General features: G+C 37.4%; 4 protein-coding genes across 5 annotated transcripts in view; 1 reads left to right on the top strand and 3 right to left on the bottom strand.

Annotated features, from left to right (window-relative positions):
- mettl21a (methyltransferase 21A, HSPA lysine) overlaps positions 1-2921 on the bottom strand; it is an 8638-nt gene extending 5717 nt beyond the window's left edge. Inside the window, exons 1-2 of one of the 2 annotated variants that reach the window (XM_079806973.1) lie at positions 2766-2921; positions 2456-2608 (exon numbers count right to left, since the gene is read on the bottom strand). In XM_079806973.1, coding sequence (XP_079663099.1) covers positions 2456-2602 — 147 coding nt within the window. In that variant the 5' untranslated portion in view covers positions 2603-2608; positions 2766-2921. The remainder of the gene's footprint in view (positions 1-2455; positions 2609-2765) is intronic. The other variant, XM_079806972.1, reaches the window with a different exon arrangement.
- A 2802-nt stretch (positions 2922-5723) lies between these two features.
- LOC307120767 (SLAM family member 9-like) lies at positions 5724-12682 on the top strand. The gene is made up of 4 exons (XM_079807940.1): positions 5724-5843; positions 6384-6671; positions 11442-11735; positions 11840-12682. Exons 1-4 carry the CDS (start codon positions 5798-5800, stop codon positions 11968-11970), a joined length of 759 nt encoding a protein of 252 aa, XP_079664066.1. The 5' UTR covers positions 5724-5797; the 3' UTR covers positions 11971-12682.
- Positions 12683-15886: 3204 nt separating this feature from the next.
- Positions 15887-22657, bottom strand: crygs1 (crystallin, gamma S1; the record flags this gene model as incomplete). Its single annotated transcript, XM_079807743.1, has 3 exons — positions 22625-22657; positions 20851-21093; positions 15887-16159 (listed from the first exon to the last, which is right to left on the bottom strand). Exons 1-3 carry the CDS (start codon positions 22643-22645, stop codon positions 15887-15889), a joined length of 537 nt encoding a protein of 178 aa, XP_079663869.1. The 5' UTR covers positions 22646-22657.
- An 8115-nt stretch (positions 22658-30772) lies between these two features.
- krt222 (keratin 222) lies at positions 30773-68951 on the bottom strand (the record flags this gene model as incomplete). Its single annotated transcript, XM_079808679.1, has 9 exons — positions 30773-33697; positions 36284-36386; positions 40203-40384; positions 40586-40806; positions 47327-47431; positions 50499-50747; positions 51797-51950; positions 58087-58169; positions 68754-68951. The coding sequence occupies 9 exons, from the start codon at positions 68949-68951 to the stop codon at positions 33484-33486; spliced, it is 1509 nt and encodes a 502-aa protein (XP_079664805.1). The 3' UTR covers positions 30773-33483.
- Between the last annotated feature and the right edge of the window lie 3138 nt (positions 68952-72089).

Raw genomic sequence — 72089 nt, 5'->3', positions numbered from 1 at the left:
TCATTTTCCGACTCCCCTAGAGTTAAACAGTTGAGTTTAACCGTTTTCGAATCCACTCAGCCGATCTCCGGGTCTGCACTTTTAGCATAGCTTAGCATAGATCATTGAATCTGATTAGACCGTTAGCATCTTGCTTGATACGATATTACGCAGCGCCTAAAAATAGTTCCCAGCGCTCTCTCTGTTGTCACGTTGGTAATGTTGACTGAAGTTAGCCTATTTTCAGGCGCTGTGTAATATCATTGCGCCGCTGCACTCATGGGGCGGCTCACAGCTCTTGATTATTACGCAGGAATGTGAGTATAGTTCCTGCCATATCGGCCTAGAAAATCACAACTTCTCATTTTCCGTCGGTCTTAGTACACGATGGAACTACAGAAGAGTCGAGTTTTAAATAGGAGAAATATCCAAACTCTTTGGTTATTTTTGAGCGAGATGCTAACGGTCTAATCAGATTCAATGATCTATGCTAAGCTATGCTAAAAGTGCAGACCCGGAGAAAACGGTAAAACTCAACTGTTTAACTCTAGGGGAGTCGGAAAATGAGTCAAAAATAGTGGCGTGTTCCTTTAATAAGTAGTCTTTATTCACTGAAAATAAGGATTATATTGTTTGTTTTGATGCTAATTAATTGAATGCAGATCCATGTGTGAGATAACAATAACATAAATAATAAAAATATATTTGAATTGAATTAACATTTACCTTGTTATAATAGTGATTTAGAATTAATATATAATATTGTATATTATATAACTATATAACAAAATTGGTTATATTAATATAACTACATTAATAGGGGTGTAACGATATATCGCGATATAAAAACGTGACGATATGTATCGTTGATGGAAACGATATGATACGCGATATAGAGTTGTTTTATCCAAGGCTCCTCTTGCTGTAGTCGGCCTATTTATAAGGTATAATTCACCCAAACACACATTTACAAATGTACCACAAATGTAAACTCTGTCGTTTTTCGTTTAACTTCCAAACACAAATGAATATATTCTTTATGAAACCTGAGGGATTAAATGTGATCAGATCACATTTAGTTTTAGTAGTGTGATTATTCAAAGCATTTTAGATGGTTTATTCTTATGTGTATAGTGCGTTAATAGCGGGAGAGGCGGGATATAGCGAGCACCGGGAGAGAATGAAAGCGCGAGTAATGCGTGATGGACAAAAAAAAAAAAGTTTCAGTGACATTATTGCATTAAACGACTATATATAATGTTGAATATAATGTATAATAATGCAATGGGGGAATATTTGTGGGTCCTGATAATACACTAATAATAATAATAATAATATTTTAATAAAAATTAAAATAAAAAAAACCCTCTTCTTTATTTTGGCTTAAAATATCGGGATAAATAGTCGGAAACATTTGGGATATTGTAAGTACTCAACTGAACAAAATATATAACACTGGCCTAGTGGTGTTTGGAAATTTTACTGAAAAAGTCAAATTTAAGACTTTTTGAGACCATTATGAATGAAATTTAAGACCTATAAAAGGAAATGCAGTCACAAAATTACTTGCAAAGTAAATTAACTAGGGCTGTCAAAAGATTAATCGCGATTAATCGCATTCAAAATAAAAGTTTGTGTTTACATAATATATGTGTGTGTACTCTGTTAATTATTATTTATATATAAATAAATACACACACATTCATGTATATATTTAAGAAATATTTGAATGTATTTACTGTATATACATTTATATAATCTATAATATATATAAATATAAATGTTTTATATATAAAAAATTATATTTTTTTCTTAAATATATACATGCTTGTGTGTGTATTTATATATAAATAATAAAGTACACACACATATATTATGTAAACACAAACTTTTATTTTGGATGCGATTAATCGCGATTAATCTTTTGACAGCCCTAAAATTAATTCATTCAAATTGAACAAATCAATAAACTTGCACTTCCTTATAGCGCAATCCCACCATGATTTTTGAGATAAAAATGACTGAATTTCTGATAATTTCCAGAAATTCGCAAAAACTGGAGGACTATTAGCTGAAGAATAAAATCCGTTTTATGTTTCTGTGGTACAATCTGAAACAACAGACTCCAATAACACGAAAGCTGATTGGCTGCAATATAAGCTGCATGTTGGTCTCATTTGTAGTCGTAATACAGCAAATTATATTTGGACTAGCGAAAGAAAGAACATATATAAAATAAAAAATAAAAACGTAGAAGTAGCGTTACATGGACGTAGGAAAATTAAGACCGGTTTAAAATTATTTAAGACCTAAAACAGACTTTTTAAGGCCTAAAATTTAGATTTTGATATTCTAGACTTTTTTAGACTCAGCGGAAACCCTGTGAAAAAAATGTTACATAGTGCACCTTTAAGCCTTGTGCCACCTATCTTTCATATCTGTAACCCTCGAAGCATATGATGATTTTTGAACTTACAGCGTCCCAGACCACAGCAGCGACACCCAATCGCTTCCAGTCCTGGCTGAGTCTGATCCTGTGATTGGCCAGATTAAATTCGGCTGAAGTCTGGTGAAGCTTTGACAGAGCAGGCAGGACATTCTCATCATAGGGCACCAAAGCCATCCTGAGCTGATAAATACATCAAAACATACGAGTTTGCTAACAGTTACGTTTATATAAAGTATACTTCATACAGCTACTTCATCAAATAAAAGTCATTATAGAATATCTGACATATTTTTTAAATGTTATGTTGTATCTTTGTAGTAGGCATAATATACTGTACCTACTTATAAATCCAGCGAGTTGAAAATCGTTCGCCTATTTGTCAAAAACAGAGAGAAATCAAATACAAACTGTTAGTAAACAAGAGAGATTCAGCGATGTGTTGTTCGAGCGCTGTTACTTCTGACCGTCGTGACTCAGCAGCGCCATCTTGTGTAGGGGAGAGCGAGTCACAATCTAACGCTTTTAACCTTCTCAGCGCGTGTAAATCCACTTGGGCTATTTATTTTCCCCCCATATTCATTTCACACATGTCTAGTACAATTGTGTGGTTTTGTTTCATTAATACAGTGTATTATTTTTCCTTGATTTACCCCGAGAGAATGGAAGTGAAATGTGACAACATGCCCCGTAGGTGGGGTTCATTATAACATGAGCGTGTGACAGTTTAAAATGTTACCTGATATAATAAAACATATTTTGTCAATAAAATACAATTATTAACTTTTATAAATTAAATAATGGCATTTTTTAATCATTAAAAATATACTAATTTTTGAGTTTGACAATAAACACATCGGTTCAAAACATGATAATAATTAATAACTTCTGAACATTGACTCTCCGTCATTATTCACCTTTTTCTCATAGTTTCTCAATAGAATTTGTCTAGACACGTCTAGCGTGACCTTTCCAACGTGATTAGCCTACGTAATCAATGGCGCGCGCGGAGCAGCGCAAGATGAGCAATTTAGGTTAAAAAGAATTTACATTTTTATTTTTAGAAAATGTCCAATGGTTTGTCTAGATCAGTGTTTCGCAACCTTTTTTCAGTCATGGCACCCTTTGAAAATGTTCTCCATTGTGTGGCACCCCCTCGCATACGTTATGCTATGTGTGTAACGGTTTTGCTCACGGTTCGGTTTGTATCACGGTTTAAGGTTCACGGTTTCGGTACGGTTCAGTATTTGCTATGTTCAGGGAAAAAATAAAAATAAAGAAAATAATAAGAACAAATCATTTAAATACAAGCAGCAGCACAAATAAATAGAGCAAAGATACTAATAAAATAAACTATGCTTTTCAGGTATGTCTAACATTAGTTTTCAGGTACAGAAATGTATCAAATGTAAAATAACATTGCATATTTGAGTGCATAAATTAAAGATTAATCCTATTTAAACTTACAAAACCTATTCAATCAAGAGCAGTGAGTGATGTCCTTGTCTTTTGTTTTTTGACATTAAACAGACAGCAGTAAAGGCTACTGCCCCTTTAAGAACTAATGCTCGGATATGCGTCGTCTTTCTCGACTGTATAAAGTTAACTTAAGGCATATACAGACTATGTCTGCTAGGATACTCATCAAGATGGACATTGACATACTTTTTGCGTGAGTTTGTCCGTTCAAGAGCAAGTCCGTTGAAAGAGAACTCAATATTTGCGCGCTGTGAGACGTGTGCGCGCTCTCGGATGAGCGCACAGAGACACATTTTCTCACAGCGCGCGCGCGACTTCTCATTCGCGTCTTCTGGCTCTACACCCGGGTGATGACGGCGAAAATGACTGGTCATATTCGAACATACGGCAGCACTCGCATGCATTGAACAAAGTTTACAAAGAGAGAATTATTTGAAAAATATGAAGAAAAAAAAAATATTTGAAGGACTTTTACACGGCACCCCTGCTCTCGTCTAGATCAGACCCTAATCCTTGTCTGACGTTACTCTGTGCGTTCTCTCGCCGCTGCTCTGACACTTGTTCACACTGCAGTGAGAGTAAAGCGTTTCTGCAGAATAAAACCGCAAACCGAGGGGAACGCGGATATGATGTCATCGACAGGCCACGCCCTCACACGTCCCGGTTCCTCGGGTAAAATAGCATCTCACCATTTACAAATAGTTGGAAACATTTGGGATATTGCAAGTACTCGACTGAACAAAATATATAACACTGGCCTAGTGGTGTTTGGATATTTTACAAAAAAAATGTTTTACATAGTGCAGCTTTAATGTGCTTTTGGATTGTTCTGCAGACGAAACACTGCAAACATATCTAAACATATAAAAAAAAAAACGGACAATATAAGCTGTGGGAAAAAAAGTGACTGAGAAGCTTTATACAGGTTTGTTTTTACAGCGGATGCCATTGAAAACACCTGTCATTAGACCCTTTTCACATTTCCGGGTTTCTCCGATATCCCCACATGAAAAAATACTATAGTATATTATAGTAAAATTACTCTAGTAAATACTACAGTGTTTTTTACTATAGTAAATATACTACAGTAAATTAACAAAGTGTAGTAAGTACTATAATATACTACAATTTACTGTAGTATCTTTACTATAGTATGGTTCAAAAACACTATAGTATTTACTAGAGTAAGTTTTCTGTAATTTTACTATAATATACTATAGTATTTTTTCATGTGGGTCGGAAGTCGTCGTAGTTGTAGTTGTGAATGAGAGAATACATTAAATAATTTTTGTGTGCCCATTTGCTCACATAGCAAAAGAAAAACGCCACAATAGTGATTTCACAACTTCCAAAAAGAGGGAAAAAATAGAATGAGATTGATAACGGCAGTCAAAAGAGAGAAATATGCTAATTTTTCCCATAGACTGTGTTAGGAAAAACCCTCACAGCAGCGGTAACTTGTTTTTTGTAATTTGAGGCTAAAGTAATAAAACACAAAGTATTAGTGTTATAAATGTACATACATTTAAAAAAAAAATGAAAAAACAAAAAACGTTGCAGGATTTACGATATTGATGACCGTTAAAACGCGTCACCAGAGAAAGCTGCACTAACGGCTTTTACCAGCAGAGGCCAGCCGAATCATGCTAACTAACCAAACTTTCGATTAAAATGGAAGAAAATCCCACTGTACTGTCTTTACTCACTCTCCCTCTCATCAATCGCATTCACACGTTCACATATTCACACTTAATAAAAAGACACTATTTGGTTCCTTTTATGTAATATAACACGTGACTTGAGATTGAGGAACAGACTATAGTCAAATAAAGTACGACTGGAGGAGTTCTGACAGACGAGTTCCTTTATAAGACTTCCTCATACGGATGAAAAATGTTTTTTTGTGTATTTATCTCCTTGTATTTTTGGCATTTGGTTGGTGAGTTAAACATTTTTATGGCTTATTTTGGTAAAGTCAGATGATTTATGTTAACTGTAATTCATAGGTCATCCAATAGTCTAATTTACTCATCCCGTTTCCAAACCTGTGTGACATTTTTTCCTCTTTTTCTTCTTGTATATGAAAGTCAGTGAGGTCCAACGCTGTATTAGGCCCTTTTAGCTTTCACGGTAGCCTATGGTCAAAAACATTCTTCAAAATTGTAAATAAAGTCATACAGGCCCACATGAAAAAATACTATAGTATATTACAGTTTATTATAGTACAATTACAAATATAGTGTTTTTGAACCATGCTATAGTAAAGATACTACAGTAAATTGTAGTATATTATAGTATTTACTACACTTTGTTAATTTAATGTAGTATATTTACTATAGTACGGTTCAAAAACACTATAGTATTTACTAGAGTAATTTTACTAAAGTATTTTTTCATGTGGGGGTGAACATGGCCTACATACATTTTTGAGTGAACTGTCCCTTTAATCTTGTTATCCATGTTTTTTGTTCCGCTACAGATGGAGTAAATATAGCAGTGATGGAGGGAGATTCTGTCACTTTACACACTAATGATGCTGTCAGATATAAACAGTGGAGATTTGGACCTCAAGGTACTGTTATACTCATTCAGCTTAATGGGGGGACACCTGTTATTACATATTTTAATGACATGAGAGTCAGAGACAGACTACAGATCGACAATCAAACTGGATCTCTGACTATCAAGAACATCCAAACCACAGACACTGGACTTTATGAACTAATCATGCGGGAATCCAGGCTGTTATTCAATGTTACGGTCTATGGTGAGTACTTGAATTTGACATGCCCAATATGTTATGATATATGTTAAAAGAATATTAATTGACAGCAGAATATACATTTAAGATCATTCATAAGATTGACATGACTTTGCATTTCTTTCTTTGAGAGCTTGTGATAAACTGAAACTGAGGGTCTAAAAAAGCCCCCCAAAAATAAGAGAAAACACATTTATTAAAGGAACACTCCACTATTTTTGAATCCACTCAGCTGATCTCCGGGTCTGGCGGTAGCACTTTTAGCATAGCTTAGCATAGATCATTGAATCTGATTAGACCGTTAGCATCTCGCTCAAAAAAATGACCAAAGAGTTTAGATATTTTTCCTGTTAAAAACTCGACTCTTCTGTAGTTCCATCGTGTACTAAGACCGACGGAAAATGTGAAGTTGTGATTTTCTAGGCCGATATGGCAGGAACTATACTCTCATTCCTGCGTAATAATCAAGAGTTGTGAGCCGCCCCATGAGTGACTATTTTCAGGCGCTGCGTAATATCATTGCGCCGCTGCACAACTTTTTATTTTCCGTCGGTCTTAGTACACAACTATACACATCACAGCATGTAAATAGGAAAATGTTGGCGTTATTTTGTCACTTATTGAGCAGTAGGCTAGCTGGAGCCATTTACCTCCAGTCTTTGTGCTAAGCTAGGCTAGCTGGAGCCATTTACCTCCAGTCTTTGTGCTAAGCTAGGCTAGCTGGAGCCATTTACCTCCACGCTTTGTGCTAAGCTAGGCTAGCTGGAGCCATTTACCTACAGTCTTTGTGCTAAGCTAGGCTAGCGGTGGGTGCGTCAGACAGAGTTATGGCACGGACTACATTAGACCCCTGAAGGTGGTATCTGGCACCAAGATGTTAGCAGCAGATCCTTTAAGTCCTGTAAGTGGGGCCTCCATGGATCAGACTTGTTTGTTCAGCACATGGATGGCAGGACTCAAGGTTTCCCAGCAGAACATTGCCCAAAGCAGATAAAGTTTGTGAAGATCAGATTACAGAGGAAAAAAAGGGCCCAAAAGAAGTAAGATATTTGCAGAATACAAGAACAGGAACAAAAAGAAGAAGAACAACAACAAAATAAGAGCAAAAAATATACACTCACCTAAAGGATTATTAGGAACACCTGTTCAATTTCTCATTAATGCAATTATGTAATCAACCAATCACATGGCAGTTGCTTCAATGCATTTAGGGGTGTGGTCCTGGTCAAGACAATCTCCTGAACTCCAAACTGAATGTCGGAATCGGAAAGAAAGGGGATTTAAGCAATTTTGAGCGTGGCATGGTTGTTGGTGCCAGACAAGTATTTCACAATCTGCTCAGTTACTGGGATTTTCACGCCCAACCATTTCTAGGGTTTACAAAGAATGGTGTGAAAAGGGAAAAACATCCAGTATGCGGCAGTCCTGTGGGAGAAAATGCCTTGTTGATGCTCGAGGTCAGAGGAGAATGGGCCGACTGATTCAAGCTGATAGAAGAGACACTTTGACTGAAATAACCACTCGTTACAACCGAGGTCTGCAGCAAAGCATTTGTGAAGCCACAACACACACAACCTTGAGGCGGATGGGCTACAACAGCAGAAGACCCCACCGGGTACCACTCGTCTCCACTACAAATAGGAAGAAGAGGCGACAATTTGCACAAACTCACCAAAATTGGACAGTTGAAGACTGAAGGTCTGATGAGTCTGGATTTCTGTTGAGACATTCAGATGGTAGAGTCAGAATTTGGCGTAAACAGAATGAGAACATGGATCCATCATGCCTTGTTACCACTGTGCAGGCTGGTGGTGGTGGTGTAATGGTGTGGGGGATGTTTTCTTGGCACACTTTAGGCCCCTTAGTGCCAATTGGGCATCGTTTAAATGCCACGGCCTACCTGAGCGTTGTTTCTGACCATGTCCATCCCTTTATGAGCACCATGTCCCCATCCTCTGATGGCTACTTCCAGCAGGATAATGCACCGTCACAAAGCTCCAATCATTTCAAATTGGTTTCTTGAACATGACAATGAGTTCACTGGACTAAAATGGCCGCCACAGTCACCAGATCTCAACCCAATAGAGCATCTTTGGGATGTGGTGGAACGGGAGCTTCGTGCCCTGGATGTGCATCCCACAAATCTCCATCAACTGCAAGATGCTCTCCTATCAATATGGGCCAACATTTCTAAAGAATGCTTTCAGCTTCTTGTTGAATCAATGCCACGTAGAATTAAGGCAGTTCTGAAGGCGAAAGGGTCAAACACAGTATTCATATGTGTTCCTAATAATACTTTAGGTGAGTGTATATGCAGGAAACTTACATCCTCCTAAACTAGTGTTTTAGTCTGATAAGAAAGGGTCAAACAGACTTATCCAGAATGTCAGGTGGTGTAACAGCTCGGTTGGCGTGACCAGTCAAACGCTAAAGCTGCAAAGATAGACGGAAATTGACAGACGAGATGTGGTTCTGACACCTTGAGAACAAAGACGGCGAAGCAAGCACTCTCCCTTATCTTACATCTTACACACACAGTTTCAGGAAACGCACGCCTAGTACGGCGGATTAATAATTCTGAGAAACATTATCACTCAGACAGTAGTTGGAATACGCCCAATATCTAACAAAACACAAGATATATCTCTTAATGTATATGAACATGTTAGCACATCACACATATTCCTGGAGAATATGGATATCAATCAAACAGAATGAAAGATAAACGTAAATGAGCAACAATCCTTGAATATATGTTGGAGGTTAATATACACTGAAAAACATTATTTTTTACTGCTTCTTCAAACTGCTTATTTAAAATTGCTATACATTTTGTCACAACTTAATTTGATTGTGTTCAATTCACTTAACCCCTTAACTTTCACCCCCCTTTTTGAGAATACGCATGAAAATGCACTCCAAACTTAAAGGGCTGTAATTCAAGAATGCTTTGGTCTCGTTTTAAAGAAGACACCCAGCAGATTATTGCTGAAGGGAAAGCATTTCAAAATATGAAAGTATGAAAAAGGTATGGAAGTTTACTCTAAAAAATAAAAAAAAAGGTTCTATATGGCACCAAAAATGGTTCTTGGCTCGTAATCCTAGGGGAACCTTTTTTAGTGCTATATAGCACCAATTTCGGTGCTTCAGCGGTTCTTCAGAGGTTCTACACTGGTTTTTCTTTGACTAAGGTGCTATATAGCACCTCTGAAGAACCGCTGAAGAACCACTGAAGCACCAAAATTGGTGCTATATGGCACTAAAAAAGGTTCCCCTATGATTACCAGCCAAGAACCATTTTTGGTGCCATATAGAACCTTTTCTTAGAATGTACTGTAAATGAAAAATACTGTATTTATATAAAATATAAATATATATATATATATTTTACATTTATATATATTTTTTACTATAAAATTACTATAAAATCAAAGCCATGTGTCTAACCAAGTTGTGTTCCAAATTTGAAGTTGATATCACAAAAATTAAAGTCCCCATGAGATTTTGTTTAGGCGCTGTACCAAAAATAGCCACCGGGTGTCAGCCACTTTCCATTGATTGATTTTGTGATGCAGTTTCCTGTAAATTTCCATCCACTTCCATCACAAAACAGTCACCAAATATGGACCCTTGAGACTCAAGACCTTTCCGACGATGTGTGTTTTGTCAAGATTGGAAAAGATCAAATACATTTTGTAATACGAAACATGACGCCGCCCACTAGGGGGAGGAGCCCGCTAGAAGAATTTAAAGTACCGTTTCCATGGTAAAGCAACGTCTGATTTCAAAATGGTTTCCACAGGATGAATTTTGAGTTCGTAAGCTTTCGAATGATACATAATTTATGATAATTACTAAAATATATGATACGAAAAAAAGGCGATTAAAAAAAGAGCGCCCGCGACGGTGACAGTTAGGGGTTAAATATAAGTCAAATTGAAGTTTACTTAATCCATTTGTGTTACATAAATTATTTGAATGATTTGTGTTGCATTAACTGAAACTGGGCGGGGCTTGTTAGTTCCCAGCATGCTTTGCATAGGGCTAAATCATATGCTGCGTCCTAATTCGCCTACTTATACTACGACCTAAAAGTATGTACTCTTTGTGTGACTTTTATCCGAGAGAAATGTAGTCGCACGTTGATCTGCCATTCGTGGGTCTTCAATGCGGAGACTCTCCTCATGTGTTTGCAGTTTAAATATAGTTAATGTCTAAATGTATCAGCACAAAAGTTCTCAACGCTGCTGCAGCTGAAATATAATGTGGATAATATTGAATAAATATATTTTCGTCAGGTTAAATACTGATAATGGATCACGCAAATTCCTTTATCGAAACCTCTACTTAACCGTTGGACTCGCACATCCGCCATATTTGTAGTTTTTTAACACTTTTTATCCACATTTGTAGTTCTAATCAAATCCTCGTCCAACTCGCAATGGGTTTGTGGGTAACATCAGCCGTTAGAGTGTGCGTCGATCTGTACTTCAGATTCTAAACAGAAATAGTAGACCATCCGGGTATCTTTGGGATACTCTTTTCAACGATTTGGGACATACTAATTTGATTTTCCAATACTATTTAGGACGGATAGTATGCGAATTGGGACGCAGCAATAGTCATAGCGCCACAGGAAGTGTGGCAAATACGTAGTCCTCCTATTTTTACATATTGAATGCATATTGCCCACCATGCTCTGTTTTCCTAACGCCACCGGGCGGCCCCTTTCATCGCTGCTTGCATTAATTTATTATTTTGTTTGATATTTTTTAGCTCGTCTGCCCATTCCTGTCATCACCGGAGACTCTTCAAACTGCTCATCATCATTAGGATCATCAAATTGTTCATTGGTGTGTTCAGCGGTGAATGTGAGTCATGTGACTCTCTCCTGGTACAAAGGAAACAGTGTATTGTCCAGCATCAGTGTGTCTGATCCCATCAGCAGCGTCTCTCTACCTCTGGAAGTGGAATATCAGGATAACAACATCTTTAATTGTGTGCTGAACAATCCCATCAGCAACCAGACCAGACATCTGGACATCAGTCAGATCTGCCACATGTGTGCAGGTACGTCTGCGGTAATACCGTTTTATAGAAATACCACAGACAAATGTTGTTGATGAGTAGGTGCAGGTTCTCAATAAATATAAAACCTCTTTTTCTGTCCTCAGACTCCGTCCAGTGTTGCGGTTTCACTGAAGCTGTGATTCGATTGGTCATCTCTGCTGTGGTGGGCGTGGCTACTTTTGCCATAGTGATTTATGACATCACATCCAGAAAAGATGAACAGAACAGTACCTGAATGATGGTCATGGAAAACCCCAAAATATCAGACAATTTGACAAATTCAGGAATATCTCGATGAAAAGTGGAAATTCGATTATACGTTTTTTTCCGTTGTAAATCTTTCCAAACTAAACATTGATCTTGTTTGGAGTAAAACTTGCTTTTGTTCATTTCAATGAATTAGTCAAAGGTTTCACAAAATGCTCTGAATGATTCACAAACACAACTTGGTCAAAAAGAGCAAAGATTATGATAAAGTCTCAATCAGCTTTTGCACAGGAATTGGTGCAATTGTTTTGCATATTTTGCTTATTCAAAAGCGTGACACTGTATATTAAAGGGGTCATGAACTGGCTTTTTTATACTGTTGTCTGAGGTCAACGTTCGTGTGGTTTTTACATTCAGAAATATCATAATGAATAAGTAATAGGCTATTTTCTGCCCTGGTTTTGTGGCTCTCTCATGGAACGCTCTGTTTTTATGAGCGTGCCGCACTGAAGACTTGGAAGTAAACGCCCACGGCTATGATTGGACAACAGTTTTGCATAATAATGAGTTTTGGCTCATTGTGAGGCATTGTTTTGAAAACTTCCAATGTGGAGAAACGACAACCGGAATGATTCACTTTATCAAACAAACACAATCATTTATCTCTCATCCACCCGTGATTAATATAAATATTATTTTTTATTACTTGGCCCGCCCGATTGGTGGATATATCCGCGAACCGTGCATCACTAACACACACACACACACACACACACACACACACACACACACACACACACACACACACACACACACACACACACACACACACACACACACACACACACACACACACACACACACACACACACACACACACACACACACACACACACACACACACACAAGCCAAGCACGTGCATTAACAAAATCCAGTTCAAAACTTCCGCAACATAATCAATAGATTTCAAACGATCTGTAACAATGCAATACTAACACAAATAAAAACATGTTTTACTCACATTAGTGTGTTGCTTCATTCCTGTCGAATCCAGAAGGCACAGCATTGTGTTTAAATCTCAATCTGTCTGCAAATCTCGACCTGTGTCTTGTTTACAAACGAATCCGCGGTTAAATGAAGCGTGCAACGTCTTCCCCACGTGAGCTGGATCTTCATAAAAATAAAGTTCAACCACACATTCCTAATATATGCTGCGTTCATACCAAATGCGAATTGAGTGTCAAAATCGTGTCTAGTTGGACGCTTGAACATTTTGAATCCATTCGTGCATCTACAGTGAATTGGACGCGCGTATAAATCGAGCCTTCAAGGCACTCCAGGATAAATATGTCATAAAACACCTCGGCCTCTTTTCATTTTCACCAAAAATATATATATTAAAATATTATATATTATATTAATAGCCACACAAATGTGGTCCGGGCAACACACTACATTATCTTCACTGCGTGTATATTTAAATATCCTAAAAAATAAAGTCATGAAACTTCTCTTTGCCCTCAGTCAAAACGATTTGGCAGACAACAACTAAATTCTCACCTGAAAAAGTCTTAAAACTACATTTTGTGACACGATAACAGTATTTTTAAATTATGCGGGGTTTCTCATCACGTCACTTTACCACGTGACAGCAGCGAGCAGGCTCCTGATTGGTTAACGCGGCGTGAAGTGACGCCAAAGTTCAGATTTTTCGTCAGACGCGATTTCGCTTGAAATGCGTGAATGCACAAAAAGCACCACTCGCGCATATCGCCGCAAGACGCTCAATTCTCGTAATTCGCGCAAACTGGACGTGCGAATGAGGTGGAATTGCGTCCATCGCGCCGCAGGACCTCCAGACGCGCGTCAACGCGCCGCAGGACCTCCAGACGCGCGTCAACGCGCCTTTCCATTGACTTAACATTGAAATCACTTGCTCCAGACGCTCTATTCACGTCTGGTGTGAACGCAGCATTAGAACCTGAAGGAAGCTCATGCAGCAACTGTGTTCTTCTACAACCAGGCACAGCGCGATATCTTGCTGTCTTCGGTGTTTATTGCTCGGTAGCGCGATCCGTTTAGCTCCACGAGTCGGTGGGCGGGGCTACAGAACCAGGCGTTCATATTTATCCGTTTCACCACACGCTGACGTCAAGGGTCGACATATTCTGAGATCAAGCGTTTTCTGGGCCTGGTGTCAATAAAAGCTTTTCTTTGACTAACAAGGAGGTTTTCAGCTCCGAAACTTACAGGATATTCTTAGGGTGTGTTCACACTTGTCATGTTTGGTTGGATTAAAACGAACCCTGGTGTGATTGCTGGGTTAGTGCGGTTCATTTGAACACATGTGAAGCTACCCTGGAGAACACCAAACAAGCGCAGCGAGACGCTAAAGAGACGGGTCTCAGTCCGCTTCCAAACCAACTCTGGTGCGGTTCCACTGATATATGAACGCAACACGGACCAAAGACATGTAAACCAACCCAAAACAGCACGTGATGTCACAAGATGCGACGCTAAAGTCAGCTGATTTGACGACGCGGAAAGATCGGTGTATCCAAAATGAGTAGAGGGCAAACGTGGAGCAGCGAGGAGGTAAAGCCTCATCAATATATGCAGATCTGGAGGAAATCCTGCTGCGTTTCTGAATGTGTTGAACATTTGATGAGCTCTTCGTGAGTTCTCCACTGGTCAAAATAAAACCATATGTACACGCATAAAATTATGGCGTTTAATCAGCACACAGCATTGTTTCGAATGTTCAGCTCCGTCACGAAATATACGTCATAAAAGCCGACCAATCAGGTTGTGAGCGTATCCCTATGCCTTTGGTTCGGTAACTTTAGGTTCGCTGTTAAAAATGCCAGTGTGAACGCGAAGCGGACCAGGACTATATGTTTTGTTTTTGTTGTTTGATCCGGACCAAACTACAATTGTGAACGCAATTGGACATTTTTGGATAAAATGTATTTATTAAAGTCTGTTAAATGTTCGCCGGTTCCCGTCTCCTTCCCATAACAACGAACCTCATTACAGTTTGCTTGAAGAGTTTGCACCAAGACGACAAGGAGTAAAGGCCTTTGCACACGGAGTCCGAAATTCGTATGCGATGTTTTCGCACGTCAAAAAATAAATTCGACCTCACGTTATGTCAATCACGCTTGCACACTGCCTCCGAAACTTTCGTCCGTCATTTTCCGCGTTTTTCGCATCCGTTTTTCCCACCTACAGTGCTGATGCCCAACCTACAACTGCTGGTGTGTTAGTGTGTGTGTGTGTGTGTGTGTGTGTGTGTGTGTGTGTGTGTGTGTGTCTGTGTGTGTGTGTGTGTGTGTGTGTGTGTGTGTGTGTGTGTGTGTGTGTGTGTGTGTGTGTGTGTGTGTGTGTGTGTGTGTGTGTGTGTGTGTGTGTGTGTGTGTGTGCGTGTGTGTGTGTGTGTGTGCGCGCGGATCCTAGACGTACTGCCAGTCTCTGTTCAGGATTGGAAATTGGTGGTCTTCTTTTTAATATGTGGCTCCAGTATCGCTAGCAAAGCATCAAACGGAGCCACTGACATTCAACTTTGAATCGGTCTGGATAATCCCGCAGTTCCTTGATAAGGAGGTAGAAGACGGCATTTTGTGTTGTTTTGCGGGTTTTTTTCGTAACGCATTCATTAATACGCATCGGAGTCAGTGTGCAAGGTCTCTATGCGTGACGAATTTTTCGGATCACGAATACGAAAAAACGCATGCGAAAATTTCGGACTCAGTGTGCAAAGGCTTTAAGACATTATATATGAGAAGTATGTCGTTTTCAAAGTTACACGTTCACAAAAAGAGACAAAACCCTCAACGGTTTCATTTGCAGCCACATATTTATTGATCCAGCACAGGTGTGTTGGTGCTGTTGTGGTTGGGAAGGGACTGAAGGAGTGATGGATGGTTGGATTTCAGGTCGGACTTCACTCCGTCAGGCGTTTGAAGGATTGGACCGAGGGACAGATGGCGCCCCAATCCACGGGCTTACGATATTCCCCCTTCTCCAGAAGGTACTGCCGCCCCTTGTAGTTTGGGTGCTCGTAGAAGATCCAGATCCCGTCCAGCACTTTACAGGAGTGGACCTCGCGTGTACGGAAGCGCTCCAGCACGGATGGACAGTCCTCGGTGGTCTCATACACCTGGCCGGCGAAATCTCCCTTGTCATAGAGTTGGATCTTATACTTAGAAGCGCTTACCTGGAGAGGAAGGGACACCTGTTCAGGGGCGCAACTACCCAGTGCCAGAGGGGTATGCAGCAACAATTTAATATATATAATTATTATTAACAATGTTAACAAATAAAAAAAACAATCACAAATTGACAAACATTAACATTATGATTGGATTCCAATAAAGCAGTGTTAATTTCGTTGACAAATAATTTTCGTCAACGACCTTTTTTCACTGACGAAAACGAGACGATAACTAAACAAAAACTAGTGTTTGATGACTAAAACTATGACGAAAACTTACTGTCATTTTCGTCAACAAATAAAAACGAGACGAAAATGTGAGGGAGGGAAGATTAGGGAAGAGATCCAGTCAGAACTGATATCTTGTGGAACAGATGCGCACATTTGATTCGAACGTGCTGATCTAACGGCTGGAAAACACGGCTCACAATCAATCAATAACACACATTTATGCCACGCAATTGTGTATGAATTAATGCTGATGAATAATGACAATGTTTACTTTATGATGTTTATATAGTAATATGTTTTAGACGGTTGTAACAATGCATATTTGATCTCCTGAACTTGAATGAGCTCCTGCAACTGCAACAGAGGCGCAGACATTTCAAAATAAGAGTCCCGGTGTATTTCGACATTTTCGAGCTTGTTTATAATTTAAAAGTCACGCATTATATATTCGTATTTGGTTACACAATAAATTCTGTATTTCATTTAATTCCCATTTAATTCATAGTCAGGAGGAAAGATCAGTATTTGACACATATTTAATAAAGTATCAGGGTTATAATAGTTCACTAAAACCATTTAAAAAAATCATTACTTGAAATTAAATAAATGTTAACTGAAATAAATAAATAAACAAACTTATTTGAAGCTTTAGATTTACCTGATATGGCCTACTAACTAAAAGAAATACAAAGTTATAAAAACATATATATTTAAAAAAAAAGAGAGAAAAAAAAGTGAATTGAGCTCTTTCCTGTATTTTTAATGTCAAAAACAAAATGATGTCAAAATTAAATGGAGCTTGAATGCTTAATGTATTACAATTTAACTAAACTCATTAGATTTTAGGAGACTAAATCTACAGTAGATTTAGTCGACTAAAACTAGACTAAACCTAAAAACAATTCAGGTGACTAAAATATGACTAAAACTAAATGGCATTTTAGTCAAAAGACTATGACTAAAACTAACTCAAAATTAACACTGCAATAAAGAAACGAAAAGAATGAAAATAATCTGCATTTTTGTAACGATTCCAAGTAGGAACCGGTTCTCGATGCCCAATACTAGTAACAATGTTGCTACCAAACATTCTAGAGCTCTTTAGTTCCTACTAAATTGTGACATGGGCTGTCTTTTCACTTGCCCATTTATCTAGTATTGATGGTCATTGCAAAATCGGCTGAGGATGGGAACCGATGATGGTGAATTAAAATGTTACTGTAACTGTAATCATAGCCGCGATCGAGATGATTGACAGGACGATAGCTGAGGCACAAGCGCAAGATCACTTTTGTTAATAACAAAAAACACAAACCACAAATTGAGGGTTCCCCGTTTTACAGGGGAATTTCCAAATATCTTTTATTTATTTGCTATATTTCGGGTATAGCTATTTTTTCATCCGTCTCATTTGTTTTTTTAACAAAAGTTTAATATAGGCTACGCAAGTTTTTTAATTTTACTATTTTATTGTTGTTGTATTTTCATTAAAAATAGGCTAATAACGAACAAAAAAATAACTAAACATTCGTTTGAAAGTAATTAAAGAGGAAATTATGAGTTAAGCAATATCATAGCAAGAGTGCTATTTTCCAGAGTAGCCTATATATCAGCACGATTGCAAAATGCGATATTAATTTTATACAACAGTTCAATAAACAACAAGTTGTCATTTTTTACAGTTTTGCTCTATTTTTCCAACAAAAATAGATTCAAACAAAGTAGGCCTATAGCTTTCGTTCTCGAATAATTCACAGTTTTTGAACAGTTGGTTAGAACGAATTTGATGAATGATTCTAGAATTCATTACGCCGCCAACTACACTGGCAGTTTTATAGTTTCATAGGCCTGGAATAATTAAAAAATTCCCAACATTTCATATTTCTATAATTAAAATAGGAGAACATAAATCTAAAAATCTCATTACATTATTTAGGCAATTGTAATTACAGTGTAAGTGGATTTTGATAAATGTTAAGATGGATTTCGTTGATATTGATTTCATTTAATTCTTATAACAGCCATAGTGTATCGTAGTAAATAGTGTAATTACTTAAAACGATGGTCAACAATATGTAACTTTACTTTATAAGAGATGTGCCCTAAAAAGTGAGCATGCAATTTTGAGAACACCAAGGAAAGAGCGCGTTCTTTTCGTCTGTTTGGATACTTCAAACACAAGCTTGCACTGCCTGTTTAGTTGACCTGTTTAGCCTACATGTTAGTAACGTGCGTTTTGTCCGACTCGTGATTTACCATACAAGCGCGCGTTCTTAACGTTGATATAAAAACATGCATCGGAAACGCGCGTTTTCCTTGACCCCGAAGCAAGCTTCTAAGCGTTCGGGAAACCATGAAATGCACACTTTAACCCCATTTTGAGCTCTACGCCGAGACCTAAAGCACGATCAATGTAGAATTCAACATCTGAGACACGCGCGTCTTCCTCTGCTCGTAAACAAATCTCTTCTGGGTCATGTGTCCGAACGCCGGATCTGCTCATATTCTCACGCATGCGTCGTGGAGACACACACGGAAGACAAGAACAAGCTGGATAAAGGTGTTATTTTGATTTTTTTTTTGCGCACAAAAACTATTGTCGTCGCATCGTAAAATTATTGTAGAGTCACTGTGGTGAGATGGACTTTGTAACAACGTTTTTAGTGCCTTTTATGGGCCTTTCTCAGCATCAGCTTTACACTAAAATATCTTCATTTGTGTTCTGAAGATGAACGGACATTTTTGGGTGAACTAACCCTTTAAAAAACTCATGTAACTAAATTTACTTAAATTTACTGAGTTGTTTCTACTAAAAATGAGTATTGTCAGCTTTACTTAATAAGTGTTTGTTCGGTCAACTTAACATTGCTGAGTGAAACGAACAAACTGGGCAGTGGATTTGTAGTTCCCAGCATGCTTTGCAAGGGACTGCATTAGGAGAGTAAATTTAGGGATTAAAGTGTTATTTTATGTTTTTCCGTAAAGGGAAAGATGTTGTTAGTTTATGTTAGTGTTATGTGCAGTTATGTTGGACATTTAGAGGAGTTTCTGTAATTTTGGTTACCATTATGCTGAAGAGTGGTGTGTTTAGGTTGTGGCCACTCACATACACACATTTATTTGATGGACTTCATGTTCTCAATTAAGTTATTTTAGAATTTTGTTTCTAAAAATATGCTTGTTGTTATTTAATAGTTTTCCACTTACACTTGTAGAGCAAGTAAATTTAAAAAGGTAAATTAAATCAATAAATGTGTTCACCTAACATAATTAACTTTTATAAATTATTTATTATTAAGTAAACTGCACATATAAATATTATGTAACAGTGACAAATTCAAATGGTTTGCATTTACTTAAAGAAATTTTCAGGGTTCCCACTCTTTTTCAGCAACCATTTTCCAGTACATTTTCAATTTTACTACGGCGGGAATAAAAGACAAGGATCACGCCAAATATTGCTTTCTAAGTATTTAAAAGCCGTCCAGTTTATTGCCATTACTAAACAATCCAGCATTTTTCAATATGAGCTCTTAATCACACATTATGACTATGGAAGCTTGTTTACACCACAGAATAAGAAAAGGTAATTGTGACTTTTTATCTCGCTATTCTGACTTCGCAATTGCGAGTTTACATATTTGTGATATAAACGCGAAAATTGTTGCAATTCTTTTTTCCTCAGAATTTGACTTTATAACTTGCAATTGCAGTTTAGATCTCACAATTCTGAGAAAAAAAGTCAGAATTGCAAGATATAAACTCGCAACTGCACAAAAAAGTCAATTGTGAAGAAAAGACTTGCGAGTTTATATCACGCAATTTTGACTATATTTTGCAATTCTGACTTTATAACACACAAATGTGACTTTATATCAAAATTATGTGATTAGGTAGCAGCTTAACATTCACTGCATACATTTGAGCAGTTATAGCATTAGCTATTAAACATCATTATTCAAAATACTACTCGCACGCATCAAACTCAGCATTCCTGAACATGTGCTTTCTGCAACTAGCGCTAGTTGTTTGGGCCAGCGATAAACTCTTTATACTCGGCTAAAGAAATAACTTTTTTTTTAAAGAATTTTCCCAGACAACAACAAGATTTTCCAGGACATTTTACATTTTCTTTAATTTTCCATGTGTTTTCCAGGACTGGAAAATTTGTCATAAATTTTCCAGGTTTTCAAGGTTTTCCAGGACGAGTGGGAACCCTGAGTTTGTCAGCTTTACTTGACTTTTTGTTCATATAACTAAATTGTTATTTGTAAAAATGACTCAATATAGTTGTGTGGAACCACTTGACGCTGCTTTTTTAAGTAAATTCAACAAATTATTGTTTTGAGTGTACGGCTGAATAAAATTCTGTTGCATTGTCTAACACTGTGAAGCTGCTTTGAAGCGGTCTGCATTGTGAAGAGCGCTATATAAATAAAGTTGACTTGACATGTGTGACTTACCAAGTGGATCACCTTGCAGGAGCAGAGGCGGTCGTTCAGACCCATCCAGCGTTGGTAATCCGGATACTCGCCCCGGGTCAGAACATACTGGTAGCCCATGAAGTTAGGCCTCTCGTACACCACCCAAGCCCCGCCCTCCACACGGATGGAGTTACACCGGTTCAGGTAGGCATGGAAGTCCGAACAGTCGCTGTCACACTCATACCGACGGCCCTGGAAGTTCTTGTCCTCGTAGAAAATTATCTGTGTGAAGGAGATGGTGGAACTATTTCTAAACTACCTTTGGTTACATCTAGGGATGCCACAATTCTCAATATAATATTGAACCGTTCGGTACGGCATTCACGGTTCACTACGCGCTTGTGAATTGCGTTTTTGACAAATTCTATCATTTGCCTCCATCCCAATACTGAACAACGCGACATACATTCACATCACAGGTTAGTGGTAGAGTTATACTCACAGGACACTATAGTTATTCACAATCACCAAAGTTCATTATTTGCATGCGTTTTAAAGCCTTGCCGGCTCATTCGCGTGCGCGGTTTAACATGCGCTTTTCCGAGCGCGCGCACTAAACGCCTGTCAAACACGCGATTACTGGACTAAGTAGTCGTCTTACTGCACTAATACTGTCAAATACACACAAGGTTAACATAAACAAAAAGTAAAATTGCGTGTGTGTGTATATTAGATGTGTGCAGGTCTTTAATTGACAGCGGCGCAGCCTATAGTGAACACGCGGCCCTTAAAGGGACAGTTCACCTCTAAAATTATGTCATTATTTACTCACTCTAATGTTGTTCATAACCTGTATTCATTTCTCGATGACAGAATTTTCACTTTTGAGTGAACTATCCCTTTAATGTTAATACAACAACAAAAGACAAAGAGAAAATCACTCACTGCTCTTGACTGAAAAACTAATATAGTAGCTTTAATCAGTGTATATTTTATAGTGAAGTCTATGTAGTGTTTTATTTTTTACATTTATTCATTCAATTTCATACTTAAATGCTGCTGTACAGCTCTGAGCTGCCAGTGTTAATCTTTATATATATTTATTTAATATTATACAATACACTAGGAATGTTTACAAGGGTTTTTTGTAGGGCTGTCAAAATATTAATCGCGATTAATCGCATCCAAAATAAAAGTTTGTGTTTAAATAATATATGTGTGTGTAATGTGTATAATTATTATTTATATATAAATACACACACATTCATGTATATATTTAAGAAATATTTGCATGTTTATACTGTATATACATTTATATAATCTATAATATATATAAATATAAATGTTTTATATATAAAAATAATATTTTTTTCTTAAATATATACATGCTTGTGTGTGTTTTTATATATAAATAATAATTAACAGAGTACACACACATATATTATGTAAACACAAACTTTTATTTTGGATGCGATTAATCGCGATTAATCTTTTGACAGCCCTAGTTTTTTTTAAAGTAAAGTTTTAAGTTTAAGTAAGGTTTTTCAATTCTTTTAAGTAAAATAAAGAGAGTTTTGCAATGAAAAATAATCTTTTTTCTCCTTAAGCTCTTGCTGTTCCTGTCGCCTAAGAATAGAATAACAAAAAACTGATGTGACAAGCCATCAGAACCGAACCGAAAACCGTGGTTAAAAACCGAGGTATGTATTGAACCGTGGACTAACTGTGTTGTTGCATCCCTAATTACATCACAAGAAAACTGTTAATATTGTTAATAAAAGGATCAATAATCAGAGCAGAGTGTCCTGATCACCTTCGTACTCACCCGGCCCATTCTGCAGAGGTCTGGCTGGCAGCTGTGATGGTTCAGGCCTGTCCCACTCCAGCTCTTTTATACCCAGACATCGCTCTGTGAAGAGGACATTCGCTTTGTCATGAAAATCAGATCCAAAAATTGAGTCAGTGCTTTCTAGAAAAAGACAGGTGGATTATAGGGTATAGAGACGGCAGGGTCTGTGTGTTTATTCAACTGTGTTGGTAAGTACGCACACACATCCACATATTTTGGTTAAACTTCCTGTAGACTACACAACATTTTGCCATTTTACACTCTAAAAAATAGTTAAAAATAACCCAAGTTGGGTTGAAAATGGACTAAACCAGCGATTGGGTTGTTTTAAGCAAACATTTAACCCAACCACTGGGTTAAAACAACCCAAATGCTGGGTTAGTCTTTAGTTAGTATTTTCAACCCAACTTGGGTTATTTTTCACACAGCATTTTTTAGAGTGAATGCTACACAACATCCTATAAAACAAACAAACAAACGTGTGTAATACACTTGCAAATGTGCAAACGTGCTCAGATACACACAAAATGCCAACCTCTGCCAAATTTCAGGGGATTAGATGTGGTTTAATGTGACCTACTTCCATCCCAAAATGCATTATTTTCCTAATTATTTGCCTAATACATGACATGTATTTGTGGTGTCCGAATTCATTATTTTCCTACAAAGATTTTTAATGAATACATGTCATATATCAAATTGATCTCCTTTATAAGAAACCCTTTTAGTTTTTTTTTATTTAATTGACTTTTTGAGTTGTGGTGTTTGAAAGACCAAAAATGTCAGGTGGTGCGACCGTCCGAACGTACAAATATGCAATAAAGAGGTTCATTTTCTCAGTAAAATTGTTAATCGGAAATAGTTTGGCACATTAAATTCCTTATAAATGAGGGAAAATTGTGTCTCAGTCCCATTTCAAAACTATTACTTCAAAAACTTTTGTCCGAAAAAAGGAGGTCACCTCCCATAAATATTAGATGATTTGACATTTTTGAGTAATGATGAGGTTGATTCAACTTATCATGTCAGGTGGTACGACCCCTGGAGAACTTTGAACATGTGTTATTATTATAAAAAAATGTGTATTTGATTTAAATAATGTATGTATAACCTGGAGCACATGGTCAAACATTTGTATAGGTGTCCGAGTTAATGCCTGTTCGATATGAATTGAGTTTGAAATGTCAGGTGGTGCGACCAGCAAATTTACATTTAAAACTATCAATTCCCACTGAAGTTGCAAAATGAAGAAAGAAATATAACTGTACACCGTTATATAATGTATAATTTTTACATTTAAAAACAAAACATAACTCCTTATGGAAAATTGTGTGTTTGAACACAAAGTGTCCATTTATATGAATTGGACTAAAAGGGCAAAACATAAAGAAATGCAAAGGGAATTTACCATGTGATATGCATTTTAGACACTACAATGATTCATATGTATATTGTATATGTTATTTTAAATGAATAAATGGTCGCACCACCTGACGTTTTCTGTGTGGTGAAATCGGAAATCTTGTTTAATAATGAATTAAAGCTTATTTATAAGAAACAATTAAAAAAAAATTAAATTCAATAGACTTTTTGAGTTGTGTTTGAAATACCAAAAATGTCAGGTGGTGCGACCGTCCGAACGTACAAAATTGCAATAAAGAGGTTCATTTTCTCAGGTAAAATTCTTAATCGGAAATAGTTTGGCACATTAATTTCCTTATAAATGAGGGAAAATAGTGTCTCAGTCCCATTTCAAAACTATTACTTAAACTTTTGTCCGAAAAATTTACTTCTCCAAATGTCAGGGAGAGCGACCGTCATAAAAATGCCATTTTATGCAATGTAACTTTAAGAAAACATCACACAGAAGACCCCAGAGGAGGTCATCCTCCCATAAATATCAGATGATTTGACATTTTTGAGAAATTATGAGGTTGATTCAACGTATCAAGTCCGCTGATTTGACCCCTGGAAAACTTTGAACATGTGTTATTATAAAAATGTGTATTTGATTAAAAAAAATGATGTATAACCTTGAGCATATGGTCAAACATTTGTATAGGTGTCCGAGTTAATGCCTGTTAGATTTGAATTGAGTTTGAAATCAGGTGGTGCGACCAGCAAATGTACATTTAAAACGATCAATTCCCACTGCAATTGCAAAATGAAGTAAGAAATATAACTGTACACTGTTTTATGGTCCGTGTAACGCTTCACAATTCAATTTTCAGACCATATAGTGCAAATGCAAGAAATAAAATATTGAAAAAAAACGTCCATTTTGTTCCTTTTTCTCGGTTACTTCATCAGAGGATTTTTGCCATTTTCTCTCCTTTTTTCAAATTTCCTTTTGCTAAATTATGACTTAAGAAATTATCTTTTGAATAAATTGAAATCTAACCGATTTTATTTTCCTTCTATTTATTTCCCCAATTTACGTGGACTATGCCATATAGCGGGGGGAGGTCGCGGACTGTTTTACATCGTTTATGTAGGCTAACCTGCGTGCACGTTGAGAAGTAACTTATAGTTTAAAAGGCTAACACAGAGGACGCCATCGTTTTTATTGTTAATAACTGTGCTAAATGTAGAATTCAGGTCTGGCCGTCGGGAGCAGCGGGCAAAACGGTGGCCTGGCTACTTATTTCGCCCGCTGCTTTGTATTTATCTATACTTATTTGTTATTAGTGCACGCACACACACATACACACACACACACACACACCTACTTTATTATATTGATGTATCCCTCGATGTACCCGAATGATTTAAGGACTCGCCATTTGATAATTAACGGCTTGTAATGAACCGAGTTAATGACTGCTAAATTTAAGGGCACGAGAAGATGTGAGAAGCAGTATATTCAATGAAAAGTTCAATGTTGCCGTGGAAATGATGAATGATGATCACTAAGTGAAAACATCGGCAAAGGAGTTTATTTAGGCCCAAATATTTTGTATGTTTGCATGTAGGCTAGGCTAAGATGTGAATACATTTGCTGAACTTTATAACTTTAACAAAATTATAAAGAAAGAAAAAGTGAAAAGACAGTCACAGACATAGGCTACCAATTCAGATAGATTGTAAAACATTAATAACTTCTTCTACTCTACAAGAAGAAAAAGTGAAAAAAGAGAGAGTGCGTAATGGGAGCGGCGGCACTGTGCATTTGTCACACTTCCATGTCTGAAAAGCAGTAGCAAGCTCAGCGTAAAATAGACTCTTGCGCTGCCTGTATCACTGGCAGTGCCCATAGCACGAAAGTATCGTAATTTATTGATGTAGCAGTTCATAACAGCCACGGGTAACAGGCTCATGTTCGCATCAGTGGCATAACTTTAACCTAGAAATCACGGACCCCGGTGCACAAATATCATAACTATCTAAAATAGGCCTACTATAATATATTGTATGTTATACTGTAATATAGCCTGGATGCCAGCCGAATTTAGCCCCGCCCACAAAATGTTTTGCTCGGGCAATTCGGTCCGGACTCGCTCCATAGAGGAGTAATTATGCCCGAACAGAAACTGTTCGGACCAATGAAATCGTCAGGGCGGGCTTTAGACGATGATGGACAGATGATCAACAGTAACGTAATCATCCACGTCATCGAAGGCTCTTGGGTTGAGTTTGCTCTTATCCTAAACGGAGAACTTGTTCGTATATGCGTTCACCTTCACTATTTCTCTCAGAAACGATGATCGTGTTGGTAAGTACTCTGTGTATCCTTAAATTATTTTATTACTGGCAAAGATCGTTTACACTCATCTTTTTCTTGTAACGTTTCTTAATCCAGCGTGCGTGCAGACAGGGTTTCCAAGTGTTTTTGCAATGTCGCGCACAATTGCTACTCAAAACTATAGCCCAAAACAATAACTTTCCGGGGGGTTCTCCGGAAAAAAATGGCGTTTGGTTGGCAAAATATGTTATTTTGGCAAGGTTTCCAGCTAAAATTCGCATTCCTGGGTTTATATAATCACATAATTGGGGTCGCTTCAACCCGCGGACATGGAGAAAAACACGGACTTGGCAACACAGTGCAGTTGAGTTCTGTTGACATTTGACAACTAACGTTACGCGTCGCTCCGTTGCTCTGATTGGTTGTGGGTCTATCCAATTGAGGTCTTTCCTGGCTCGGTTGAAACACACCCCATAATCAAAGCTCAATGGAGCAGATCAGACTCATATTCTGACTAGAATTGAGTATGGCCACGCCAGGCTAACTGTAATACATACAGTGAGGAAAATAAGTATTTGGACACCTGCTATTTTGCAAGTTCTCCCACTAGGAAATCATGGAGGGTCTGAAATTGTCATCGAAGTGCATGTCCACTGTGAGAGACATAATCTAAAAAACTAAATCCAGAAATCACAAAAAATTTTAACTATTTATTTGTATGATACAGCTGCAAATAAGTATTTGAACAACTGAGAAAATCAATGTTAATATTTGGAACAGTAGCCTTTGTTTGCGATTACAGAGGTCAAAGGTTTCCTGTAGTTTTTCAGCAGGTTTGCACTGCAGGAGGGATTTTGGCCCACTTCTCCACACAGATCTTCTCTAGATCAGTCAGGTTTCTGGCCTGAGTTTGAGCTCCTCCAAAGATTCTCTATTGGGTTTAGGTCTGGAGACCTTGATCTGCTTCTTACAGAGACACTCCTTGGTTCTCCTGGCTGTGCTTCGGGTCATTGTCATGTTGGAAGACCCAGCCTCGACCCATCTTCAATGCTCTTCAATGCTCTAACTGAGGGAAGGAGGTTGTTCCCCAAAATCTCGCAATACATGGCCCCGGTCATCCTCTCCTTAAAGGGTTAGTTCACCCAAAAATGAAAATTCTGTCATTAATTCCTCACCCTCATGTCGTTCGACACCCGTAAGACCTCCGTTCATCTTCAGACACAAATGAAGATATTTTAGTGTAAATCTGATGCTGAGAAAGGCTTCAGAAAGGCCTCCATTGGCATTCAGTACATTTACACTCACAAGACCCATAAAAGGCACTAAAAACGTCGTTACAAAGTCCATCTCACCACAGTGACTCTACAATAATTTTACGATGCAACGACAATAGTTTTTGTGCGCAAAAAAATCAAAATAACACCTTTATCCAACTTGTTCTTGTCTTCCGTGTGTGTCTCCGCGACGCATGCGTGAGAATATGACGCAGATCCGGCGTTCGGACACATGACCCAGAAGAGATTTGTTTACAAGCAGAGGAAGACGCGCGTGTCTCAGCTGTTGAATTCTACATTGATCGCGCTTTAGGTCTCGGCGTAGTTCTCAAAATGGGGCTTAAGTGTGTATTTCATGGATTCCCGAACGGCGGATCTGCTCATATTCTCACGCATGCGTCATGGAGACACACACGGAAGACAAGAACAAGTTGGATGATAATAACATCTAGTCTGTCTACATTTGTTGTTTCTACATTTTAATTTAATTGTAACTAATTACTTTTATTTAAAATTGATTCATTTTTTTAAAGTATAAGAAAAAATGAGAATCGTGTAAGAGAATCGTGATCTCAATTCCCATGGAGAAAATGATTCACATTTTAGCAAGAATCGTGCAGCCCTAGTGTCCGAGTTAATGCGGGTTAGATTTGAATTGAGTTTGACATGTCAGGTGGTGCGACCAGCAAATTTACATTTAAAACGATCAATTCCCACTGCCAATTGCAAAATGAAGTAAGAAATATATCTGTACACTGTTATATAATGTATACAAATCAATTATACAGTTAAAAACAACAAAACCTCCTTATGGAAAATTGGTTTGAACACAAATTGTCCGTTTATGAAGAGGTCTAAAAGGGCAATACATAAAGAAATTGAAGGGGAATTTACCATGTGATATGCATTTTAGACACTACCATGATTCATATGTATATATATATATTTTTTTTAAATGAATAAATGGTCGCACCACCTGACGAAATCTGAAATCTTGTTTAATAATGAATTAATGCTGACTTAAACCCCATATGAATCAACACCATATATTTTTTTTGGACATAGAAATGCATTTTAAAACAGTTTTGCTTAAAATTATTATTATTTTATCTTAAAAACCTTTGTCATTGACCCTAATATATTCATGTATAACAACATTCTTTTCGACTACAACGCTACTATGGCTACCAAATGCTCTTAGAAGACTTAATTAGTGTATAAAAAATTAGGGCTGTCAAAAGATTAATCGCGATTAATCGCATCCAAAATAAAAGTTTGTGTTTACATAATATATGTGTGTGTACTCTGTTAATTATTATTTATATATAAATACACACACACAAGCATGTATATTTAAGAAATAAATATAATTTTTATAAAACATTTATATTTATATATATTATAGATTATATAAATGTATATCCAGTATATACATGCAAATATTTCTTAAATATACATGAATGTGTGTGTATTTATATATAAATAATAATTAACAGAGTACACACACATATATTATGTAAACACAAACTTTTATTTTGGATGCGATTAATCTTTTGACAGCCCTAATGAAAATATATAATTTAAGCATAAAACCTTTGATAGATGGTTAGAAGTGTCCACAGCAAACGAAACCAGTGCTTGGATGAACATGAAACTGGTTAAAGACACAAACAGAGGAAGATTGGAGCTAAATATGCTAGTTAGCTAGCTAACAATTTAGGATTCTAGATAATCAATAATTATTTAATATTCATGATATAGACGATAATCTGCCTTTGTTGAGTTTCTAAAGTGTGCAAATAGGTTTTTTTTTTTTTAAGTGAGCAAATAGTTACCACGTTGCGATCCCAAAATCCACAGGAGTTGAGGATACATACAAAATGGCGGAGAGCTAATAAGCATCTCTTTCCAAATGTTAGGAAAGTCATCCTTGTTTAAAACAGCAGAGTAAATTATTTTCACAACTGTTGTTAGTTCATTAGGCTATAAGTCAAAGCCTACAATGCATGTAGTGTGTGATAGACGTGTACATCTAAATTCAGTTCATACTCAAAAAATACAGCACTTCACAAAGAGGAGGGAAACTTTTTGTGTCCTGCATGTTCATAAATGACCACTAGGGAGCAGCATCTTTCCTTCATCAGCAATAACAACAACATATAACATCAAATAGCATACTCATATTTACCTCAAAAAATGTACAAATATAATATTACAAACACTATTTGTGTAGCCTACTAATGGAGATAATTTTGCCTGGAAAATGTTTGGATCTGCTTTTGACACGGGTTGTCGCTTCAGGTTGAATGTGTTTTGCTGTATATTCACTTAAAGTTAATATTCATAATGCACTCTTTCTTTAATCTTACACATATGAGTCCCTCATCCAAAAGTATCAAAACATGTGTGCTGACTAATAGGCTATAGCTTGGACACGTTTGTTAAGTGACATGTGAAGGCCAAGTATGGTAACCCATACTCTGAATTTAAAGAGTTAGTTCATCCAAAAATGTAAATTCTGACATTAATTCCTCACCCTCATGTTGTTGGACACCCGTCAGACCTCCGTTCATCTTCAGACACAAATGAAGATATTTTAGTTGAAATCCGATGGCTCAGAAAAGCTTGGCTCAATGCACTTTACACTCTCAAGACCCTTAAAAGACACTAAAGACGTCGTTACAAAGTCCATCTCACTACAGCGGCTCTACAATAACTTTATGAATCTGCGAGAATAGTTTTTGTGCGCAAAAAAACCTAAATAACGACTTAAGTGATGACCGATTTCAAAACAACGCATCACGAAGCTTCGAAGCGTTATGAATCAGTGAGTCGACTCAGTGGTTTGAATCGGCAGAGTCACGTGATTTCAGCAGTTTGCTGAATCATGATTCGCTGATTCATAACGCTTCGAAGCTTCATGATGAAATCACTAACATTGAAAACAAAACAAAACAACGCTAGCTTGCTATGTTTCACAATTGTGCAACATATTTTGTTTCATTATCTGTATGAAACCTATGTTAAATCACGATCATTTGTCATTTTCGTTCTCTTACAATCTGCTCCAGACTTAACTGGGACGTCTGCGTTGTGTTCTAGTTTCCCAGGCACTGTGGTCTATATATTCATAACATAAATAGCTCATCTGGAAATAATAATAGCTTTATTAGCACCTGTCATACAGTGTAGAAGCCAAAATCACTCAGCAGGGCACAGCTTTTGGATATTATACAGATAAAATAAAAAAAAGTTATGTTTCCCCACATGAAAAAATACTATAGTATATTATAGTAAAATTACTGTAGTAAATACTATAGTGTTTTTGAACCATACTATAGTAAAGATATTACAGTAAATTGTAGTATATTATAGTATTTACTACACTTTGTTAATTTACTGTAGTATATTTACTATAGTACGGTTCAAAAACACTATAGTATTTACTAGAGTAATTTTACTGTAATTTTACTATAATATACTATAGTATTTTTTCATGTGGGTCACAAAAAGCAACAAGAAAAAGAATGTAGAATACAGATACAAATCAGAAAGTTAGCAGCATATCAAATAGGCATTTTCACCAATGCATACAATGTCATTTCTCCTTGCATTTCCTAAAGTAAGTCACAAACGTCAAAGGTTATCCAACTGTATATGACACCAGAGTGTGCATTACATAATAAACAAAAGCGCTAAATAAGCCCATGAGGTTTATCATTCATATTCCAGGGATATAGATTCATTAATATATGCATTAATTTCTTTGTATTGACAGTACAACAACCAGAGGAAGGGTATTTAAATAAATCATCAATATATGAGATGAGAAAGTTTTCAATCCTGCATAATTTTAGATCGGAAGACACAGTATTTGCACTTTAAATGAAGTGTAAACTACACGTATTCGGAATACGAAGCAATGTAACTTTTAGAGGCGAGTGTAGGCTAATAAGTAGAAATACTTTTAGCATCTGGTGCTCTCCGCAGTGATAGACTCGTGACTTTTACTGCTACTCGTTTTGTAAGACAGTACATCGGTGTCGCCGTAAATCTTTTGTTTTGGCTGCTGAGTTTTGCTGCACTTGCAAAATTCGCAATATTTCGTTTCGGTTCACACTACGGTTTCCTCTAGAAACAGAACTTGATACGCCCTTAGCGTTCACTGGAGTGTAAAATTAATTCCAGTAGCATTTGTCAAATGCAATAAGGCATCTTTTGTTATGCTACTCTGAATGTGAAATCTCGTCCACATTGACCATTTTTCACAGTGAGATTTAAGACTCTATAAATATATAAGCTAAATGCATGTTCACAAAAATCTAATTAAAGGTGCACTATGTAACATTTTTTTCAGTAAAATATCCAAACACCACTAGGCCAGTGTTATTGTTCAGTTGAGTACTTACAATATCCCAAATGTTTCCAACTATTTGTAAATCGTGAGAAAATGCTAGTGGGTGTGAGGGCGTGGCCTGTCGATGACATCATATCCGCGTTCCCCATGACTTCTTCCCGAGTCCTATCCCGATTCTTTCCCACCGGCTGTGAGCTGAAAATCACATGTCCCGAGATTCTGCGCTCAAACGTGACGTCATCAAACTAACGCTTTTGTTTCGAACAGGCGACCTCTAGCGGACGGAAAACTTACATAGTGCACCTTTAACGTAATATATACTAAAATAGTGTGGCACTAGAGTGTCCACTGAGAACTAAAGTCACAATTGCACGAAATTTAAAACACCGCAAGACATACGTACTCTCCTTTTATTTAAGTTTGAAGAAAAATAAATCAATTACAAATTAATTTCGCTTGCAATTGTTTAAAATAGCTTTATGTGCGGTGAATTCATTACAATCATAAAAGCAATTTGGGTTTCTGTTTTCGAACGCTTTATTGATGATTTCTCTCAAATGGCAAACGTTCTATAACGTCACTAAAGTGTTTCAGTTTTCTTTAGCTGCTGAGAAGTAGAGACGTGGTCACCACTACTTAAAGGATTAGTTCACTTTTAAATAAACTTTTGCTGATCATTTACTCACCCCCATGTCATCCAAGATGTCCATGTCTTTCTTTCTGCAGTCGAAAAGAAATGAAGGTTTTGGATGAAAACAGTCCAGGATTGTTCTCCATATAATGGACTTCAATGGGCTCCAAATGGTTCAAATGACAGTTTCAGTGCAGCTTCAAAGGGCTTTAAACGACACCAGATGATGAATAAGGGTCTTATCTAGACAAACCATCAGTTTCTGCGAGAAACCCAGCAGTATTTATGCTATTATTTTACCTCTTATCAGACGAACGTGATCATCTCTGAGCTCCGCCATAACTTCCGCTAAGTGAGGTCAAAATACAAACGTGGTCATAGATGTATACGTAGATGCCTCATTAGCGCCTGCACGGATCAGTAGAATGAGGCATCTACGATCGATATATCTATGACCACGATCGTATTTTGACCTCACTCAGCGGAAGTTATGGCGGAGCTCAGAGATGATCACGTTCGTCTGATAAGAGGTAAAATAATAGCATAAATTCTGCTCGGTTTCTCTCAGAAACGGATTGTTTGGCCCGATAAGACCCTTATTCATCATCTGGTGTCGTTTAAAGCCCTTTGAAGCTGCACTGAAACTGTCATTTGAACCGTTTGGAGCCCATTGAAGTCCATTATATGGAGAAAAATCCTGGACTGTTTTCATCCAAAACCTCAATTTCTTTTCGACTGCAGAAAGAAAGACGTGGACATCTTGGCTGACATGGGGGTGAGTAAATGATCAGCAAAAGTTTATTTAAAAGTGAACTAACCCTTTAATCGTGATGCAGTAGCATTGTGAGGTCACAGTTGTGGTGTGGTAGCATTGTGACATCACTGCGCAAAAGTGGGTATGCTGCGAGACCGTCTCATGACCAGACGGACCTCCACGTTAGGGAGACTGTCCTGTTTAGTTTGGCTGCAACCCTCGTCCGCTACAGCCATGTGAAGGTCGAAACGCAGGGACACAGACTTCTTCCTCAGCTTGGGATTTCCTTTGAAGAATGAGCCTTCCCACTGCCTGATGACCTTATCAATCTTCTCTTTCCTACGGCAAACAAAAAGCAAAGTGTTAAAGGAACACGCCACTGTTTTTGAAGCTCATTTTCCGACTCCCCTAGAGTCAAACAGTTGAATTTGACCGTTTTTGAATCCATTCAGCCGATCTCTGGGTCTGCACTGTTAGCATAGCTTAGCATAGATCATTGAATCTGATTAGACCGTTAGCATCTCGCTCAAAAAATGACCAAAGAGTTTTGATATTTTTCCTATTTAAAACTAGAGGTCGACTGATAGTGGATTTTACAGATAACTAGGTTGGACCGCAACTTGCCGATAACCGATCAATCGACCGATAGTTTTTAAAATGGATACTGGATAAAAAAACATAAGTTATCCAGTGCTGAACTTTATAACAAGAAATAAAAAAACAGTACTGATCCATGAAAATGTGCTAAATAAAAACATATAAATATGAATATTAAAATGAGAAGTTCTAACAGAACAAATTCTTCAGAAAATAATTTAAACATTAAAATATTACAGGTCAAATTTGTTTCTTTACCTATAACCTAGAAACATGCATGTACATTTTATAGGTTAGACTATGCAAGTCCTTATGCAACAAGGATGTGTTAGCTTACATGAACTATAAGCATACATTTTTACAGCATGTATTAAAATGAGCAATACACTTGTACCTTGATCATTCATGTTAGTTCATAGTGCATTAACCAAGGTTAACAGATAACAATTCAAACTCAATTTAATGTTGAAATTAACGTACTAATAATGAACAATACTTCCACAGCATTTATTAACCTTAGTTAATGTTACAAATGGAATCATATTGTAGTGTCACCATTTCATATAAATCCAAACAGTCAGGAAGGAGATTATCTAATAAAAATGAATGTGTTTCTGCTTTGTTTATGTTTTTGTCGGCAGCATGACGATAACGTTTGCGTTCTCACATCACTAAATTTATATATGCAGGGTCGGACTTGCGTGTGTTTTTATTAGGGCTGTCAAAAGATTAATCGCATCCAAAATAAAAGTTGTGTTTACATAATATATGTGTGTGTACTCTGTTAATTATTATTTATATATAAATACACACACAAGCATCTATATATTTAAGAAAAAAATATTATTTTTATATATAAAACATTTATATATATTATAGATTATATAAATCTGACCCGTCTCAGCCGCTCCAGCAACGGACGCAACACGGAAAAACTATCGGTGTGGATTTTTGCCGATAACCGATTGTTCCACCAATCAGCTATCGTGCCGATTAATCGGCAAAACCGATGAATCGGTCGACCTCTATTTAAAACTCGACTTTTCTGTAGTTCATCGTGTACTAAGACCGACGGAAAATGAGAAGTTGTGATTTTCTAGGCCGATATGGCAGGAACTATATTCTCATTCCTGCGTAATAATCTTTGGTCATTTTTGAGTAAGATGCTAACGGTCTAATCAGATTCAATGATCTATGCTAAGCTATGCTAAAGGTGCAGACCCGGAGATCGGCTGAATGGATTCGAAAACGGTAAAACTCAACTGTTTAACTCTAGTGGCTTGTTCCTTTAAAGGGTTGGTTCACCCAAAAATGAAAATTCTGTCATTAATGACTGACCCTCATGTCGTTGGACACCCGTCAGACCTCCGTTCATCTTCAGACACAAATGAAGATATTTTAGTGTAAATCTGATGCTCTGAAAGGCCTCCTTTGGCACAATGCACTTTACACTCTCAAGACCCATAAAAGGCACTAAAGACGTCGTTACAAAGTCCATCTCACTACAGCGGCTCTACAATAACTTTATGAATCGGCGAGAATAGTTTTTGTGCGCAAAAAAAACCCTAAATAACGACTTATATAGTGATGACCGATTTCAAAACAAGGCATCATGAAGCTTCGAAGCGTTATGAATCAGCGAGTCGAATCATGATTCGGATCGTGTGTCAAACCGCCAAACTGCTGAAATCACGTGACTTTGGCGATTCAAACCGCTGAATCAACTCACTGATTCATAATGCTCCGAACCGCTGAATCGACTCACTGATTCATAACGCTCCAAACCGCTGAATCGACTCACTGATTCATAACGCTTCGAAGCTTCATGATGCATTGTTTTGAAATCGGTCATCACAATATAAGACGTTATTTAGGGGTTTTTTGTGCACAAAAACTATTCTCGCCGATTCATAAAGTTATTGTAGAGCCGCTGTAGTGAGATGGACTTTGTAACGACGTCTTTAGTGCCTTTTAAGGGTCTTGAGAGTGTAAAGTTGAGCCAATGGAGGCCTTTCAGAGCATCAGATTTACACTAAAATATCTTCATTTGTGTCTGAAGATGAACGGAGGTCTGACGGGTGTCCAACCACATGAGGGTAAGTAATTAATGACAGAATTTACATTTTTGGGTGAACTAACCCTTTAAGCAACAAAACAGGTTTACAAGGAGGTCTGGAGCATAAAATGCTGATGTAGAAGTTCCACCATTACTTTTATTGCCACAAGCAAGATCAAACACGTCAATATCTTTGTTCTGAAAGTGTGAAATGCTTGTGGTTCTTCAGTGCAGCGAAGCAAGGCTTGAAAATGAGTCTAATGTAAACTCACTCCACATTCCCGTGACCCTCGGCACTCTCCCTCACTACATTTCCTTCCAGGATCTCCTGCGTCTTCACAGTGCAGATCTCCCCGTCTTTGTTTTTGACCGGTTCTGGATGATAAACACAAACAAACACAGAGTTCCATAACATCTCTCAGCCTCAATGGTGTATAATGAAACTATAGGGGCTTTCGCACCGGAGGAACCTTTCCATAGTTCCTAGAACAAAATGGCGGAAGAACCCGGATTTTGTTGTGTTCGCGCCGCAGGAACCAAGAACGATTTTAGTTTTAGGAACTACTTTTGGGGGGACTAATTTAGTAGTCCTTTAGTAGCACAATAGGAACTACCAGTGACGTAAGTGTTCGCTGATTGCCCGTGGTGTTAATTTCGTTGACGAATAATTTTCGTCATAATTTTCGTCAACGACCTTTTTTCACTGACGAAAACGAGACGATAACTAAATAAAAACTAGTGTTGGATGACAAAAACTATGACAAAAACTTACTGTCATTTTCGTCAGCAAATAAAAACGAGACGAAATGTTAGGAAGGGACGATTCGGGAAGAGATCCAGTCAGAACTGATAACAGATGCTGATGTAACTGCTGGAAAACACGGCTCACACATCCCCAATCAATCAATAACACACATTTATGCCACGCAATTGTTTATGAACTAATGCTGATGAATAATGACAATGTTTACTTTACGATGTTTATATAGTAATATGTTTTAGACGGTTGTAACAAGGCATATTTTATCTCCTCATCTGAAATTGAGTGAGCTCCAACTGCAATAGTAAGGCGCAGACATTTCAAAATAAGAGTCCCGGTGTATTTCGAGCTTGTTTATAATTTAAAAGTCACGCATTATATATTCGATTTTGCTTACACAATAAACTGTATTTAATTTCATTCCCATTTAATTCATAGTCAGGAGGAAAGATCAGTATTTGACACATATTCAATAAAGCATCAGGGTTATAATAGTTCACTAAAACCATTTAAAAAATATTCATTACCTGAAATTAAATAAATGTTAACTGAAATGAAAAAAATAAATACACTTATTTGAAGCTTTAGCTTAACCTGTTATGGCCTACTGACTAAAACAGAAATACAAAGTTATAAAAACTATATAGATGTTTTTAAAAAACAAACAAAAAAGTGAATTGAGCTCTGTTTCGTGTATTTTTAATGTAAAAAAACTAAATTATGTCAAAATGACAGTTCAAGTGCAGTCGGTTAATGCTTAAATCCTTAATGTATTACAATTTAACTAAACTCATTCGATTTTAGGAGACTAAAACTACTTTAGAATTAGTCGACTAAAATCTTATGATATTTAGTCGACTAAAACTAGGCTAAAACTAAAAACAATTCAGGTGACTAAAATATGACTAAACCTAAATGGCATTTTAGTCAAAATAAAGTAAAAAGTAAAGTAAAAACTTTATTATTATTATGAAAATACCCGAGAAGGCTTGAAGAACTCAATACACACCATATCTTGTCGCAGAAGTATTATCTTCATGTTTAATCAGTCAAAGCGTTTCTATCTTCGTTTTATTCAGCTACAGCGTGAGCTTCACATTAGGGATTTCCTGAAAACGAACGATTATACGAGGCGTATGTGGAGTTTCTGCTGGGGCTGTTAATTATTATTTATATATAAATACACACACAAGCATGTATATATTTAAGAAAAAAAATATTATTTTTATATATAAAACTTTTATATTTATATATATTATAGATTATATAAATGTATATACAGTATATACATGCAAATCTTTCTTAAATATATACATGAATGTGTGTGTATTTATATATAAATAATAATGAACAGAGTACACACACATATATTATGTAAACACAAACTTTTATTTTGGATGCGATTAATCGCGATTAATCTTTTGACAGCCCTAATAATTATTAGTCATATTAATATATAAACACAAAATGTTATATACACACTTTTCATTTGTAAAAATAAAAAATGTATAATAATCGCATTTTAAAACGCAATCGCAATTTTAACCAGAATAATCGCAATTAGATATTTTCCCCAAGTCGTTTAGCCCTAGTTTACAGCCTATTGTGGCGAGGTTGGTGAGCGAGAGACATGGGAGGAGCGAGCGAGACCGGTGCATGATTGAGAATGAGCGTCAACTTCGTTCTCGAGTCCTCTCATGAGGGAGGACCAGGCCTGGACTTTACGTTGTGTTTTGTTTACGTTTTGCGCTCTACTTTACTTTTACATTTATTATTTATTCAAGTCTGTTAAATGTTTGCCGGTTCCCTCATGAGAGGATTTCGAGACCGGTGTGCCGAAGTTGACGCTCATTCTCAATCACGCACAGGTCTCGCTCACTCCTCCCACGTCTCTCGCTCGCCAACCTCGCCACTTCTATATATTTACTCCACAAAATAACTCCATGATCATGGAAAAAAAGTGATAGATGGACCTCTCAACCTTTACATCAAGGAGAAAATCCAACATTGAATGAATTTCTGCTCAGCTACACTCTAAAAAATGCTGGGTTAAAAACAACCCAAGTTGGGATGAAAATGGACTAACCCAGCAATTGGGTTGTTTTAACCCAGTGAATGGGTTGTTTTAACCCATCAATTGGGTTGTTTTAACCCAGTGAATGGGTCGTTTTAACCCAGCGGTTGGGTTAAATGTTTGCTTCGCTGGGTTAGTCCATTTTCAACCCAACTTGGGTTGTTTTTAATCCAGCATTTTTTAGAGTGTAGCGACATTGGGCATCAACCACACATCAAACGCTAATACTTTTTCATATACTGTCTACTTTCTTTGTATAACAGTTATATTTAATAAAGGATTAGACAGGACTGTTAACCCCTTAACTGTCATTCCCTTTTTGAGAATACATATGAAAATGCACTATCCAAACTTAAAGGGCTGTGATTCAAGAATACTTTGGAATATAGACCTAAGTTTGGTCTGGTTTTAAAGAAGACACTCTGCAGATTACTTTGCTGAAGTGAAAGCAATTGAAAATATGAAAGTATGAAAAAGTTATGGAATTTTACATTTACTGTAAATAAAAAATATTTTTTATTTTATATAAAATATATATTTTACAAAAATGTTTTACTCTAAAATTAATATAAAATCAAAGCCATATGTCTAACCAAGTTGTGTTCCAAATTTGAAGTTGATTTCACAAAAACTGAAGTTCCCATGAGATTTTGTTCAGGCGCTGCACCACAAATAGCCACCGGGTGTCATTGAAATTCCCTTGATTGGTTTTTTGATGCATTTTTCCTGTAAATTTCTGTCCAAATGTCACTTCCATCACAAAAACGGTCACCAAATATGGACCCTTGAGACTCAGCCCTTTCTGACGATATGTGTTTTGTCAAGATTAGAAAAGATTTTGATTATAAAGTCGTTCAAATAAATGTTGTAATATGAAACATGACGCCGCCCACTAGGGGGAGGAGCCCGCTAGAAGAATTTAAAGTACCGTTTCCATGGTAACGCAACGTCCAATTTCAAAACGGCTTTCGCAGGATAAATTTTGAGTCCGTAAGCTTTCGAATGATACCCAATTTATGATAATTACTCAAATATATGATACGGAAAAAAGGCAATCAAATAAAGAGTCAGCGGGAGTCAACTAATGAAGAGCTCATGCTATCTCATCGCCATAAAAATAAAGGTCACAACAACAAGCGCGGCTTACGTCATTTCAGAGTTCCTACTGGCAATCAGGAAAATAGCCCAAGGGGAAGATTTAGTTCTCGGGGAACCACCCTGGTGGTTAGTTCCTATAACTAAGTAGAAGTACCCGGTGCGAACGCCCCTCATGACGCCTGAAGTCTGAAACAAGGTGCATTTCAGTGCTAGTCTTAGGTTGGACATTGAGTTTGAGGGTGTTTTACATCATCCTCACCTGTCAGGGTGACAAGACTCTGCTGTCGTTGAAGGGTCGGGCTTCTTTTAGGTGTTCTCTCAGTGAAGAATGCCTCAGCAATATCCTCGTCACATCCATTGTGTAGACCGTTCTGCTCGAGAGCAGGAACTGACCCCTTCCATGGCATCAGCTTTAGAGATTGAGCATCTGAGGTCAGAAACCTGCAGTTCACAAGCGAAAGAATAAAAAGCACACTCAGCGTTTTCCTTGGAAACCTCTTTGGGTTGATATCAATGGCGCAGTGCCAACCCACAAAATTCCAGTGTATTGCCTTGATAGTTACATAAACCACATCATACAAGTTTGAGCGTGTGCTAACGGTTTTATCGCATTGACGAGAATACAGGCTATCCCTCCCCTACCTGCCCTCCTCGTGCTCGAGGAGTTTCCTGTAGGTTGCGATCTCTCTCTCCAGCCTCATCTTGGTGTTAAGGAGCTGGCTGTGGTTCTGCCTCTGGACTTCCAGACCATCCCGCACCGTTTCCAGCTCAGACTCCAGACTCCTCACAGACCGGGACATATCCTTGAGTTGCACAGAGTACTGGTGCTGAGTGTGGTGTAGGGAGCTGTGGAGACTCCTCTCCTGGTGGGATAAAACATGGTTAGCCTACAGAGATACTGGGATAGGCTTGAGTATTCCCGTGACTAGGGGTTTGAGAATGGATCGATGGTGGAATGAAAAATGGGGTCGGAGATAGCGGTAGACGTTTGTAGGGTCAAACAACACAAGGGAAAGTCATTTTAGTGGTCAGTTATTTCCCCCCAAAAGTCCTTTGAGGATTACTGGGACAATCCCACTGGAGCAACCTGGGATTAGGTGCTTTGCTCAAGAGCACAATGGTGATGGATTGCACCTTACACTCTAAAAAAAAAAAAAAAGGTTCTATATGGCACCAAGAATGGTTCTTGGCTCGTAATCATAGGGGAACCTTTTTTAGGGCTATATAGCACCAATTTTGGTGCTTCAGTGGTTCTTCAGAGGTGCTATATATCACCTTAGTCAAAGAACCGGTGAAGAACCTCGGAAGAACCGCTGAAGAACCTCTGAAGAACCACTGAAGCACCTCTGAAGAACCACTGAAGAACCTCTGAAGAACCACTGAAGAACCTCTGAAGAACCGCTGAAGAACCACTGAAGAACCTCTGAAGAACCTCTGAAGAACCTCTGAAGAACCTCTGAAGAACCTCTGAAGAACCACTGAAGAACCTCGGAAGAACCTCTGAAGAACCACTGAAGAACCTCTGAAGAACCTCTGAAGAACCTCGGAAGAACCGCTGAAGAACCACTGAAGAACCTCGGAAGAACCGCTGAAGAACCTCTGAAGAACCTCTGAAGAACCGCTGAAGAACCGTTGAAGAACCGCTGAAGAACCGCTGAAGAACCGCTGAAGAACCGGTGAAGAACCACTGAAGAACCTCTGAAGAACCACTGAAGAACCGCTGAAGAACCGTTGAAGAACCGCTGAAGAACCGCTGAAGAACCGCTGAAGAACCGGTGAAGAACCTCTGAAGAACCTCTGAAGAACCGCTGAAGAACCGCTGAAGAACCACTGAAGAACCACTGAAGCACCAAAATTGATGCTATATAGCACTAAAAAAGGTTCCCCTAGGATTACGAGCCAAGAACCATTTTTGGTGCCATATAGAACCTTTCTTTTTTTTTAGAGTGTATGGTGATTGAACCATAGACTTTCCTTTTAGTGGCGGTACTCCTGGAGGAACCAAGAATTGAGTACCTTGGCGCAATGGCGATGTCTCAAGGATCCCAGTGATCCCACTGCAGGGATCAAACTAGCAATATTCCAGAAACTGACCATAACCCCCCAGATAAATCAACGGTTAAGAGGCTGGCTCAAGGGCACAATGGTGATGCCCAAACCAGCAAGCTTATCATCCTTGAGTTTAACCACAAAATAACCTAAGTTGGGTTGAAAATGGACTAACCCAGCAATTGGGTTGTTTTAAGCAAACATTTAACCCAACCGCTGGATTAAAACAACCCAATTGCTGGGTTAGTCCATTTTTTTTAACCCAATTTGGGTTATCTGAGTGTATGTTGTATTTATAATGTCACACTTGCTATTTATCTGACAGCTTAAATGTTTTTTCGTATATAAAAATAGATGGATTTAAAGGAAGGGGGTCCCTCATAAATAGGGTTGGGAACCGAGAACCGGTTCTTATGCAGAACCGAAACTGATTTTTGAAAAATACCAGAACCGCGCGAAATTCCTAAGTTTCGGTTCCGAAAACGGTTCTGGTGCAATGTGTGTGCGAAGCGCTGGAAGCGTATCCTTTCATAGCGAGTGACAGCCAGTGTTGCCAACTCCGTGATTTTCCCGCTTTCCCGTTTTCCACTGTTGCCGCGGGCTGTGTTTCATGTCCGCGGGTTGAAACGATTGTGCAATTGTGCGGGTTTTGTTGTGAAAACCTGGCAACCCTGGCTCACCTCATCATGAATATTAATTACGTTGCCTGCCGCTTCCAGGAGGGCAACGCAGTTCAGCTTCAGCACTGAAAGCCCTCGCGCTACACATTTACGGTTTTGCGTCAGATATTTTCTCGTTGACCACCAGCATAGCGAAGAGAAAGTCACAAGTATGGATTCATTTCCAAAGAATGAATGATAATGAAGCTAAATGTAACACGTGAAAAGTTAATAACATGCAAAGGAGGCTGCACTAGCAATTTGACAAAACATTTGCTACAGCACAGAGTGCCACAGGGCTTATACCAGATTTATAGTGAAAGGCCTATATATATATATATATATTAGGGGTGTAACGGTTTGCGTATTCGTACCGAACGGTTCACGGGGTGAGTTCCAAATGGAATCAGTATTCCCTATTTGATCATCCCTATGTGAGCAGGACACGCGTGTGCCGTATGTAGCAGTTTGGAATGCACTTGGCAAAGGGAGCGGCGTAAATTCCTCATTATCTTCAGCTGGGATGTTCCCGTGACAATGCAGCGCCAGCATAAATAAATATACAATTCATATTTTTAAGAGTTATATTACTTTTTATATACAGTATTACAAAGCATATTTTTATAAACATTTTAAAATAAAAAATGTTTATTTTTATTTGCAACAGTTAGGCTAAAAAAAAGAAAATGATGCAGATAAAACTGCGACATCTGCTGCAGTGTTGCCAAGTTCATACATGTCCGCAGGTTGAAGTGACCCCAATTGTGTGATATTTAGCACCGGGAATGCGTATTTCAGCAGGAAACCCTACCAAAAAGACATATATTTTACCCCCCATAAGAGATTTTTACCAAAAAAAACCCCACTGAAATGAGACTGGGCTTGTTTTGGGCTAGTTTTGAGTTGCGATTGGGCGGGTTTTGTTGTGAATATCTGGCAACCCTGATCTGCTGACGGACACTGTGCTGCGTTGTCACCGGAACATCCCAGCTGAGGATAATGAGGAATTTACGCCGCTCCCTTTGCCAAGTGCATTCCAAACTGCTACATACGGCACACGCGTGTCCTGCTCACATAGGGATGATCAAATAGGGAATACTGATTCCATTTGGAACTCACCCCGTGAACCGTTCGGTACGAATACGCGAACCGTTACACCCCTAATATATATATATTTGTCAACCGTTGAGTCACCATGGTTTAGGTAAGCGTTTAGGCACAATTACCTTTGTAATGCTGAATTGCAATTTATTATTTACAAGTTCACTGAATAACTGAATTACTATTAAATTAATATATAACTAATTAATAAATATAACTAATAAATATAATTTATAACTTGGTTTTATTCAGAGACAGAGAGATAAAATGTAATAAGACAATTTCAGAGGTGTTCATTTGAAAAAAAATGTGTTGCAAGAATGGCTTAATTAATACTGTAATGTACAGTACAGGACTTTTTTGACATTGCCAACCTGTAAATTAATTTTAGAGCAAGTATAAACACAAAATGGATTGTTTGAGTTGCGTATTGTGCCTTTTTCCTTTACCACTATTTGTTTAATAATTTTAATGGAACCGGAATCGGAACCGGAATCGTTAGGCGGAACCGGAACCGGAACCGGAACCGGAAAATTTCTCACGATTCCCAACCCTACTCATAAACACTCTGGGTTAAAAACAACCCAAGTTGGGTTGAATATGGACTAACCCAGCAATTGGGTTGTTTTAACCCAGCGGTTGGGTTGTTTTAACCCAGCGGTTGGGTTGTTTTAATCCAGTGAAAGAGTCTTTTTAACCCTTCAGTTGGGTTAAATGTTTGCTTAAAACAACCCAATCGCTGGGTTAAAACAACCCAATTACTGGGTTAAAACAACCCAATTGCTGGGTTAAAACAAACCAATCGCTGGGTTAAAACAACCCATTCCCTGAGTTAAAACAACCCAATTGCTGGGTTAGTCCATTTTAAACCCAACTTGGGTTATTTTTAATCCAGCTTTTTTTAGAGTGCAATTTTTACATTATGAGAGCATTTTTACAACATAAACTCACCAAAATCATGTCATATTTTCAATAATATGACATTCTGTCTAGTTATTACATTATAAATCGCTATACACCCTACACTCTAAAAAATGCTGGGTTAAAAACAACCCAAATTGGGTTGAATATGGACTAACCCAGCAACTGGATTGTTTTAATCCAGTGAATGGGTCTTTTTAACCCTTCAGTTGGGTTAAATGTTTGCTTAAAACAACCCAATCACTGGGTTAAAACAACCCAATTGCTGGGTTAGTCCATTTTCAACCCAACTTGGGTTATTTTTAACCCAGCATTTTTTAGAGTGTAATTTTTACATTATGAGAAAATGTTTACAATATAAACTCACGAAAATCATGTCATATTTTCAATAATATGACATTCTGTGCAGTTATTACATTATGAGTCGCTATGCACCCTACACTCTAAAAAATGCTGGATTAAAAACAACCCAAGTTGGGTTGAATATGGACTAACCCAGCAATTGGGTTGTTTTAACCCAGCGGTTGGGTTGTTTTAATCCAGCGGTTGGGTTGTTTTAATCCAGTGAAAGAGTCTTTTTAACCCTTCAGTTGGGTTAAATGTTTGCTTGAAACAACCCAATGGCTGGGTTAAAACAACCCAATTGCTGGGTTAAAACAAACCAATCGCTGGGTTAAAACAACCCATTCGCTGGGTTACAACAACCCATTCCCTGGGTTAAAACAACCCAATTGCTGGGTTAGTCCATTTTCAACCCAACTTGGGTTATTTTTAACCCAGCATTTTTTAGAGTGTAATTTTTACATTATGAGAAAATGTTTACAATATAAACTCACCAAAATCATGTCATATTTTCAATAATATGACATTCTGTGCAGTTATTACATTATGAGTCGCTATACACCCTACACTCTAAAAAATGTTGGGTTAAAAACAACCCAAGTTGGGTTGAATTTGGACTAACCCAGCAATTGGGTTGTTTTAACCTGGCGGTTAGGTTGTTTTAACCCAGCGGTTAGGTTGTTTTAACCCAGCGGTTAGGTTGCAGCGGTTAGGTTGTTTTAACCCAGCGGTTAGGTTGTTTTAACCCAGCGGTTAGGTTGTTTTAACCCAGCGGTTAGGTTGCAGCGGTTAGGTTGTTTTAACCCAGCGGTTAGGTTGTTTTAACCCAGCGGTTAGGTTGTTTTAACCCAGCGGTTAGGTTGTTTTAACCCAGCGGTTAGGTTGCAGCGGTTAGGTTGTTTTAACCCAGCGGTTAGGTTGCAGCGGTTAGGTTGTTTTAACCCAGCGGTTAGGTTGTTTTAACCCAGCGGTTAGGTTGTTTTAACCCAGCGGTTAGGTTGCAGCGGTTAGGTTGTTTTAACCCAGCGGTTAGGTTGTTTTAACCCAGCGGTTAGGTTGTTTTAACCCAGCGGTTAGGTTGCAGCGGTTAGGTTGTTTTAACCCAGCGGTTAGGTTGCAGCGGTTAGGTTGTTTTAACCCATCGGTTAGGTTGTTTTAACCCAGCGGTTAGGTTGCAGCGGTTAGGTTGTTTTAACCCAGCGGTTAGGTTGCAGCGGTTAGGTTGTTTTAACCCATCGGTTAGGTTGTTTTAACCCAGCGGTTAGGTTGTTTTAACCCAGCGATTGGGTTGTTTTAACCCAGCGATTGGGTTGTTTTAAGCAAACATTCAACCCAATCGCTGGGTTAAAACAACCCATTCGCTGGGTTAAAACAACCCAATTGCTGGGTTAGTCCATATTCAACCCAACTAGGGTTGTTTTTAACCAAGCATTTTTTAGAGTGAAGATTCATCATATTTGGGGTCCTTGGCATCATAAAGTTTGAAAACCCCTGGGATTTTCCCTATGGATAAAAGCGTCTGCCAAATGCATAAATGTAAAAAAAATGTAAATGTCTTCTCAGAACTTGATTTGTAAATTATGAGGTATCTGAAATAAAGAATGCTGATGAATCCACACTGGTAAAAATGATGTGTTGGATTTACTTAAAATATATATGCACCATTTTTGTATCATACTTTTTAAGTAAACCCAACTTGGAATAATTTTACTTAAAATTAACAAGAAAACCTTTGTTATATGTACTTAAATATTTGAGTTCCCTCAACATTCTTTACTTAAAAATATATGTAACACGATAGAATCTACTAAGTAATGTTAAGTTAACACAACTTGCACATACTTGCATGTTACATATATTTTTAAGTAAAGAATGTTGAGTGAACTCAAATATTTAAGTACATAACAAAGGTTTACTTGTTTAATTATTCCAAGTTGGGTTTACTTAAAAAGTATGATGCAAAAATGGTGCATATATATTTTAAGTAAATCCAACACATCATTTTTACCAGTGCAACACATGTTCCCTCGAGGTAAAGTGTTGTTAATTTGCATTAAACGATCAATCTGCACTGCAAATGAGTTGTTTAATCTACTAAAATATAGGTTGAACCCGATTCCGGATGAGCCGGATTCTTCTGGCAAAAGACGTATGTTTATGCAATGCGGCAATACATAATATTTTAATTTGGGTGTCATGTGTTAAGATGAAACGAGAGTGTGTGTTTAGGTGTGTCTACATGTTTCTGAATTGGGAGTGTGTGTGTGTGTCCGGGTGTGTCTGTGGGTATGTTTGTGGGAATTTAACGCACCAAGGCATGTAGCGATTCGATCTCGACTTGTAGACGGTGCCATCGCTTTCGGGCCTCAGCGAGCTCAGCTCGTGCCTTCTTCAGGACCTCATCACCTGCTCTCACCTACACACAAACCCAACGTATACATAAGAATACCGCAGAGAACAATAAACCTTGAGCCTTTTTTACATTGCTTGGTTTAATGGAGGCTTCATCACACTGTGCCTGAGGACTCCTCTTACTCATGGTAAAATGACTTTAATGCATAGCCTCTCTGGCTTGATGCTTTAATTATCCATGATTTACATCACAAAATAAAGATATGTGCTACTTCTGGGAACACAATAGCTCACATTAAAGAAAACTGAACTGATGCTCTTGTGGTCTGAGCTGACTTATATCACAGTCTAGGAATCAATTCAGTCTCCATCTGATAAGAATGACAGCAGTTCCACAGAAATGGAAGATTACTTGGGAAAAGTACTTGGAAAAGTCTTATGCAACATATAGTCTTGTGCAATATGAAGTATAAATTAATACCCACATGCAAAAATACTATAGTAAAATTACATACTATAGTAAAGATACTACAGTAAAATGTAGTATATTATAGTAAAATTACTGTAGTAAATACTAGTGTTTTTGAACCATACTATAGTAAAGATACTACAGTAAATTGTAGTATATTATAGTAAAATTACTGTAGTAAATACTAGTATTTTTGAACCATACTATAGTAAAGATACTACAGTAAATTGTAGTATATTATAGTAAAATTACTGTAGTAAATACTAGTGTTTTTTAACCATACTATAGTAAAGATACTACAGTAAATTGTTATATATTATAGTAAAATTACTGTAGTAAATAATAGTGTTTTTGAACCATACTATAGTATTATATTATAGTAAAATTACTGTAGTAAATACTAGTGTTTTTGAACCATACTATAGTAAAGCTACTACAGTAAATTGTTATATATTATAGTAAAATTACTGTAGTAAATACTAGTGTTTTTGAACCATACTATAGTAAAGATATTACAGTAAATTAAAGTATATTATAGTAAAAATTACTGTAGCAAATAGTGTTTTTGAACCATACTATAGTAAAGATACTACAGTAAATTGTTATATATTATAGTAAAATTACTGTAGTAAATAATAGTGTTTTTGAACCATACTAAAGTAAAGATACTACAGTAAATTGTTATATATTATAGTAAAATTACTTTAGTAAATAATAGTGTTTCTGAACCATACTATAGTAAAGACACTACAGTAAATTGTAGTATATTATAGTAAAATTACTGTAGTAAATACTAGTGATTTTGAACCATACTATAGTAAAGATATTACAGTAAATTGTAGTATATTATAGTAAAATTACTGTAGTAAATACTAGTATTTTTTAACCATACTATAGTAAAGATACTACAGTAAATTGTAATATATTATAGTAAAATTACTGTAGTAAATACTAGTGTTTTTGAACCATACTATAGTAAAGATATTACAGTAAATTGTAGTATATTATGGTAAAATTACTGTAGTAAATAATAGTGTTTTTGAACCATACTATAGTAAAGACACTACAGTAAATTGTAGTATATTATAGTAAAATTACTGTAGTAAATACTAGTGATTTTGAACCACACTATAGTAAAGATATTACAGTAAATTGTAGTATATTATAGTAAAATTACTGTAGTAAATACTAGTATTTTTTAACCATACTATAGTAAAGATACTACAGTAAATTGTAATATATTATAGTAAAATTACTGTAGTAAATACTAGTGTTTTTGAACCATACTATAGTAAAGACACTACAGTAAATTGTAGTATATTATAGTAAAATTACTGTAGTAAATACTAGTGTTTTTGAACCACACTATAGTAAAGATATTACAGTCAATTGTAGTATATTATAGTAAAATTACTGTAGTAAATACTAGTGTTTTTGAACCATACTATAGTAAAGATACTTCAGTAAATTGTAGTATATTATAGTAAAATTACTGTTGTAAATACTAGTGTTTTGAACCATACTATAGTAAATATACTACAGTAAATTATAGTATATTATAGTAAAATTACTGTATTAAATACTAGTGTTTTTGAACCATACTATAGTAAAGATACTTCAGTAAATTGTAGTATATTATAGTAAAATTACTGTAGTAAATACTAGTCTTTTTGAACCATACTATAGTAAAGATACTTCAGTAAATTGTAGTATATTATAGTAAAATTACTGTAGTAAATACTAGTATTTTTTAACCATACTATAGCAAAGATACTTCAGTAAATTGTAGTATATTATAGTAAAATTACTGTAGTAAATACTAGTGTTTTTGAACCATACTATAGTAAAGATATTACAGTCAATTGTAGTATATTATAGTATTTACTACACTTTGTAAATTTACTGTAGTATATTTACTATAGTACGGTTCAAAAACACTATAGTATTTACAAGAGTAATTTTACTATAATTTACTATAGTATTTTTTCATGTGGGTAAGTTTGTGTATTACAACAAAACTGGATCAAACGGGAGGTTCAAACTAAAGTAAAACCCCATAGTACGTCCATGTTTTTGGACATAGTGCCATTGTTTATGAACATGGTACCATGCTTCTTTTTTTCTTGTGTGAATATGTTATAATACCTTTTTTTTTTTTTTTTAAACATGCGTCATTGTTTTTAGGACATAGTACCATTAAATCCTTGTTTTGGACACGTGCATTGGTACTAGAGTGTTTTTGGACACCTACCAAGTACCTTGGAGTACTATGGCATAGATACCCTCAAGAGTTTTCGTGCTGCAATGTCTTGGTGTTTTTCAAGGAGAGTTATGAGGCCTGTGTTTTTGTGTGAGGGCATAAAGTCGCAGAAAGACAACTAAGCACTCACCGACTGATGAGAACAGAGAAAAGACAATGGTTATGCTCAATGGGACTGACATCCCTCATTCGGTTTTGAATAATAATGGATGTTTAACAGTATTTTCGCTCCCACACACACACACACACACACACACACACACACACACACACACACACACACACACACACACACACACACACACACACACACACACACACACACACTATGACTGCTCTGCAGTGTCCCGGCCAGCAGACCATAGAGAGTGTTTGAAGGAGAGAGAGAGCGAATACTCGTACCTGTGGCGGAAATACAGCCGTAGGGCTGGTTGCATCCTTTTGAGGCCTTGTCTGTGAAGTGGACCAGGAGCCTGGGTCTGGATTTGGAGGCATGGCTGAGTCGGGGCTGCTCTGGGCTGGGTTGGAGTGGTCGCACTGGGTGCTAGTCCGGCAGAGATCCATTCCTCTGCCATCCTCTCCTGCAGAAACCTGCGCTAGCACTCGATCACACTCCTCTACTGCTCGCCGCTGGTGCTGATCCAGCTCTCTCTGTCAACCAACGAGAACGAGAGAGAGAGAGAGAGAGAGAAAGAGAGAGAAAGAAAGAAAGAGGGGGTGGAAAATGAAAGGGAGGAAGAGGAGAATTTAAAGGGCTCCTCTCATGAGGAATCAAGAGTCTGATGAAAACATACTCCAGCCAAAATGTGTCATCTGCAACCCAAATTAATTCGTCTATATCTGTATATCACTGGCAGGATATATACTGTTATTCTTAAATATGAAACGGTAAAGATCTGTTCACGCCAATACCAAATATTTCCTGCAAACAACACTGCAAAAAATGCTTTTCTTACTTAGTATTTTTGTCTTGTTTTCAGTCCAAATATCTAAAAAATCTTACATTAAGAAGCATTTACTAGACAAGCAAACGTTTTAGTCTTGTTTTGGGGGAAAATAACTCAAAATTAAGGGAGTTTTTGCTTAAAATAAGCAAAATATTATGCCAATGGGGTAAGCAAAATAATCTTGTTTTCTGTTTGAATTAAGATTATTTAGCAAAAACTCCCTTAATTTTGAGGTATTTCCCCCCAAAACAACAAAAACTTTTGCTTGTCTGGTAAATGCTTCTTGTTTTGAGAATTTTTAGATGTTTGGACTGAAAACAAGACAAAAATACCAAGTAAGAAAAGCATTTTTTGCAGTGAAGATTTAAAAAATTTCATCGGGGGGCGAAACTTTGTTCACTGACAGATAATTTTTTTGGGTAGAATAGACTACAATAGAGCGAGGCATCTAATATCAAATTATAGTATTGGCACGTACAAAACACACAATTTCTTTGTTTTCTTTGGTTGTGTAAGTTCAGAATCAGAGATGATGTGTAGAGAAACACTCCATCATTCCCTAACCACACACACACACCCTTTTCCCCGAGGCTTACCGCAACTTGGCAGTAAGACATTAGGGAACATTTTTAACAAGTATTTTCACTAAAGACAGACGTCAAGGTTTCTAAGTGATAAATATGACATGACATGCACAAACAATTAGAAACACGATCACTAACTGACATTTAAACACACACACACTGTCTCCACCTGATTTTCCTCTATGATTTGTTGCAACTCATTTTGGGATTGATAAAGCAGCTTTTCCAGGAGTGTGTTGGCCGTCTCCAACTCTATCTTCTTTATCTTCAGCTGTGAGACCTCCTGCTCCTTTAGGAGACGGAGTTTCTCCTCAGTTTCACACCTACACACACACACACACATGCTTGGGTATACAAATGAAAGGCACACGATGGACTGCTATTGTTGCTATGTAAAGCTAAACTGCATTTTTAAAGGGAAAAGTGCATCTGTCCGTCATAAAAGTGCATCTGTCCATCATAAAAGTGCATCTGTCCGTCATAAAAGTGCATCTGTCCATCATAAAAGTGCATCTGTCCGTCATAAAAGTGCATCTGTCCATCATAAAAGTGCATCTGTCCATCATAAAAGTACATCTGTCCATCATAAAAGTGCATCATAAAAGTGCATCTGTCCATCATAAATGTGCATCTGTCCATCATAAAAGTGCATCTATCCATCATAAAAGTGCATCTGTCCATCATAAAAGTGCATCTATCCATCATAAAAGTGCATCTATCCATCATAAAAGTACATCTGTCCATCATAAAAGTGCATCTGTCCATCATAAAAGTGCATCTATCCATCATAAAAGTGCATCTATCCATCATAAAAGTACATCTGTCCATCATAAAAGTGCATCTATCCATCATAAAAGTACATCTGTCCATCATAAAAGTGCATCTGTCCATCATAAAAGTGCATCTGTCCATCATAAAAGTGCATCTATCCATCATAAAAGTGCATCTATCCATCATAAAAGTACATCTGTCCATCATAAAAGTGCATCTGTCCATCATAAAAGTGCATCTATCCATCATAAAAGTGCTATTGTTGCTATGTAAAGCTAAACTGCATTTTTAAAGGGATAGTTCACCCCGAAATTAAAGTCAATGGTGTCCATCAACTGTTTGGTTACTGACATTCTTCAAAATATCTTCTTTTGTGTTCAGCAGGAGAAATTCATACAGATTGAGGGTGAGCAAATGATGCCAGAATTTTAATTTTGGGGTGAATTATTCCTTTAACCTTAAAATTTATTTAAAAATTAAAACATGTTCTATGTAGATATATTTATGAATCGACATGACAATTGTGAATGATAATACAATTATAATAATTATATTAAAGGTGCACTATGTAAGTTTTCCGTCCACTAGAGGTCGCCTGGCCACGCCCTCACATGTCCCGGTTTCTCGGGTAAAATAGCATCTCACGATTTACAAATAGTCGGAAACATTTGGGATATTGTAAGTACTCAACTGAACAATAACACTGGCCTAGTGGTGTTTGGATATTTTACAGAAAACAAATATTACATAGTGCACCTTTAATAATAACATCATCAACATTTCTGCCCGAGTCCTGTCCCGAATCTTTCCCACCGGCTGAGGTGAAGACCACATGTCCCAAGAGTCTGTGCTCAAACGTGACATCATCAAACTACGCCTTTGTTTTGAACAGGCGACCTCAAGCGGACGGAAAACTTACATAGTGCAGCTTTAATAATAATTTTCACAAATAAAAAAATGTCTTTCAGGATCAAAGATCATCAAAAGCACTAATAATTTAAGTCAATCTTCTCAAAATAGAACATCCTTCACTTATTCTCATCATATTTCTTTATTATTGTATTTAATGAAGTTTAAGTATTAAATTGGCATTTCTCACAAACCCTGAAGGTGTTGGGAAAACCCTCCTTAAAGGAATATTCCACATTAAATACAGGATCGGTTCTACTGATTCCCACAGGAAATCATCGGGATTCTTAAAGGGATAGTTCACCATTAGCCCATGATTTAACCTCCCTCAAATCATCCGAGGTGTGTATGACATTCTTCTTTCAGACGAATAAAATCTGAGTTATATTAAAAATGTTCTGGCTAATCCGAGCTTTATAATGGCAGTGACTGTTGACTCATTTTTGAAGTCCATAAAAGTGCATCTGTCCATCATAAAAGTGCATCTGTCCATCATAAAAGTGCATCTGTCCATCATAAAAGTGCATCTGTCCATCATAAACGTGCATCTGTCCATCGTAAAAGTGCATCTGTCCATCATAAAAGTGCATCTGTCCATCATAAAAGTGCATCTGTCCATCATAAACGTGCATTTATCCATCATAAAAGTGCATCTATCCATCATAAAAGTGCATCTGTCCGTCATAAAAGTGCATCTGTCCGTCATAAAAGTGCATCTATCCATCATAAAAATGCATCTGTCCATCATAAAAGTACATCTGTCCATCATAAAAGTGCATCTGTCCGTCATAAAAGTGCATCTGTCCGTCATAAAAGTGCATCTATCCATCATAAAAATGCATCTGTCCATCATAAAAGTACATCTATCCATCATAAAAATGCATCTGTCCATCATAAAAGTACATCTGTCCATCATAAAAGTGCATCATAAAAGTGCATCTGTCCATCATAAAAGGGCATCTGTCCATCATCTGTCCATCATAAAAGTGCATCTGTCCATCATAAAAGTGCATCTGTCCATCATAAAAGTACATCTGTCCATCATAAAAGTGCATCTGTCCATCATAAAAGTGCATCTGTCCATCATAAAAGTGCATCTGTCCATCATAAAAGTGCATCTGTCCATCATAAAAGTACATCTGTCCATCATAAAAGTGCATCTGTCCATCATAAAAGTGCATCTGTCCATCATAAAAGTGCATCTGTCCATCTGTCCATCATAAAAGTGCATCTATCCATCATAAAAGTGCATCTGTCCATCATAAAAGTGCATCTGTCCATCATAAAAGTGCATCTATCCATCATAAAAGTGCATCTGTCCATCATAAAAGTGCATCTATCCATCATAAAAGTGCATCTGTCCATCATAAAAGTGCATCTGTCCATCATAAAAGTGCATCCGTCCATCATAAAAGTGCATCTATCCATCATAAAAGTGCATCTATTCATCATAAAAGTGCATCTATCCATCATAAAAGTGCATCTGTCCATCATAAAAGTGCATCTATCCATCATAAAAGTGCATCTGTCCATCATAAAAGTGCATCTGTCCATCATAAAAGTGCATCCGTCCATCATAAAAGTGCATCTATCCATCATAAAAGTGCATCTATTCATCATAAAAGTGCATCTACCCGTCATAAAAGTGCATCTGTCCATCATAAAAGTGCATCTACCCGTCATAAAAGTGCATCTGTCCATCATAAAAGTGCATCCATCCATCATAAAAGTGCATCTATCCATCATAAAAGTGCATCTGTCCATCATAAAAGTGCATCTGTCCATCATAAAAGTGCATCTATCCATCATAAAAGTGCATCTGTCCATCTGACTTCAAAAATAGAGCAACTATTACTGCCATTGTAAAGCTTGGATTAGCCAGAACATTTGAATATAACTCTGATTGTATTCATCTGAAAGAAGAATGTCATACACACCTCGGATGACTTGAGGGAGAGTAAATCATGGGCTAATTTTCACTTTGAACAAACATCACAAAAGGTGCTGACAGAAATGTACTTGGAGGAAAGCATATGGAGGAAGCGTTGAAACATTTATGTCAACACATTTTTTTGGGGTTTGCAAACTGAAAAATTAGTTATGTGGTAACCAACAGCATTCATTTAAAATAATAAATATCACATATAAACATACAGTCTCAGTGCAAGCCCACTGTTATTAAAAATGTCAATAACCAGATCGAAAGTTAGACTGATCCGAGAACGTTCCTGAAGATTATGTGTCAGACTTGTTTTATTTCAGGTTAAATCATTATCAATCATTAACCACTTCAGCTCTGCACCCGCGGGTCCAATATTGCATCATCATAATCATTAAAAAAATCTATAAGTTGTGCAGCACAAAACTAGACAAATATAGTATTGTTTGAAAGATTACAACCTCAGATTTCTTGATAACCCAATCACTTTTGCATTTATGTTACATAGAAAAAGATAATAAGGTATGAATTTGACCCCCCCGCAATGAAAATCATAAGAATAATATTAAATATCATATTTATATCACACAAACTCACCAAAAATAGACAAGTCATATATCAAATGAAAGCTCTTAACCTCAATATTTATAGAGTATTTATTTCACCGATCCAACACGTTACAGTAACTTTATTAGCAAAAGAATCACGAAGATGGAAATGACTCCTTTGAACAAGCGAACACATGAGTCATATTCCTGTTCGGATCACTAACTCGTGTAGCTACTACCCTCAAACGCTATATCGGCTCGTTCCTTACGTTGTTTTCTTCAAAATGAGACTATTTTCACATGTGTGTGAGCGAGCAAGGCCAAACCACACTGTGATACGTCACCGATGTCCAGATAAAAACATGTGATGCAGACAAATCCTCTTATTATCCTTAGTTTTGATCGTCTTTGTTAGCCACGATTGTCACGAATTGCGTCATACGTCAAAAAAGCGGAGTATCTCAGCTCTCTATAGAAACGTCGATCATGCTTCTAGACCAATCAGAGCCAATCGCTTTTTTTTTTTAAACATACAAGGATCATTGATGATAAATGGCTGTCAACACCCATCTAATCATGGGAACGAAAAATAATTTGGGTGGATCAACATGCGTTTTTTCTGGCTGTCTATATTGACTCTGTTTATGCAAAATACGGCGGCTAAAGGAAGTTATGAAGACTTAAATGCTGCCAGGATTTTTTGACTTAATGGTTGTTGCACGTTGCTCAATGCATTGATCGTATCTTGACGGATTGATTGATTTCCCCCCCCCCAGAGCGCATAAAAAGTCTGTTTTAAACTGTATTTATTTCACCGATCCAACACTTTACAGTAACGTTATTAGCAAAAGAATCACGAAGATGGAAATGACTCCTTTGAACAAGCGAACACATGAGTCATATTCCTGTTCGGATCACTAACTCGTTGTGTAGCTACAACCCTCAAACGCTATATGGGCTCGTTCCTTACGCTGTTTTCTTCAAAATGAGACTATTTTCACATGTGTGTGAGCGAGCAAGGCCAAACCACACTGTGATACGTCACCGATGTCCAGATCAAAACATGTGATGCAGACAAATCCTCTTATTATCCTTAGTTTTGATCGTCTTTGTTAGCCGCGATTGTCACGCATTGCGTCATACGTCAAAAAAGCGGAGTATCTCAGCTCTCTATAGAAACGTCGATCATGCTTCTAGACCAATCAGAGCCCGAGATCTCCCTTTACAAAGTTGAGGAGGCGGAGCCTCGATTGCCCAGCGGCCGGCGAGTAAGAGTTATTAAATAGTTTGGACAGATTTATCTTAATAACTTTTTTTTTTGGAAGGAGATATCAAGAAAATTATTTTTCCCCCTGTTTACTGACACCTAGAGGAATCCACAGAGGGAAATAGACCAAACAGATTAAAAATTACAGATTTTCAAATAACAAATTAATTAAAAAATAAATATTTTTATTAGGGCTATCAAAAGATTAATCGTGATTAATCGCATCCAAAATAAAAGTTTGTGTTTACATAATATATGTGTGTGTACTCTGTTAATTATTGTTTATATATAAATACACACACAAGCATTTATATATTTAAGAAAAAAATATTATTTTTAAATATAAAACATTTATATTTATATATATTATAGATCATATAAATGTATATACAGTATATACATGCAAATATTTCTTAAATATATACATGAATGTGTGTGTATTTATATATAAATAATAATTAACAGAGTACACACACATATATTATGTAAACACAAACTTTTATTTTGGATGCGATTAATCGCGATTAATCTTTTGACAGCCCTCATTTTTATATAGGTTTATCATTTTATGATATAGGTTTATCAAATTGTGAATAAATACAATAGAATATATGCAATATTCCACCACTGTGTTAAAATTTAAAGTGTTTTCTGTAAAATGAGACCCTTTTTGATCAATTTACTCCAATGTATGTGTGCAGGGCGCTCTTTTAAATTTAGATCTGCCTAATTCTCTAAAAAAATCCTTAATATGCTGCAGAGCTGAAGTTTCCCACCACAAGAGGGCGATCATATGCTCAAATTAAAAATGTTCTTTTGATGTGAAATATTCCATTGGCATGTACGGAATGCAGAGCATACTGACGGTGACATTTTTTTGACATGCTACATTTGGACAAATATACAAAACATGCTGGGTTAGTTAGTGTATATCCCACAGGGCAAAGCACTCAACCTTCAACTTTCCTCTCTAAAATAATAATAAATATGTCTCATGTATGTCTTGCATATTGAGAGTTTCTAACCTGGTCTTTAAATGTGCAGCCCTGAGTTTCACAGCATCGGATTGTAACAAAACTCCGGCATTTTCCTTTAGGATCATGCTAACCTGCCAAAACAGAGAAGGAGAAAAAATTACATATAATCAAGATGGAGAACATTGCCCTTGAGCCTCGAGTAATTTGATCAGAATTATGACTTTTTTTTTTTTTAAACATACAAGGATCATTGATGATAAATGGCTGTCAACACCCATCTAATCATGGGAACGAAAAATAATTTGGGAGGATCAACATGCGGTTTTTCTGGCTGTCTATATTGACTCGCTTTATGCAAAATACGGCGGCTAAAGGAAGTTATGAAGACTTAAATGCTGCCAGGATTTTTTGACTTAATGGTTGTTGCACGTTGCTCAATGCATTGATTGTATCTTGATGGATTGATTGATTTCCCCCCCCAGAGCGCATAAAAAGTCTGTTTTAAACTGTTATCTGCATTTTTGCAAATCTTTTGCAGGCTGTTATTATGTTAGGGTCAAAGATCAAGCCAGGTGTGAAAGGATTAATGATGCATGGTCAGAATGGCCTCTGGCACCGGAACGGTTTTAGGAAGCACAGGTGTTATCCGTCTGTCCAACAGCCCTCTGGGAATTAGTTAAAATACTACAGCCTACAAACCCGGTTTAAAGATTTAACAACTAAGCACTGTAAAAAAATGTTAAGGTTGTACAACAAAAAAAATCTTAGTACCAATTTCCCCTAGCTTTTTCTTGTTGACTCAACTTTTGTAAATAACGAACTGAAAATAAGTCGTCTGTGACACAAATTCTTTTTAGTTGAGTCAACTTGACATTATTTGTTTTCTGGAGAGGTGCAACTATTCTTTAACAAATATTTTGTAGTTGAGCCAATTCAAGAAATATTGTCTATTGAGGACAGAAGTTCTTAAGAATTAACAGGTTTTGATGTTGAATTTTGTATTGGAAATATTTGGTCATCATTATGGAGATCAGTGTTTCCTTTAGTTGGCCAGTTTGACTCTTTGTGTGAGTTTGTTGCCTTTGTAACAGTGTTTAGCAAAACACATAATTTGTTGCTAAAAAAGAAACCAAGTTGATCACGTTTTCAGCCTCTTAAACTCTAATAAATCAATAATATTATTTCTGACCAATATTTTACCGGTAAAACTTTGTTGCAGCAGATCAGACATTCTGAATTTATAATACATTACGGGGGAAAAAAGTATTTTGCCACACACAGACATCAAGAATCCTCAATCTCAACAATGGTGACATGCTTCATGCCGCAATGCATGCTGGGGGCCAACAAAGTATTAAAATGATGTCTCCCAGCATGCATTGTGGCATAAAATATGTCACCATTGTTGAGATTCATACGCAGATTCTTGATGTCGGTGTGTGTGTCTAAAAAAAGTTCCCACAATGTATTTAAAAATCAAAATTCAGAATGACTGAACTGCTGCATAAAACTTTTTTTGGTAAAATATAATAGATTATTCATAAATAATCACTTTCGATCAGGAATAAAGTAGTAAACTACTCCCCTTATAATGCTGTTATCTAGATCACCTGATCATTGGTTACGGCTTTCTTTGCAACAAATGATGTGTTTTGTTAAACACTGTTACTAAGACCACAAACTCACATAAAACGGCAAGAGTCAAACTGGCCAACTAAAGGAAACACTGATCTCCATAATGGTGTTGATTTGATTCATTGATTTTCAATAAAAAAATCTACATCTAAACCTGTTCATTCTTAAGAGTGTCTGTCTCCAATAGACACAAAATGTTGAATTGGCTCAACTACAAAATATTTTTTAAAGAATAGTTGCACCTCTCCAGAAAACAAATAATGTCAAGTTGACTCAACTAAACATTTTTTTTTTGTGTCACAGATGACTTATTTACAAAAGTTGAGTCAACAAGAAAAAGCAAGGGGAAATTAATACTAAGATTTTTTTTTGTTGTACAAGATGTTTACAGTGTAGACCAACAAACCAAAATCAGTCTTTTCAACTTTTCTCAATTTGTGTTTTTTACATTGTAGTACACAAAACAGTCGTATGCCATTATGAACATATCCTTGATTTTGAATATAGATATCACATAATTATTACTGTATACTGCAAAAATAGTATGAGTAGTATCCTAGTCTCAAATATGTAATATGCCGTCTATTTAATGCATGTATGTTGTACTCAGTATGCTGTGCACAAAAAAGTATGCAAAAAGGAGAAATGAACAAATCATTAATCTTGAATATGTAATTATAAGTGGCACATACTGTTATGTACTTAATAATTATACTGTACATACTGTATACTGCATAAATGGTAGTACAGTAGTATGACATTCTGAACATTATTAGTTTCAAATGTATATAGTACTGTATGTCATCTAATTAAAGGATTAGTTCACTTCAAACTGAAAATGTCCTGATGTTTTACTCACCCCCATCTCATACATTCATGTCTTTCTTTCTTCATTAGAAAAGAAATGAAGGGCTTCAGAGGCTCTGACCGATCCCAGAGGAATAGAGTCTATTCTCTGGGGTCAGAGCCTCTGAAGCCCTTCCTCTGAAACTGCATTGATTTGGACCTTCAACTGTTGGTTCCCATTGAAGTCCATTATGTGCAGAAAAATCCTGGAATGTTTTCCTCAAAAAACTTCATTTCTTTTCCACTTAAGAAAGAAAGACATGAACATCTTGCAGTCCCTCCAGAAAAACGTGATTATGCGATCGCATGATTTAATGCATAATCAGCCAAAGTCCGCATATTTATACGGGGGCTGCATTTTTTCAAATACGCCGCACTTTCGCCACATAAATTGCCTGTTTCCGCCTGCAACATATGCGGGGCTAGCATGATTTCATAATCCCTGCATTTTTGTTGCAAAAAAGTCATATATATTAGCAGAAAGTTGAAAAATGTTTGTTTACTTCACACAAGAGCCGCCATTTCCCCCTGTTGCCATGGGGACGTTTTGAAGTGACGTAATTACCTGACGTGAACGTCATCGAAAAGCTGCAAACCCCCATGGAGAAACCATAGATATCGCTGAAACCATGATGAAGCACAAACTCCCATTGGCCAACAAAAATAACAGCAAAAGACCAAAGCAAAGCAGTTTCCCGTGTGTTGACCGATTTCAAAACACAGCAGAGCGGAATGAATCAGTGAGTCGATTCAGCGGTTTGGAGCATTATGAATCAGTGAGTCGATTCAGCGGTTTGGAGCGTTATGAATCAGTGAGTCGATTCAGCGGTTTGGAGCGTTATGAATCAGTGAGTCGATTCAGCGGTTTGGAGCGTTATGAATCAGTGAGTCGATTCAGCGGTTTGGAGCGTTATGAATCAGTGAGTCGATTCAGCGGTTTGGAGCGTTATGAATCAGTGAGTCGATTCAGCGGTTTGGAGCGTTATGAATCTGTGAGTCGAGTCAGCGGTTTGGAGCGTTATGAATCAGTGAGTCGATTCAGCGGTTTGGAGCGTTATGAATCAGTGAGTCGATTCAGCGGTTTGGAGCGTTATGAATCAGTGAGTCGATTCAGCGGTTTGGAGCGTTATGAATCAGTGAGTCGATTCAGCGGTTTGGACCGTTATGAATCAGTGAGTCAATTCAGCGGTTTGAAGCGTTATGAATCAGTGAGTCGATTCAGCGGTTTGGAGCATTATGAATCAGTCTATTCAGCGGTTTGAAACGTTATGAATCAGCGAGTCGATTCAGCGGTTTGAAGCGTTATGAATCAACGAGTCGATTCAGCGGTTTGGAGCGTTATGAATCAGTGAGCCGATTCAGCGGTTTGAAGCGTTATGAATCAACGAGTCGATTCAGCGGTTTGGAGCGTTATGAATCAGTGAGCCGATTCAGCGGTTTGAAGCGTTATGAATCAGCGAGTCGATTCAGCGGTTTGAAGCGTTATGAATCAGCGAGTCGATTCAGCGGTTTGAAGCGTTATGAATCAGTGAGTCGATTCAGCGGTTTGGAGCGTTATGAATCAGCGAGTCGATTCAGCGGTTTCAAGCGTTATGAATCAGCGAGTCGATTCAGTGGTTTGAAGCTTTATGAATCAGTGAGTCGATTCAGCGGTTTGAAGCGTTATGAATCAGTGAGTCGATTCAGCGGTTTGAAGCGTTATGAATCAGTGAGTCGATTCAGTGGTTTGGATCACCAAAGTCACGTGATTTCAGCAGTTTGGCGGTTTGACACACAATCCGAATCATGAATCGACTCACAGATTCATAACGCTTCGAAGCTTCATGATGCCGTGTTTTGAAATCAATCAACACTATATAAGTCGTTATTTAGGTTTTTTTTGCACACAAAATCTATTCTCGCCGCTTCATAAAGTTGTTGTAGAGCCGCTGTAGTGAGATGGACTTTGTTACGACGTCTTTAGTGTCTTTTAAGGGTTTTGAGAGTGTAAAGTGCATTGAGCCAATGGAGGCCTTTCAGAGCATCAGATTTACACTAAAATATCTTCATTTGTGTCTGAAGATGAACGGAGGTCTGACGGGTGTTGAAGGACATGAGGGTCAGTAATTAATGACAGAATTTTCATTTTTGGGTGAACTAACCCTTTAAGAGATTGCATTTTGTGCATTGGAAGCACTCAAATGTCTGTTTTGTATAGCTAACTCTGTAAAACAGGAAGTTATTTATTCATTTATTCAGTAAAGCTACAGAACTTGACTCAATTTTTGTAACTCAATTTGACTCAATGTTTTGTAAATTTGAGCCATGTGTTTATTAAGGTCTTCAATAAAACAAGATGAGAACTTAAATATTCCCAGCACTTTCTGTGATGTAGTGCTTTTTTTCTCTTTTTCATCAAACCGCAGTTCTTTTTTTGCAAATATCCCGCATTTTCCATCGCATTTTTTAAGAAAACGTGCCGCATAATCAAGGATATTTGCCCGCAACAATCACTAAAAAAATCCCAATTTTTCTGGAAGGACTGATCTTGGATGAGATGTGGGTGAGTAAAATATCAGGACATTTTCATTTTGAAGTGAACTCATCCTTTAATGTATACATACAAAATATTGTCATACTGCATAAATAGTATGCGCATTATGGTAGTATGACATACTATATGTCATAGTCATGTGTTCCCCTAGTCTCTGTATATATAGCCCTCATGTTTGCCTTGTCAGTTTGTTGAGTATTATCCTCTGTACCATTGTTGGTGAGTTCATATTTCTTGTTGAGTCTATGTTCATCGTATTTCACGTTCTGGATTTAATAAATGCTGCACTTGATTTGAGGACTATATACATAGATACACATAATAAAGGCTAGATGTCTTACGGCGGACTCTCTAATGTCATCAGCGGCGGCCATCTTGTCACAGGCCAGCTTTCTGGCGGCCATCTTGTCACAGGGCTCTGTGGCTCCTGATGAAGGCGAGTGATCTGAACACAAATACTCTTATCTCGCTGAAATCTGGACGGATTTACAAATGGTTTGGTTTCTTACAAACGTTATTAACGTGGCTATAATTCTGGATGTGTGAACAAATTATGAATAATTATTCCTAAGTATGCAGTGTCATAACTACATCTCTGACGTTTATAACAAACCAAACAGTTTGAAAATCAGTAGAAAATTGAGCAAGTTATGGTTATTTAAAAAGTACACGCACCATTAAAACACAATGTTAGGAGTGAGCGAGCTGACTGTGACAAGATGGCCGCCAGGTGCGGACTCGACCTCCATTGGCCAGCAGCGCGGATGACACATCTAGCCTTTATTATGTATATCTATGACTATATATACATACAGAGACTAGGGGAACACATGACTGTGATAACCAATGAGTCTCATGACAAGAACCAGGAAACATGACTGAGGCAAAATTACAAAATAAAAGACATGAAAACATAAAAGTGAACCAAATCCCAAAAACAGTTTGCCATTTTTATATAACCATACTTGAATGACCTACTAAATATGTCCAAATGTGCTCTACTGGGGTTGTGTATCCCACAATGCAGTGCGCTGGACTTTCATTATTACCCATAATACCTATGTTTGCTTGATCAGACATTTTACTCAAACCTGGAATTGAAATGCTAAGTAAAAATATTTTTTTTTCTATATTTTGGCATACTATAAAAAAAAAAAAAAAGCAAGCTGTTGATCAACAGAACGGCGGTTGGTAGAACATTGTGTTTCTCATGGAGCACAATATTAGCATCTTTTGATTGGCCGGCTGCCATTTTGATGATTCATGAGCCATTGTGACAGCGTAATGTTTGGTTAAGCATTGTCACTGAAAGTCGCCCTCATATATAATGTATTTTGAGCGGGATATAATGCATTAGTACAGCTCATAGTGAATGCGTATGTGTTTATACAGCTAATGCTAATGCAAACTGCTAGTCACAAAAGCTCACATGGGTCGTATTGTGTTTGGATTTGGTTATTGTTCGAAATGTTGTTGTATATGACGTACTGCTCACGATGGGCTAAAAATAGTATGCAAAGAAAAACATTTGAATTTGTAGTATGCAACATTGTTGTCAAATATGAATAATCCAATTTTGCCTAATGACTCATGTTAAAAACTGCAGTTGATTTGCTTCATTCATCACTGGAAATGGAAGATCAGCTCAAAAGCATTGCATTGTGGGATATCATATTTATTTTGTGCATGATTGTGATTGTAGTTGCTTACTGCACATATTGGAAATGGTATGTATTTGAAAATAGTATGCCATAAAAAATAAATACAGAATATTGGCATGCATTCTGTGATGCTGCGTTCACACCAGACGTGAATAGAGCGTCTGGAGCGAGTGATTTCAATGTTAAGTCAATGGAAAGGCGCGTTGACGCGCGTCTGGAGGTCCTGCGACGCGATTCCGCCTCATTTGCATGTCCAGTTCACGCGAATGACGTGAAATTGATGGGAATTGAGCGTCTTGCGCGATACACGCAAGTGGTGCTTTTTGTGCATTCACGTGTTTGAAACCAATTCGCGTCTGACGCCCTAGTTGAAACATTTGAACTTTGGCGTCTATTCGCGCCGCGTTAACCAATCAGGAGCCTGCTCGCTGCTGTCACGTGGTAAAGTGACGTCATGAGAAACCCTGCATAATTTAAAAATACTATTGTGTCACAAAATATAGTTTTAAGACTTTTTCAGGTGAGAATGTAGTAGTTTAAAGCTCAAATCTGTGGTTTATTTATAAAGAGAGCGCCTATTTAAAATATTTAATCTTGTGTTTATGGAGTTGTGAGCTCCAGTGGATCAGCGGCGCTCAGAGCTCATTAACCCCGGCGAGAGCAGCCTTTCCTCGGCCAGTCCTTCTGACGTCTGCCACTGGCTCTGATGGCCTGTGGTGGTTCAACATATATTATATACATTATATATTTTATGTTAACCACTTATTTTTAAGTCTACAGTTTATCTCACTTATCATATCCACATATTTTTTATATTTTTATTTTTATCTTATTTCCTATTTTTATCTTTTACTTGATTTATTTATAATTCTACTTATGTTAATACTTTTTATTCTAATTTTATTCTATTTCTATTTAATTTCTTGTAACTGTTATTTGCACTGTCCATGGAGCGGACCTGTTTACATTTCACTGCCAGTTGTATATTGTGTATATAACTGTGTATGTGACAAATAAAACTCTTGAATCTTGAATCTTGAATCTCATGAGATATAATTTGTCTTGTGTGGATCTAACGGCCGATCTTTGGTGTCATGAATCTATCATTTGTTGTCTGCCAAATCGTTTTGACTGAGGGCAAAGAGAAGTTTCATAACTTTATGTTTTAGGATATTTAAATATTCATGCAGTGAAGATAATATAGGGCTGCGTTCACACCAAACGCCAATAGAGCGTCAAAATCGTGTCTAGTTGGACGCGTGAACATTTTGAATCCATTCGCGTGTCTACAGTGAATTGGACGCGTGTATAAATCGAGCGTTTGAAGCTAAATAGACGAGCGTTCAAGGCGCTCCAGGAGAAATATGTCATAAAACACCACTCTGCCTCTTTTCATTTTCATTAAAAATATATATTAAACATTAATAGCCACACAGATGTGGTCCAGGCAACTCCTACATTATCTTCACTGCATGTGTATTTAAATTAGTGGTGGGCCGTTATCGGCTGCGTTAACGTGAGACTCTTATCGAGCGATAAAAAAATATTGCCGTTAATCTATTCTCAAAGTGGTTGGGAGCTGGGTCTATACTACGCAAGCTATGATGACTTTCACCTTGATATTTTAGCGTGGATGTATACCTAGCCGAATTGCACTGTAAGGGGCGAGAGAACGAGTCTTCAAACCTGTGTGTATGCCTCCTAGTGTTGTCAAAAATATCGATATTTCGATATGTATCGATACTGAAATATCTGAAACGATACGATACGATACTCATTTTCTACAGTATCGATACGACATCTCTACACGCACCCGCCTCCTCTTATTCAGTCCGGTTAACCCTCTGAACATAGAGAACGCCTCATGACAGCGTGGTAGTATGGGTGTGACCGGTCTGAATTTCGCGCGGGGTTGCACATAACGTTAATTCTACTAATTCCCGCGGATTTCGCGCTCGCATCTAAAGCGCACACACATACCGCAATAAAGCTGCCTCTGACATACAAGTGCAGAAATGAGCTCCTTTTTCCAGCTTATTAATGGTCAAATACACTCAAAAATGCTCAATGCCCATCTCGGTGAGTTTTAACGTAAACACAGTCGTAACCAGCTCACAGGAACAGTGTTTGGGATCCATGCGTGCAGTGGATCTTAAAGGGACAGAAGTTATTTATTATTCAAACTACAAAAAGACAAACGATCACTTACGAGCACACATATTCTGAATGCCTTCGGCAGAATTCAAATGAGCCATTTTAATCGAGATTGATCTAGATTAATTCCAAGATTACAGTGATATTAATCTAGATTAAAAAAATGAATCTATGCCCACCACTAATTTAAATATCCAAAAAAATAAAGTTATGAAACTTCTCTTTGCCCTCAGTCAAAACGATTTGGCAGACAACAAATTATAGATTCATGAGAGCAAAGATCACAACCCCAAAAACACAATATTATTTTTTTTAAATAGGCGCTCTCTTTATAAATAAACCACAGATTTGAGCTTTAAACAACTACATTCTCGCCTGAAAAAGTCTTAAAACTACATTTTGTGACTCAATAGTAGTATTTTTAAATGCGGGTTTCTCATCGTCACTTCACCACGTGACAGCAGCGAGCAGGCTCCTGATTGGTTAACGTGGCGCGAATTGATGGCAAAGTTCAAATTTTTCAACTCGTGCGTCAGACGTGAATTCGCTTCAAACGCGTGAATGCGCAAAAAGCACCACTCGCACGTAACGCGCAAGACGCTCAATTCGCGTCCAGACACGCGTCAACACGCCTTTCCATTGACTTAACATTGAAATCACTCGCTCCAGACGCTCCCCACATGAAAAAATACTATAGTATATTATAGTAAAATTACTCTAGTAAATACTATAGTGTTTTTGAACCGTAGGCTACACTGCAAAAAATACTTTTCTTACTTAGTATTTTTGTCTTGTTTTCAGTCCAAATATCTAAAAAATCTTACATTAAGAAGCATTTACTAGACAAGTTTTTGTCTTGTTTTGGGGGAAAATAACTCAAAATGAAGGGATTTTTTGTTTAAAATAAGCAAAATAATCTGCCAATGGGGTAAGCTAAATAATATTAATTCAAACAGAAAACAATATTATTTTGCTTACCCCATTGGCAGATTATTTTGCTTATTTTAAGCAAAAACTCCCTTAATTTTTTGTTATTTTCCCCCAAAACAAGACAAAAACTTTTGCTTGTCTAGTAAATGCTTCTTTGTAAGATTGTTTTGATATTTGGACTGAAAACAAGACAAAAATACTAAGTACCCACATGAAAAAATACTATACTGTAGTATATTATAGTAAAATTACAGTAAAATTACTGTTGTAAATACTATAGTGTTTTTGAACCATACTATAGTAAAGTTACTACAGTAAATTGTAGTATATTATAGTATTTACTACACTTTGTTAATTTACTGTAGTATATTTACTATAGTATGGTTCAAAAACACTAGTATTTACTACAGTAATTTTACTATAATATACTATAGTATTTTTTCATGTGGGTCTATTCGCGTTGGTATTATGGGATTCCGAATATATTGGTTGAATCAAATATATAATATATCATGCATATTGTACCCAGTATTGTACATACTGCAAAATAGTATGCCATATCCAAAATATCCTTAATCTTGAATGTCATGTAAACTGCAAAAATAGTACGAGTAGTTTGATAGTATGCTATAGTCGTATGTATAACAAAGATTTGGGGCCAAATATAAACTTCAATGGGCCAGCAGAACTGCACATTTTTGACGTCTTGTAAACAGACAAGCCTGAATAAACTCATTAGCAGACACTCCATGCCTTGATTTGGGTGTGTCAAAGTGCTAAGACAGAGCGAATTGAGAAACACTACAAACGGGAAACATCCCCACATTTAACGTCTTAATTAGACTCAGAGCAAGTCGGAGGGGTTTTTCAGGGCCGCAATGCGTTAGTGCCTTGGGATATCCAATGTAATGAGGAAGATAAGATGCAGGTAATGAGCGCAAACGTCACTAACTCACCTGAGCTCGAAGTTCCTGTGCCAGTGCTTCCTTATCGCTCCAGTTCCGCCGAGGAGCGATGTTTCTCATTCCCCACTCGCCGATCTGCTCCTCGAATTCGCAGTTTTTCTTTTCCAGCTGATTTATGTGCTCCAGAAACCCCTTCAGCCTTTCGTTCAGGCCCCTAAGGGCCGATTTTGGCTCTTCCCGTCCCTCCATGGGGCCCTTTGTGCCGAACAAAACAAAATGTCTCAGAGCTTGCGCTGTCCCGCCACACCTCAGATGATAGGATGTTTACCAAGTAAATATTTTGCTTGCATACCGACTGTCGACGTGGGACCAGGCCTTTCCCTGACCCTCGGGGTCGGATCGCTACTGGGGAATTGAAAGGGGGATCCAGAGATGAAAAGCAAGAGGCCACACTTTGTGTCACGAGTTTTACTGGTGCTTTTGTTCTTGCTGATCCTGGATTAGAGTCACAATTCACACATAAACAACACACACAGCAAAGGCCAAAGTCTGTTTGTGTTTTATCTGCATGCATGTGCTCGTATTTCGTGCAGTTTGTCTTGAACGCCGTAGGCTGTGTGCATGTGCGTGTTTGTTTTCACTATTAGCTTCATGTGTTTGATAAAGCCTTCAGTTCTTTTACCTAATCGTTTTTTCTGTCTAGGTGAACTCGGTTTCAGGTTCAGAGCTGCGAAGTTTAGGCATGTCTTAGAGCTTCAGGGCATACTTACAAAACACAAACTGCCTTACAGCTCGAGCGTTTTACTAAAGCTGTGTGGATTAACCAACACATTGAACTGATTGATTTATGTTAGAACAGAAGTCATTATATCCTCTTTACATGTTGGCTATCTGGGCTGTGCATAAATATGGGCTGATATTGTAAACAGATTAAAAACGATAAATAAAGTGTGCATTAGTTCGATTATTTGAAGCAAGGCGTACATGAACCTAGTATATAACTTCAACCCGCAAAAAAATAGCATGCTTAGTATGCCATAACAAACATCTTTAATCTTTAATTATTAAATGCTGTAGTGTGAGTGCCATCTAATTATTGCCCGTTTTAATACACTCACCTAAAGGATTATTAAGAACACCTGTTCAATTTCTCATTAATGCAATTATCTAATCAACCAATCACATGGCAGTTGCTTCAATGCATTTAGGGGTGTGGTCCTGGTCAAGACAATCTCCTGAACTCCACACTGAATGTCGGAATGGGAAAGAAAGGGGATTTAAGCAATTTTGAGCGTGGCATGGTTGTTGGTCTGAGTATTTCACAATCTGCTCAGTTAATGGGATTTTCACGCACAACCATTTCTAGGGTTTACAAAGAATGGTGTGAAAAGGGAAAAACATCCAGTATGCGGCAGTCCTGTGGGAAAAAATGCCTTGTTGATGCTCGAGGTCAGAGGAGAATGGGCCGACTGATTCAAGCTGATAGAAGAGCAACTTTGACTGAAATAACCACTCTTTACAACCGAGGTCTGCAGCAAAGCATTTGTGAAGCCACAACACACACAACCTTGAGGCGGATGGGCTACAACAGCAGAAGACCCCACCGGGTACCACTCATCTCCACTACAAATAAGAAAAAGAGGTGACAATTTGCACAAGCTCACCAAAATTGGACAGTTGAAGACTGAAGGTCTGATGAGTCTGGATTTCTGTTGAGACATTCAGATGGTAGAGTCAGAATTTGGCGTAAACAGAATGAGAACATGGATCCATCATGCCTTGTTACCACTGTGCAGGCTGGTGGTGGTGGTGTAATGGTGTGGGGGATGTTTTCTTGGCACACTTTAGGCCCCTTAGTGCCAATTGGACATGGTTTAAATGCCACGGCCTACCTGAGCATTGTTTCTGACCATGTCCATCCCTTTATGAGCACCATGTCCCCATCCTCTGATGGCTACTTCCAGCAGGATAATGCACCGTCACAAAGCTCCAATCATTTCAAATTGGTTTCTTGAACATGACAATGAGTTCACTGAACTAAAATGGCCGCCACAGTCTCCAGATCTCAACCCAATAGAGCATCTTTGGGATGTGGTGGAACGGGAGCTTCGTGCCCTGGATGTGCATCCCACAAATCTCCATCAACTGCAAGATGCTCTCCTATCAATATGGGCCAACATTTCTAAAGAATGCTTTCAGCACCTCTCAATGCCACGTAGAATTAAGGCAGTTCTGAAGGCGAAAGGGTCAAACACAGTATTAGTGTGTGTTCCTAATAATCCTTTAGGTGAGTGTATATTGTATAACATTCCACTAATAATACAATATCAATTTATAGTACAAATAAATCATCTAATAATTATAATAGCTGCAGTCAAAACCTGCCTGGAACTACTTTTGCCGTGCGTTTCCCTGAAAATAATAACACACCTTAGAATGTTTGTCAACCAATCAGATTCAAGCATTCAACGGCCCTGTAGTATATATATATATATACACCAACCGCTGACATATGCATATATATTCATATACAGTATACACACACACACACACACACACACACACACACACACACACACACACACACACACACACACACACACACACACACACACACACACACACACACACACACACACACACACACACACACACACACACACACACACACACACACACACACACACACACACACACACATAATATTTGACCTATAACTATCTACTTTAATTAGTCCAACTATTCAGACTGATCTACACACAGGTAGGCATCATTGCATTGAAAGACTAATCAACCAGTGACTCTTTCACAACTTTTGAGTCACTTTTGGGGAGTGATTTACATGCAATATTTTGTATATGTATATATAATCGCACCATTGCTTGCTTCCACGCTGTTAGAGAAAACAGTGTGGCCTTGTGACTTTGAGATGAAGGAAAGAGGTTGCATACAAACACAAATGGTGCCACTCGAAAGACTTGTTTATTAATTAAAACACCCTAAACAGGATTTTAAACGTACAAACGCCGTTGCGCAAACAGCACAATGATGATAAATACTGTGCCAGTTTCAGACTGTTTGATCTACAGAACCAAAGATCTCTGTGCAGTAAATCAGAGATCACAATGCAGGGAAAGTTCATCAGAAGACAACAAAACAAAAGTCATTCGACTTACCGACACGCCCTCACCTGTCACACCCCTTTTCTTATCCGCTGTCCCTGCCCTGATGATTTCCCCCCAGATGAGATTCATTGAAGTGTGGCAGTCACAGTACAGTAAAAGTCCGTCTGTCTGCGCCGGTCCCACCCCGCACATCTGGTTCTGGGGTGTCGACGCATCTGGTTGCCGGAACATCTCAGAAGTCCCGGGACAGGGAATGCCGCCC

Source organism: Gobio gobio (genome assembly GCF_949357685.1).
Source record: "Gobio gobio genome assembly, chromosome: 24".
NCBI lineage: Eukaryota > Metazoa > Chordata > Actinopteri > Cypriniformes > Gobionidae > Gobio > Gobio gobio.
Note: the sequence above shows the minus strand (reverse complement) of the source record. Positions and strands in the feature narration are given on the sequence as shown.

Excerpts from the sequence above, each read along its gene's own strand:
- LOC307120767 (XM_079807940.1), top strand. The coding sequence starts at position 5,798 with ATGTTTTTTTGTGTATTTATCTCCTTGTATTTTTGGCATTTGGTTG. Across the intron at positions 6,672-11,441 it reads ATTCAATGTTACGGTCTATG|CTCGTCTGCCCATTCCTGTC; the intron begins GTGAGTACTTGA and ends GATATTTTTTAG. Across the intron at positions 11,736-11,839 it reads GATCTGCCACATGTGTGCAG|ACTCCGTCCAGTGTTGCGGT; the intron begins GTACGTCTGCGG and ends TTCTGTCCTCAG.